Here is a 61,172-nt window from a genome sequence, read left to right as displayed (position 1 = left end):
GTTCAATATGTAAGCCTATATGTACATGGAGTGATTGAGTAACACTATGAGGAAGGGAAGTCATCACATTTCACTGCATCATATTTTATGAGTTCTTATTTGCAAGTCTAATATTATTCTTCAAATATATTTTACAATGTAGCCAACACCTGTTTTGCAGTTAGTGGGCCTTTTACATACACATAACAGAAGGATTACATATTTATTTTTATTTAAACAACATTATTTTTAATTTGTTTAAAGTGGCCAGATGAACAAGTGTATGGACACCATAAAATGTTTCTACCTCACACGGACGGTAACTCTGCTCAAGTTACAAGCCAAAACAAATATATTGTAAATAATACAAAAAGTAGATGAGTTTTGTAAAGATGTTATTATGTGAAATCAACAAAAAATAGTTGAAGATAGCCTTATTAAAGTTAGCCAAATATTATACCAGAAGGGATCTGTTATTGAGTATATTTTCCCCAGATTGATATCAGATATGAGACCTACTGTATATGAATTTCAAATTTTACAAACGTTTTTAATTTAAACATTTTGAAACTAATAATATGTAGATTTCATTAGTATGTCTAATAATGGCTGGACCTATGCCATATATTATTTGAGCTGTGTAATTAAATCATTCCAAATGTCGCCAATCATTTTCAAACACAAAGAAACATGTACTTTTTTCAAGGTTTCATTTGGTCAACGGTCAATGGCCTCATAGCCTCTTTACCCCCTTTAGTTGCTCCTACTTCCAAAAAAACATCATATGTTTTATCAACTAAATTTGGAAAAAATGTTAAAACATTACATATATCACAATTTTTTAAGAAGACAACTTCTACTTAAATTGTACATTTTGTCCAAACATATTAGACTTTCGTCAGGTTAAGTTCCACAGAGCATGTTTGGGTTATATTTTGCTTTAATCCCCTATCATGATCCAAGGATTGTTGACTTTACCAGGTTATTCTCTGACAAACACACCTGGCAACAGAGGGTTGTCAATATGCCAATGTAATATTAGGACAAAGGAGCCCTGGAGGAAGACATGAGAGTATCCAGAACACAGTTTGTCCCAACAAAGAAAAACCTGAACAGATGAGTACTGATTTAATCATGTTCTCAATGATTATGTCAAAACAAATATGAAATGTATAATAAAATAATAAAAAAGTTGAATCTGCTTATGTGTCAGAATGTATTTGACTGACTTCACTGAGTCAAGACATATTTTATAAAATATACATCAGTGGGATTGTGTGCAAGAGAAGCCAAATTTCCCATAATTGTCATGAAAGACTTTTTATGGCTTTGCCTCTTTGCTTTTGTGGTTTGAAGATACTGCTATATGATTATGTTCTCGTAAGATGCTTGCAATACTGCCCACTTTACAGCTGCTGTTTATGTTTATGTTCAGCATATTTTTGAACATGTGGCATAGTTTTTTGGTGTCAGTGTGTCTTCCTTATTACTTGAACTGTGGTGCATGTATAGGTAAATCTTTATTGCAGGCTTCTGGTGGGTGAATCCTGCAGTCAGAGGTGGTGAGGACACTGTCTGGCCACGCTGCTGGCAGACAGCCAGGCAGCAATTGAAGGGAACATCATGATCCCGTTAATTATAAAGGTGACATAACACAGGTGAACCCGATTGTGCACACCCACAGGGATGTTATCAACAGGCTGAGTAATCTCTCGAACAATCAGTTATCTGAAGAAAACAGATTTCACACACTGTCGTATTAGAACATTTTTGTTCACATTAGAAGAGATAGTACAGTAACATATTAACTGCAGTCTTTTGAGCTGATAACACAATAAACCCTCATCATGCAACAAGGTATTCACAATAAAATACAGATATATTTTATAAAAAGCTCATCAAGGCTTGAGTTCAGGCAAGCAGAGATTTGTTTGTTTTCCCAAACCGCAGTCTGTACTGCGGTGTCCTGGTAGCTTTGTTGGCACTTCCTCTTGTCTTGTATGTGCAAGAGGAGGATAAAAATGAACTCAGCTGACCTGAACTGAACTGAAATGCATGAATACATTTCTTTATTGACACAAGGCCTGATGTTGTCATACTTCCTGAAACATCATGCACATCTTGTTTTTATTGTGATGAAAGCAGCAACCTGGTAGGAAACAAGAACATCTGATTGTTAAAGTCAACCTTTCTAGTAATGAACTTATTTATATATACCTACTTTTTTTTTACTGCTCTGAGTAAAGTAAACAGACAATGTATAAGTATGTTTTTGCTAAATTTATAAACAAATAAACAGCAGGTCTTTTGTGATCATTGGTTTACACATTTACTAAATATTGTACGAAGTACTAAAATCTGACAAGCAGTTGCAAGTAAGCGTGTGTCTCTGAATGAGTGTCTTGGTGTAACCAGAAGCACGCGGGTGAGTTCATTTAGGGATACAAGCTGCACAGTCATCAGGAAGTGAAACAGAACAGAATGTGCTGTACTAATCTGATTGAAAAACACAGCCCTGAGTGGAGGCATGAAAAAAAAAGAAAAGACGTTTCATTTAAACAGCTTAAAGGAGAATCATTAGGCACCAGGGGCATGTCTATAAAGACAACTAACTGAGCTTGACTCTTCATTTGATGAAATAAAAGACAAGTGGTGAGCATCAGGTAAGAAAAGCACAAAAAAACTGAAGCTAAAATAAGGCTGGGCAACCTAATGCTCTTTGTTTGTGTTCTAGGCATCCGTGTTGCGTACATGGGAGTAATCTCCTGAGTGATCCCTTTTATCCCTGAACTTTTACCCCCTGAAGCAAGTACTGCTGTGTCTGCCAAGGACCTTAAATAAATGATTTCTCACTGACGCTGATGAAAAGAAACACAGTGTAACAGAGACTAAAAGGACATACAGCTCCAGAAAAAATTAAGATACCACTCCACATTTTTTCTTAAATCTGTATCTCTACATGTATGGCAGCCAGTCCAGTGTCTGTTGAATTCTAACACAGAGAAAAATTGGCAGTAGTTTAGAGAATACAATAAAATAAAAAATAATTTAACTCAAAGACATAATAAAACAAGAGAAAATGATAATGCTGAGGTGGTCTCTTTTTCCGCAGCTGTATTTTTGAAGCACTTAAACCCTAAATGTTCATATTTGGACAAGATGTATTGCTCATTTTATTTCCTTAAATGATAAGTTATGATGAATTGACTAAATACTTCTCAGTTCTCCGTAGTGAAAGAAATGTACAGATATTAAGGTAGTGTTGCAATAAAACATTTGAAAAATATTGCATTACAAGTCAGATATTTGGAATTTCAAAGGAAAGACAAGAGGTTTCAAACTTTGAATTAAATAATCAGACAATTTCACCTAAACATAAGGGCTTAACTCTAAACTTTAACAGCTCTCCATCATGCCACAGATCTTTCAGCTACCCTGCTTGTTTTCTCTTGTTTTATTATGTATTTGATCAGTGTAATCATTCATCGTTAAAGGACCTATCATCAGTCATACAAAAGTCTATCACATTGCAATTACACACTAATCATTATAAAAAGCCTGAGGCAAGTTAGCATGATAACTAATTTGAGAGCACACAATGGCATATTGTGCCTTATCCAAACCTATCAAAGTGTAAAATCACAAAGTAATAACTACAAACAAGAGACACATATCTTTGGTTTGCTAAAAGAGAATCTTTCAAAACAAAGTCATCCGCAACATTATCGACAATGTGTTTGATTAAACATACATTCAAGGCTAGTGCTGTATTATTTAATGGATATTAAAAAGTGAGAGTAACAAAACACTATCAACTACAACTATATACAGATCTTCTTTCAACATAGAATAGAAGATGAGATACACAGTTTCCTCGTCTAAGGAAATTGTTTTTGTGACGTGAGGAGTGAGAAGTTCTGGGTCAGAGAGGTAAAAATACTTCTGCTTTTCACACCTCTTCCCCTACTTGTTGAATGTGCCTCTATACGGGAAGTGTACATAAAGTATCTAACCACCCTCCTGAACACTCACAAAGGGTCATTTGTGGTGTTTTCTGATGTTAAGCAATAACCGTCTTGCTCTCTTGATCTACTTGCTATTACCTGCAGTAATCACTAAATGGCAGACAGTAACTTCAAGAATAAAGTGTTTCCTGCCAATGTAAAACCGTACAGCTTATTGATGTACTGGATGTCTTTTATTTCAACATCATATAAATATGGTTGTGATTTTTTTTCAGGTTCACTATTTAGACTTTCACAATAATAGTGTTTGGACATTTGAAATCTCAACAATTAAAATAAATGTAAGATAATTCACTTTGGTAAAGAACCAGAACAAAAATGTTTTTAAAAATGTTATTCATTTGAAGAAGAGATTATAATATATATTATAAGATGAATACCTAGTAAGCAGTGCTTGTTTTATAACATTTTATCAAATCTGCCTCTATAGTGATATGACATGATAAATTCATTTTTTTATTGAGTTGTTGCCCAAAAAAAGTGCCCCTCAGAAAGGCTCACAAGATACATCTGGGGGTCAGTTCTGCTACACAAATATATCTTAATTTCCACTATGGGGAGCTTTACCTATATGAATCCTGAACAGTGATTTATATAAAACAAAGTGAGAGGTTTGTTTTTATCTTTATGTAACAAGGGCCCCCAACTAGCATGGCTTTTTTTAAAGGGGTCAAAAGTCAAAAAGTTTGGGAACCACTGTTTTAATTTTTAATCATTAAATGTATTTTATGAACTGATGATATGTTTCATTGTATAATGTTTATCTGCAGCTAAAGCTCTCAAATAAATGTAGTGGAATAGAAAATACAATACTTCATTGTGAGTGTGTCTACTCCCCTACAGTAGATGGCGATATGTTCATACCAGTGCTACTGCTTTCAGGAAGTTCATCTACAGTTAAAATCATCAAAAACTTGCTTAATTTATCAGGTTTTCCAGGCGTTTATTTTTTTACAAATTTCAGAATTGGATTTCTGAGACCTTACACTTGGTTAAATGAAATTTACTTTTACTTTACTTGGTCTTATCCAGCTAAGAGTAGTATGGTCTTCTCCATGTAATACGTTTATAAGTGTATTATTTTTGTATTACTGCTTGAAAACTGACTGCCATTTGGATAACTTTGAAATATAAAAGGTTTCATTTCTGTCAGGGTTCACAGTTTTTGTATTTAAATTCCATTTAAAGGGCAATAGCAATATTGGAATTTATTTATAAAGGTTATTGAGTGTATCAGCAGGACTGCATAACGCTGCCGTGTAACAGTTACACATTCTGAAAAAGTAATCTTACAACTGTTCGTAACTGATTAAAAAGTAATCAAGGAAATAACTTAGGGCTGGCTGGATTCTATGGGGACAAGCTCAGGATTCACATGAACCAGATACATTCAGGATTCACATGATCCAGATATATTTATCCAATATCAGACTTTTTATTCATCCTGGCACCTTATTTATTAAAAGCAATAATAATAACAAAAACTATGAACATGGGAATGTTCAACAGAGGAGACCTGATCATTTGTTGTTCAGCTAGTTGGCCCTCTACCAACTCACCAATACAAACCATTACCCAATATTTCTTCTACCAGAGACATCTGTCCCAATTCTCCAAATAAAAATGGGTGTAGCAGCCAGTATGCAACGACAGATGAGGTCTGTGCATTCAAGGGCAATGAAAGGGGGCTAGAGATGTATCCCATTGCAGAAGCACAATATATACAGGAAAAGGTAATCACACAGTTCCATGTTGCTTATACATCCCCTCCTCTCTTTCACAGAGCCCCATCATCTGCAAACAAAGTATTTTCCATGCCTGACAGTATGTGCTGTTTGTTATTTATAAAGAATGAGAATAATATTTGACTTACTACGCTCCCTTGAGGCACATCATTTTTCTTCTAGTTTTGAGACCCTTTTGCCCAACCGGATGTTGTGTCTATGTGTATATTCTGTGTGGGTGGTCATGCTTCCTGGTCATGGTTTCTTCTCATGTTAGTGTAGAGGAATCATAAGGAAGGATTATATGTGGATTAACAAAAATAATCAATATAAAGGTATTATGTTATGAAATGTGTGTGGACAATGGTATTCAATTATTGAAACAACCTGTAATGCTGAAATGCTGGACAGTTGCTAGCAAACTACATTTGTTTCTGAATTCACGTTGCCGGTTTTTGAATAAAAGAATATGAAATGGTTTTCGATGCTCGGTATTATTAAAGAAGAAAAATTGTGTCAACTATTTATTTGCAGAATAATGACATTTAATATGTTTTGAAGGTAAAGCGAACTATAAATATACTGGGCTTTTTTTGTACAGCCAATGTGTATTGTTTTTTTATTTTTAAACGTTATTCTATTGTGTTTAGTGGGAGGGTGGTGGCCTAGAAATGAGGGGAAGGAATATCATCACTGGTCTGAGAGTATGTCAAACAGGTTTCTCAATCACACATAATATGAAATGGGAATGCACCCATCCGGAAAACACCAAGTTGTTATCTTCTGTTATCCAACCAGAAACGGTTGGATAACAGAAGATAAGAAAGCTTTATTGTAATGAAATGGAAATGTATTAAGGGCATTCCAGCAACACAATAAGAAAAAATATTAAAGTATTTATATATTGAAAATACAACATCAAGCCAAAGGACCTTTTTTCTGTTGATATAGACGAAAAACACCATTACTTTTAGTTTTTTCTTAATAAACAAATTCAGGCAACTTTGATGTTGTTTTTCACTAAACAAAAATAATCCAATTTGACCATTTTAATAGTTTAAAAAATGTATTACTGACAAGAATAAGTAACTAGTAAGATAACAGATAAGATATACTTCATTGATCCCAAATTGAGAACATTTCTCGTTACAGCAGCATGTTAAAACAAGGCATTGCAAATCATTTGAAAAATAAAAGACTAGAAAATAAACAAATGTGAAATAAAGCTGAACTAAAAAGTTCAATATATACAAGTTGACTGTGAAAGATACAAATCTGTAGACTATCTGACAAATAAACACTATGATGGGCCAAATTACAGCTCACACAATTTCAAAGTAGGATATTATTTGCATAAAGTGTGCAAGGAATGGTATATTCAATTAAATATAAATGTAAAATGTAGAGTGTGAACAAAAGTCCAGTTATACGTTTAAAGTCCAGTTAACAAAAGACAAACTATGGAGATGTAAATGTTATGTGCATGCCATTAATCTAAGAGTGTTTTATTTTTTGTCTCTATCTTTAACTTGTGCTGTAACAATTTCCCCCTCTGTGGGACGAATAAAAAAGGAATGAACCTGAGCTCTGTAAAGGGCCTCCATAAAGCATTCATCCATTTGTATCTGCAATTTATTTATCTCTATATATTTTTTCCATTTACATGTATATAGACTGTATTTACTTACACATCTTGCAACATTCTCTTGCACTTTTTTATTTGTTCTCTGTTATTTCTTTCACTATTTGTATTGGGTTTATGTCCTATATATATTATGTTGCATTGTTGGAGGAGCCTGGGACTTTTTCATTGCCATATCTACACTGCAGCTACAATGCACATGACAATAAAGCCTTGAAGTGCAGACAATGAATTCTGATTCTGACATTTTTTTGTTCTACACTCCAGTCCAGGTGGTGGCGCTGGCGTTGATGCATCTCTATACGGCTCTGCCACCCGCCAATAAACACCAAAGAAGAAGACGAGGACATGTTAAGCTAGTAGCTGAAACGGACGGCGTGTTTTCTGCTCACCACATTTGTCGAACTGCAGATACCAAAAGGTGAGCCAACGTTTCATACCTTATATGTATATCCATCTGATGTTTTACTCCATTGTTGTTACATGTAATAGTGATTAGTATGTGGATGGGCTAATAAGTTATTTTTTCCCCGTCGTGGTAAATGCTAAATATGTATGCTATCACAACTGCATTGTGCTGACAGAGCTAATGTTTGCACGGCTATTTGTGGGGGTTGGGAATCCCTTGAACGTTACTATTTGGTGGCTAAATTAGACTAAAAAATATCAAGTATGTTATCTGATTGTGTTAATCGTGCAGATACTCTTCTTAATCGAACCAAAAGGATGGAAAATATATGTCGGACAATACCCCGGTAGTTGTTACGCACAAGCTAGCAAATCACACATACTATTGGTTGCTAGCTAGCGTTAGCTTCGTAATGTGCAGTCGACGTTAGCATTTAAGTAGAAAGATATAACACACGATGGAGTCCACTTTATGCAAGTGATTAAAAGGGTTAACAACACAGGATGTTTTAATTTTGTGTATATTTTCTATAATCAGACGATATTTTGAAAATCACCAGCATTTTCTAAAGCTCTCGATTTTAACCCCATTAACGTTATCCAATCACTGATACCAAGATTTCTATGCATGTCGTCGTAACAATTTCTCTCTTTCTTTTAAGGCACATCTGATTGTTTGACTGTAAAAAGAAGATATTTAAACCTGGTGAAATGAGTAAGTTGTGATCTTTTTTTTTTTTTGACTGAGTTCCTGGTACTACTTTTGGCTCCAACCTATTTGACTACCGGGTGTTTCCCCGGCGAAATTCTTTAGAAGAGGTGACAAGCCACCTTCATCTGGAAACACCCAGCTTTATTATTAGTTTACTGAGTAGATCACTGTCCATGCAGGAGTAACTCATTAAAGATAAAGCATTTTTGTGTGTGAAATAAAGTCATAGTTAAAGCTTTACTCTTATTACAATCTTTTATTGCCTTCAGTTTGCATTTACTGGAAGGTAATGCTTTTGTATTTGTTTTATTTATCTGTCTGACAACAAAACATTAATAGCTGTTTATCGTCCAAATGACGCTTCCTGAATTAACAAAGATGTATTAAACATTTGTGCATTACAATATTTTCAGTTAAGTTATTAATTCCATCACCTCTCTGGATTACTTTAAGCACTATTAGCTGGTAACATATTAATGCAGTATGATATGGAAACTGTCCTAGATGCATTTAAATGTACTGGCTATTGATCAAATAACCAGAGAGGAATTTATTTGTTGGCTACTTTAGCTAAACTCGTTTATTTCACTGATGCCAATATCATGTCCTGTCATAGGGCATACAAACATATTGTGACACCCCATATAGAGGCAAACTGAATTGGGCAAAATAAGCCATCATTTATATGAATTAAGCACCTAACTGCAAACGTTTAGTTATTTAATTATGGAATTTTATTTAAGCTGTTGCAGTACAATCACTGTCTATGCATCTTAAATGTCTAAATGCTCATCCTATTCCACCCTGTATGTTTTGCCCTTTTCTTTCAGGCCAAAGTGACCAGTTTCCCCTTGACTGCAAGGTTTATGTTGGGAATCTAGGAAACAATGGAAACAAGACAGAGTTGGAAAGTGCGTTTGGGTATTATGGCCCTTTAAGAAGTGTTTGGGTTGCCAGGAATCCCCCAGGCTTTGCTTTTGTAGAGTTTGAAGATCCCAGAGATGCGTCCGATGCTGTGAAAGAACTGGATGGAAGGTAAATCTTTCGACAAATCTTTCAGTTTTACATTTTGTAGTGCATATTTGCAATTTCTTACTCGTGTAACGTTTTTTTTAGAACCATGTGTGGCTGTCGAGTGCGTGTCGAGTTGTCCAATGGAGAAAAACGTTCAAGGAGCCGCGGCCATCCTCCGTCCTGGAGCGGTAGCAGGCGCCCTCGAGATGATATTAGACGACGTAGTCCTCCAGTCAGACGCAGGTATGCTTTCTCTTTTGGACAACTTTACTCTTATTTACTGTCTCATTTGCAGTGTTTTATTTTTTTTAAGAACTGACTAAGCATATTTACATTCCCAGCACACTGTTACCATTATTTTTGTACCTCCCACACTGACAAATAATCTCATATCTTTAGATTGTAGACCAATTAAATTGTAGTAAACCTTTCTTTTTAAGCCAAATCCAAGTAGGGGTAAGTTTCTGATCATTTTTCACCAAGGCCTAAATGTTAATGCTAGCACTCTTAGTGCTTTAAATCATTTCCGTAAAATACATTTAGCAACAATAGCTTGCATACAAAATGAGTTCCTAAATAGATTATCTGTGAATTGGCCTGCTTCAGTGGCGGTTTTTAAACACACTTTACTTGGTTTTTTTCTTCCAAAGTATTTTGTCTTTGGATATTGCATTTGGCCAGTTTTGCCAAATGCAATATCCAAATGCAGCCTGTCGACATTTGACTATTTATGAACTCTAATAACGGTATGTCTTATAAAAGACCAAGCTCTAACAGAGTGATATTGCTTAACGGGGCATAGTTTGCATTCCATCATCCATCAACCATTTTCATAGGTACTTTCTAGAATTACTTTCTTGCAGGTTTAAATTTTGTTTTCTTTCTGAGTTCAGTTGCCATCTATTAATAAAACTGAACCCCGTTACAGAGTCACCACCACGCTTCTCACCATCTGAGTCAGTCAACTAGTCTTCTTTCAGCATCATGTGACTGCTGACCAGGGAGCCCCAATCAGCTTGGGTGGTGTTGTCACATGACCAAGGCGCACCGCCAGTCGTCAGGTTCCACCAACCTTTTGGTTCCTGAGCATGCAGCTCCCAGCATCCTCCTCTTCTTCCTCCAACCTTAATCCAATCGACAGCGGTCCACTTCACATTATCAACCAATCAGCATCTTTACTCTCTCTATTCGCCACACAACTACTGTATCAACGGGAACAGCCCATGGCTTACATCCCTTCCCATCCTCCCCCCCAAAAAAAGGCAGGGAAAATCTACAACTACCCCTTCCAACCAGCCACCAAGCAACTTCATATCTCCAACATTTGCATCATGTGGCAAATCCTCTCTGCAATTCGACTTCCCACACCATCAGTCTGGCTTCCTTGCGTCATTTCTATCTTGTCCAAATGCCCCAAAATAGTAAGTTGCTTTTAATCCTGCTCTTTTTAGTTTTTATGCTTAGTCTAACTTTCAAAGGTGCTTGACCGTTTGCCCTCAACAGTTATGCAAGTTAGAGCAAGATCAGTGCAGAGCTGCAAAAATCTACAGATCAAAAGTTGTGGTCAACTTTTAACTTAAGTCTTAGCTTATATTTGCAGATATGAACAACCTTTATTAGAGGTTCACCACATAATTGGGCTACCAAGGGCATTTTCATGGCTCGACATTAAACCATCAAACCATTTTTGGTAAATTTTACCCCCTTTTTCCATGAGAATATCAATTCCCAATATCCATTCCCGTAGTGTGCTCCAGTTTTTTAATAACAAAAAAAAGGTTATTTTATTGTCACAGTTGTTTTTGAAACAATCACACATGGAGGTTACATGTGGTGTTGATTCCACAGATGCAACCATTTTCAGTGGTTCACGTTTAGTCCTCATCCAGGTTTTTTGAACTAAAAATGATCAGACTCTGTCTAGGTCCACTGTGTGGACTTTTTTGAAGATCATTGTGCACAAGATTTGTGCCTCAAGTGTGGTGGAAATGAAAACTAATAGCAGCAGACAGATGATCTATGTTTTGCCCACCATTGTTAAATTGTGAGATGTTACATTTTTTGTATTTCATAGGAAAGCTTTAATGTCGAGCCCTGGCTTTGTTCTGAAATCTGGCCCCCCATTGGTGCTCATTTGGCAAAGATTCCTTCTTTATCAAGTTGATCTTGATGCAGTTCATGGATGCAGATGATCCTTCTATTAACAGACAAGGAACTACGTGTAACCACGTTTCCACGTGTAATCCGTGTCTCTAAGGATCAAGAATACCAAAGGTTTCATTAGAAAAAAAATATCTTTCCTAATTTTTTTTTGCTTCATTTTTTGCTTCACATACACTATAGGAGGAGGAGCCGCAGTCGCAGCAGGTAAGCGATTAACAACCGTTTTTATTTAAACTCTGCTTTTGTTAATAATCAATGATAATCATGTTAATTATTTTATGCTTTGATGAACCAGGTCTCTTTCAAGAGATAGAGGCAGACAGCGCTCTCTGTCCAGAGACAAGAAGGGCCCAAGATCAATCTCCCGGTCAAGGAGGCAAGTTGAAAAATCATTTATTATTATTAATATTAATATTAATATTTTTATTATTATTATTAATGTTATTATACTGTGCTTTTGAGACACATTTTTAAACTAGTTTGTTTGTTTTACAGTCGTTCCAGGTCTAACGACAGGAAATGAGGATCCCTAAACGATGGTTCGTGTGCAGGATCTTGATCTGGATGGGGAAAATACACATTTTTATAGTCATGTCTTTCTTTTCTCTAGGGTTGGCCAAGTTACATATTGTGTAATACCAGTCTGTTGAATTAACGACAACAGTCTGATGTCTTTTTCTCCTAAATCAAACTCTCTTACCCTGCATGTTTTGAAATGAAATTCTGGATTTAGTTTTTACATTGCCATCCTGTTTTTTAAACTGTTGAATTAAAGCTCATATGATGTTTTTATTTGTTTTGTTTGCTTTTTTTATTCTTGGTTGACTCTTTAATTACTGCCAATGGGTTAATGTGAGACACACCATTATAGGGGCTTATGTTATACCAGTGACAGAAATCAGACTGGCAACAAAAAGTTAAATACTGGTGCTGTTATTTGCAGGCTATCCTTGAAGCCAGAAACATCATCTGTAATTCTGTATTTCTCTTATGTCATTTTTGCAACAAAATACTCTGTTCAACTTTGCTTGACTCTTGAGCTCTGACAATTTGTGCTGCAGTTAAAAATGTGTTCAATAAATGGTTTTCCAAGGTGAACAAACTTCCGCTTGCCTTTTTTGTTTTTGTTTGGATGTATTAAATTAAAATAACAATGTACCATAATCTAATGACATCGGTGAAATGTGAAAATATAAGCTAAACTCAGAACTGTTTCAGTTGGCTTATGACATGCTGCAAGTGCAACCCACACAGGAAGTTCTCTCGTGGTTGCCAAAAAGGAACAACCCCCCCCAACGAGTGGAACGTATTAACCGTGCAGCATTGGCTGATGACTTGACTTTACAAAGCAGCTCATGTTGAGAGACAACAGGTGCCACATTTGGGTGGTGAGTACGTGTGGCGTTATAACTATTAAGTTGATAGCTTGAGGTTATTGATCAAATCAAACATACAATTCCAAATGAAATGTATTTGTGCAGTTTTTTTTTTTTAAATACACTAATTGGCAAAACAGGAATGTGGGAGTTAAGGTTAAGATCCAGAATGAATATGCATCTTGATTTGTGATTTGAGTAAATTGTTTCAAATATTTTAGGTTACATATATTGATATACTGACAAGTTACATGTCTAAATGTTTCATGATTAAAGAGAGAAGAAATGAAGTTATGTCTGCTCAAAGTGCAAAGAAGAAGAGGCTTGGCTCACGCCGCCGAGGAGCAAACCGAAATGAAACAAATAATAGTGATGAGTTCCAAATAATGGACGGTACCTCTGAAGATCAACGACACTTGGCTGTAGAAAATACCGAATCATTGGAAGTATTAGCTGAACCTGATAATTCACAATTTGAAACACAAACTCCACCTGAATTGTCAGGTAACAGAAGGAAACTGGGGTCTAGTCGAAAAATTAAAGGACATGTAAGGGGATCTGCAGGTGAATCTTACCATGAAACTAGAGAGGAAGTTAAGGAAAAGACGAGGGGAAAGCAAACTATCGCAACAAAACAAATGTCACTTGCAACGCAACATGAGACACAGGAAGTGCTGATTCGAGGGTGTGAGGACATGTCTGCAACATGTGAGAGCTATCTGTATTCAGCTTCTGAACCTGATTATTTTCCTGAACTTCAGAATACTACTATAACAAACTATCCAGAGGCTGACCTGGACAGTGTAATTCCCAAAAGCGAAAATCTGCAAGCACACCTTGATGAAAATGAGACAAACTCTAAAATTTTATCAGACTCCTGTAAATTAGTCCAAACCATGGAGGAAAGAATCAACACATCTGAAAATCTTCACAGCGAGGAAGTCAAGGAAAGTGCACACTGTGTTAGCAACGCTGAGTTAACAAGGTTAAGTCTTGTTTCACATCCAAGAGTAGATCAAGCAAATGTTGGGGAAATGTCAGAACAAAAGCTTCCTGATGAAAAAGAAAGCAAAGACATAGATGATGAGACAGAGTTGTTAAGGCAGGATGGAAACTTACAGGGCAACTATTTGGTTAGTGAGTCAATAGTTTTGCCATTTGCCACCACACCCGAGATAACCACAGAAGAAAACATTCAAAGAGAAAATACTGAAAATGAGTCCTATGATGAGACAGCTACAATGTCATCACCAAAAGAGGAATTGCTTACAGATGAGGAACAAAAAGAGCATTTCAGTTTGTCAGAACACAAATGTGCTTTTATAATAGAGGATGGCTCAAACAAACAGCATGAACAGGACTTTAAGCCAGCCAGTTTGCATACAATTGACCACTCATCTGAAAGTGTGATACATGATGTTGAGAATACTGCAATAATTTCTGAAAATCTGATCGATCAAACTGAAGTCAGAGACGCATACCGATCAGAGTTGAATGTAAAAAGTAGTGAAGATTCTCCAACCAATCAGGAAATGCCAAATCCTGAAGTCAAACAGGATGAACATGAAACAAAAGAAAGCAACGATGAGGATTTAGAGCTGACAAATGAGGATTATCATGTTTATGAAACCAAGGAACCACAGGTAAACTCTGCATTAGATCAGGTGAATGAGATTAAAGGCAGTGCTGAACAAACAGATCATCAGGAAAAAGGAATTTTCGATGAAATGGAGGAGAGTGAATACTCAAATACGCAATCAGGAATAACTGCTTCTTCTGTCTCCCAAACTCAGCAAAACATTGACTTTAACCCCATTGGGAACAGAAGAAAACTGGGATCTAGCCGTAGAAAGAAAGAAAGTGTCAAAGACTCTATTGCTGAATTATGCCGTGAACCTACAGAGGAAGTAGTTGGAAACAATAGGGATAATGAACCTCTTGAAACAGAAATGCCATCAACAATAGCACTGCAGGGAAAAACTATAGAAATCATGTTGGGAAAGCGAATGAACATTTTTGACACTGCTCCAACAGAATATGTAAGTGATCAAGTTAAAGCAAATGCACTTCTTGACATCTCTGAGCTCACTGGTTCAAATGTAAATGCAGGTTCAACAGAAGATCAACAGACAATTGACCAATCAAATTTCAGGGAGATGCCAGGTGAAGAATATACCAATGTGTCCTCTGTAACAGAAAAAGAAAGCAAGGAAAAAGACAAACAAGATTTGTTCTGGCAGGAAGAAAATGTACAGACCAACTATTTGATGAGTGAGTCTGATATGAAATCAGAACATATTGAGACTTCAATCTCACAGGACATCAACACAGAAAAGCAAGACTTCAGAGAGAAGTCAGAACCTAAATGCAGTGTTGAACAAACATTATTTGCATCAGTGCAAGAGAAAACATTGGAAACCATGTTGAAGGAAATGGGAAAAATTGACCCTGCTCCAACTGAATCTGTTGGTGAGCTAGCTGAAATTCAAGATATGCCACAACAAGATTATACGTCTGACAGTGTGATTCATGCTGCCACAGAAAATTCTGAAATAATTTCTGGTAACCGAATGGACTCCAATGAAATCAGAGACACAAGCCAATGTGAGATGGTTGTGAAAACACCTGGTGATCCTCCTACCTATCAAGACATTCTGACAATTCCTGACAACAAACAGGATGAGAATCTTAATGAAAAAAGCATCTTTGAGAATTTAGAGCAGAAAAATGAGGCTCATCATGCTGATGTAACCAAGGAACAACAGATCAGTGACTCTGAAGGAGTCGACTGTGCTCTAGGTCAGGTGAATGAGAATGAAGGCCAAATCGAGTATGATATAAAATCAAGTGCTGAACCAAAGGGTCATGAGGAAACGGAAGGACTCTTCTCTGAAATGGAGGGTGAATCCTCTTTACAAACTGTGCAATCAGGTTTAACTGCTACTTCTGACTCCCCACCACAGCAAAGCCTTGACTTGAACCCCATTGGGAACAGAAGAAAACTGGGGTCTAGCCGTAGAAAAAAAGGAAGACAGCATGACAAGGACACGGTTGCTGAGTTGCCCCATGAAACAACAGGAGAAGTTGCTGGAAACACCCCGGAAAATAAATATCTTCAAACAGAAATGTCATTTCCATTAGAGCCAGTACTGCAGGAACAAACAGAGGAAACCATGTTGAAGGGAATGGAAATATTTGACACAGCTCCAGCTGAATATGTTGCGAATCAAATTAAAGAGGATTCACTTGTTGGCATCTTTGAACTTACTGGTTCAAATTTACATGCAAGTTTAACAAAAGATCAACAGACAATTGACCAATCAAATGTTGGGGAGATGCCAGAGGAAGAATTCCCAAATGTTTGCACTATAACAGAAAAAGACAGCAAGGAAAATGAGAATGACACGGTATTGTTCAGGCACGATGAAAATGTACAGACCGACTATTTGATGAGTGAGTCTCAGGAAACATCAGAAGATAATGAGTCCTCTATCACATCAGAGATAACTACAGAAAAACAAGACCTCAGAGAGATCACAGAACCTGATTGCAATGTTGCACAAGAAGCATTTGTATTATCAAAAGAGGAGTCTAAGGCAATTGAGGAAACAAATGAGTGGTTCAACGTATCTGAAGTCAAAGGTGGTCATCAGTCAGAGGATGATGTAAACACACTGCATGAACAGGAGTTTAAGCCAACAGAAACTCAAGAAATGCCTCAAATTGATTTCTCATCTGACTATGCGATTCATGCTGTCACAGAAAAGTTTGAAATAATTTCTGGTAACTCAATGGACCCAACTGAAATCAGAGAGATGACCCAATGGGAGATGGTTGTGAGAAGACCTGATGACTCTCCTACCAATCAGAAAATGTCACTTATTGACAACAAACAGGATAAGAATCTTAATGAAGAAAGCATCTTTGAGGATTTGGAGCAGAAAAATGAGGCTGATCATGTTTATGATTCCAAGGAACAACACATTAGTGACTCTGAAGGAGTCGACTCTGCTCTAGGTCAGGTGAATGAGATTGAAGGCAAAGTAGAGTTTGATATAAAATCAAGTGCTGAACCAAAGGGTCATGAGGAAACGGAAGGACCTTCTCTGAAATGGAGGGTGAATCCTCTTTACAAACTGTGCAATCAGGTTTAACTGCTACTTCTGACTCCCAACCACAGCAAAGCCTTGACTTGAACCCCGTTGGGAACAGAAGAAAACTGGGGTCTAGCCGTAGAAAAAAAGGAAGACAGCATGACAAGGACACGGTTGCTGAGTTGCCCCATGAGACAACAGGAGAAGTTGCTGGAAACACCCCGGAAAATAAATATCTTGAAACAGAAATGTCATTTCCATTAGAGCCAGTAGTGCAGGAACAAACAGAGGAAACCATGTTGAAGGGAATGGAAATATTTGACACAGCTCCAGCTGAATATGTTGCGAATCAAATTAAAGAGGATTCACTTGTTGGCATCTTTGAACTTACTGGTTCAAATTTACATGCAAGTTTAACAAAGATCAACAGACAATTGACCAATCAAATGTTGGGGAGATGCCAGAGGAAGAATTCCCAAATGTTTGCACTATAACAGAAAAAGACAGCAAGGAAAATGAGAATGACACGGTATTGTTCAGGCACGATGAAAATGTACAGACCGACTATTTGATGAGTGAGTCTCAGGAAACATCAGAAGATAATGAGTCCTCTATCACATCAGAGATAACTACAGAAAAACAAGACCTCAGAGAGATCACAGAACCTGATTGCAATGTTGCACAAGAAGCATTTGTATTATCAAAAGAGGAGTCTAAGGCAATTGAGGAAACAAATGAGTGGTTCAACGTATCTGAAGTCAAAGGTGGTCATCAGTCAGAGGATGATGTAAACACACTGCATGAACAGGAGGTTAAGCCAACAGAAACTCAAGAAATGCCTCAAATTGATTTCTCATCTGACTATGCGATTCATGCTGTCACAGAAAAGTTTGAAATAATTCCTGGTAACTCAATGGACCCAACTGAAATCAGAGAGATGACCCAATGGGAGATGGTTGTGAAATACCTGATGATTCTCCTACCAATCAGAAAATGTCACTTCTTGACAACAAACAGGATAAGAATCTTAATGAAGAAAGCATCTTTGAGGATTTGGAGCAGAAAAATGAGGCTGATCATGTTTATGATTCCAAGGAACAACAGATCAGTGACTCTGAAGGAGTCGACTCTGCTCTAGGTCAGGTGAATGAGATTGAAGGCAAAGTAGAGTTTGAAATAAAATCAAGTGCTGAACCAAAGGGTCATGAGGAAACAGAAGGAACCTTCTCTGAAATGGAGGGTGAATCCTCTTTACAAACTGTGCAATCAGGTTTAACTGCTACTTCTGACTCCCAACCACAGCAAAGCCTTGACTTGAACCCCGTTGGGAACAGAAGAAAACTGGGGTCTAGCCGTAGAAAAAAAGGAAGACAGCATGACAAGGACACGGTTGCTGAGTTGCCCCATGAGACAACAGGAGAAGTTGCTGGAAACACCCCGGAAAATAAATATCTTGAAACAGAAATGTCATTTCCATTAGAGCCAGTAGTGCAGGAACAAACAGAGGAAACCATGTTGAAGGGAATGGAAATATTTGACACAGCTCCAGCTGAATATGTTGCGAATCAAATTAAAGAGGATTCACTTGTTGGCATCTTTGAACTTACTGGTTCAAATTTACATGCAAGTTTAACAAAAGATCAACAGACAATTGACCAATCAAATGTTGGGGAGATGCCAGAGGAAGAATTCCCAAATGTTTGCACTATAACAGAAAAAGACAGCAAGGAAAATGAGAATGACACGGTATTGTTCAGGCACGATGAAAATGTACAGACCGACTATTTGATGAGTGAGTCTCAGGAAACATCAGAAGATAATGAGTCCTCTATCACATCAGAGATAACTACAGAAAAACAAGACCTCAGAGAGATCACAGAACCTGATTGCAATGTTGCACAAGAAGCATTTGTATTATCAAAAGAGGAGTCTACGGCAATTGAGGAAACAAATGAGTGGTTCAACGTATCTGAAGTCAAAGGTGGTCATCAGTCAGAGGATGATGTAAACACACTGCATGAACAGGAGGTTAAGCCAACAGAAACTCAAGAAATGCCTCAAATTGATTTCTCATCTGACTATGCGATTCATGCTGTCACAGAAAAGTTTGAAATAATTCCTGGTAACTCAATGGACCCAACTGAAATCAGAGAGATGACCCAATGGGAGATGGTTGTGAAAATACCTGATGATTCTCCTACCAATCAGAAAATGTCACTTCTTGACAACAAACAGGATAAGAATCTTAATGAAGAAAGCATCTTTGAGGATTTGGAGCAGAAAAATGAGGCTGATCATGTTTATGATTCCAAGGAACAACAGATTAGTGACTCTGAAGGAGTCGACTCTGCTCTAGGTCAGGTGAATGAGATTGAAGGCAAAGTAGAGTTTGAAATAAAATCAAGTGCTGAACCAAAGGGTCATGAGGAAACGGAAGGACTCTTCTCTGAAATGGAGGGTGAATCCTCTTTACAAACTGTGCAATCAGGTTTAACTGCTACTTCTGACTCCCAACCACAGCAAAGCCTTGACTTGAACCCCATTGGGAACAGAAGAAAACTGGGGTCTAGCCGTAGAAAAAAAGGAAGACAGCATGACAAGGACACGGTTGCTGAGTTGCCCCATGAGACAACAGGAGAAGTCGCTGGAAACACCCCGGAAAATAAATATCTTGAAACAGAAATGTCATTTCCATTAGAGCCAGTACTGCAGGAACAAACAGAGGAAACCATGTTGAAGGGAATGGAAATATTTGACACAGCTCCAGCTGAATATGTTGCGAATCAAATTAAAGAGGATTCACTTGTTGGCATCTTTGAACTTACTGGTTCAAATTTACATGCAAGTTTAACAAAAGATCAACAGACAATTGACCAATCAAATGTTGGGGAGATGCCAGAGGAAGAATTCCCAAATGTTTGCACTATAACAGAAAAAGACAGCAAGGAAAATGAGAATGACACGGTATTGTTCAGGCACGATGAAAATGTACAGACCGACAATTTGATGAGTGAGTCTCAGGAAACATCAGAAGATAATGAGTCCTCTATCACATCAGAGATAACTACAGAAAAACAAGACCTCAGAGAGATCACAGAACCTGATTGCAATGTTGCACAAGAAGCATTTGTATTATCAAAAGAGGAGTCTACGGCAATTGAGGAAACAAATGAGTGGTTCAACGTATCTGAAGTCAAAGGTGGTCATCAGTCAGAGGATGATGTAAACACGCTGCATGAACAGGAGTTTAAGCCAACAGAAACTCAAGAAATGCCTCAAATTGATTTCTCATCTGACTATGCGATTCATGCTGTCACAGAAAAGTCTGAAATAATTCCTGGTAACTCAATGGACCCAACTGAAATCAGAGAGATGACCCAATGGGAGATGGTTGTGAGAAGACCTGATGATTCTCCTACCAATCAGAAAATGTCACTTATTGACAACAAACAGGATAAGAATCTTAATGAAGAAAGCATCTTTGAGGATTTGGAGCAGAAAAATGAGGCTGATCATGTTTATGATTCCAAGGAACAACAGATTAGTGACTCTGAAGGAGTCGACTCTGCTCTAGGTCAGGTGAATGAGATTGAAGGCAAAGTAGAGTTTGATATAAAATCAAGTGCTGAACCAAAGGGTCATGAGGAAACGGAAGGACTCTTCTCTGAAATGGAGGGTGAATCCTCTTTACAAACTGTGCTATCAGGTTTAACTGCTACTTCTGACTCCCAACCACAGCAAAGCCTTGACTTGAACCCCATTGGGAACAGAAGAAAACTGGGGTCTAGCCGTAGAAAAAAAGGAAGACAGCATGACAGGGACACGGTTGCTGAGTTGCCCCATGAAACAACAGGAGAAGTATTATTGATGAGTGAATCTCAGGTGACCGAGGAACCACAGATCAGTAACATTGCAAGCGTAGACTCTGCTCTAGGTGAGGTGAATGAGATTGAAGGCCAAGTAGAATATGGTATGATGATAAGTGCTGAACCAAAGGGTCATGAGGAAGTGAAAGAACTCTTCCTTCCTGAAATGGAGGAAAGTAAATCCTCTTTACAAACTGTGCAATCAGAAAAATCTCCTCCCTCTGACTCCCTGACTCCAGAAGAAATAGAATCCTCTATCACATCAGAGATAACCACACAAAAACAAGACCTCAGAGAGCATACAGAACCTGAATGCAGTGTCGTGCCAGCAGTATTTGCATCATCAGAAGAGAAAGAGTCTACAAATGGTGAACAAAAAGAGCAAATTGATAACTCCTCAATTAAAGTGGACACATCTTCTTTTCAAACACAGCAATCAGATATTAAGGCTCTTATAGACTCCCCTTCTCTGGACATTTCTCAGAGTACAAACCCCACAGGGAACCGAAGGAAATTTGGATCAAGCCGAAGAAACAAAGGACCCCTGCACATCAAGGACACTACAAAAATGTCATTATTAACAGAGACAATAAAGCAGGAAGAATTAAAAAAGAAGTCAGACCTAGACTTAAGTTCAAATGTAAATGACGCGGTTAACACGTTAGAGGAAGGCATCATTTTGTCACATAATGAGAAGGACAACAGTGCAATTATGAAAACAGACATTAATTTAAGCCTTAGCAATGATGACTTTGTCAAATCCAATAAGGATGTTGATGAGGAAAAAAATAAACAAAAAGAGACTGAAAATGTAAGCCAGCTTGCAGGATGTGACACAGTTAAAATGGACTGGACAGAACCACCAGAAGTCTCACTTTGGAAAGATGAATCATACATACAAAGTAGTTCATATCATGGTGACAATGTCCCCTCACGGCCACTTGCTTTTGATGTTCTTGAGCAAGAAGAGACTTTTCAGGTACAAAGCTCTGAAGCTTTATCTTGTGACAAAGACATGAATGTGAAACAGACAAATGATACATCACCAACGGTGGCCGATGTCACAGCAAAAGACTTTAATCCAGGAATGGAGAGTTCAATGTATATAAATGTTTCCACACAGGATGCAGATGGAGAACAATCTGAAGATCCTTTGAAGACCGAACACAAAACCCAAGAAATCAGTGTTTCAGAAAAGATGACAAAGAACGAAACAGACACTTTGGCTCCATTTCACATTGGTCTTGAGGAAAACTTCAGAGCAGAGCCAGCTGTGGATGTGTTTGCAGGAATTGAGATGTCCAGCCATCAAAAAGTGAAAAAATCTGATTCAGACCACAGTGAAGATGTGCAGGGAAGATCCAAACAGAAGAGGAGAAAGATGGGCTCTACTCGCCGGATCCAACTAAATAGGAAACCAGAGGAAAAGAGTGATGAAACAGAAGAAAGTGACTTTAAAACAGAAGCTGTCATGAGAAATCTTTGCAAGATAGAAGGACTAGAAGAGTTACCTATGATTATGACTGCAGAGGTATCACAGAGTGAAAACGCAAAATCATCACAAAGTCCTATGAATAAAGAAGAGGAAGTCAATGAAACCAGCACAGTGCACAACACTAGACAAAACATACCAAGCTCTGACTTGGAGAGCATACAGGTAAACGTATTATCAGACATAGATAATTCAAAGGCTCTGCTTTCAGAACAATTTTCCTCCTGCAATGAAGAATTTGGTCATCCTGCTAAGTTTGTTCATGTAGCTGATGAAAGGGACAGGCATTTACCGCAAGTAGATGATTTTACAACCACTGAGAGGCAAATCCACAATCCTTTACTGTCTGAAAATACTGAAGAGAATGGAAACCCAGGTATCACAGGAGAAAGCCTTGTGTCTTTTTGTGAGACCACACAGAGTATGCAAAATGATGAGGAAAGGCAAAAGAGTGAAAGCATAATACAGGACCAAACTTTGAAATCAGAGGAAGCGCCTGTTGTGGCAAATTGGGAAATATTGACATCTGTGGTAAGAGAAGGGGCGGAAGATGAACATATCGGTGCCCGGCATAGTAAACAACAGTTGGACAACCCCACTGAGGTAGAGATGAATAATCCAAGTCCAAACAGGAGGAGAAAGATGGGTTCAACCCGCAGGAATCTTGGATCCCGAAACAAAAGGGAAGACTTGCATCAGAAACAGGATTTGGATAATGAAGCAACAGAGACTGCGACCAATGTTGGAGATGTAAAGAGTGAACATTTCCAATACATCACAGAAGATGAGCTTCTGCTTAACCTAAAACACAAAGACACTGGCTCTGAGCAAAGGAAAGGAGATGTATCTGAAACTGTGGAGTACAGCCAGACTGTTGACTCTCACTTACAACTTCACCAGACATTTGAAGGGAATCCTGTTCCTCAAGGTCAACACATAGAAACAGAGCATGAACACACTCCCAATTCTTCTCCTGCAGTACTATCCACTTCCCCAAAAGAAGATTTAACGTCTGAAACAGCTTCTGGTGGGAGGAGAAGAAAAATGGGATCTAGCCGGAAGGCACATGGACTCAAAAAATATGAAAACCAAACTGCAAGTACAGACAAAATACAAGACACACAACATGAGAGCGATGTCAGGAGTAACACAGATGAAAGTGCCATCAAGACACCTGAAGAGCTGAGGGAAGAATCTTTGAGCCTGGACCAAATGTCAGAGGTAAGCAACAGAGAGGTTTCCTTTTTTTACAAACAAACATTTTCTAGGAATCTTTAATTTTGAGTGTTTACTAGTTATCATCCGTTCCTTTGTGGACTTTTCTAAACATTGTGCAGCTTTATCATGTATTTTTAATGTGCCTTTAACTTGAAGTGAATTAATGGACATTTGTTATTTTACACTGTTATTGAATGTTGTGTTGAACCTCCTGTTTGCATAACTCCTCTTGCATGCTGGTTAAGTCTTTGTTTCGAGAACAAAATGAGTCAGTGAAATAAAATGAGGAACACGCGGTCTACACGGCATGTTTCACATTCTGAAAAGGAGAACATAAACCGGTATCATTTGTCTTGATCTTAATGGTGGAGTGTACTTCATAAAGCATTTTTTGTATTTACTTTTAACAACAAAATATGTAACTTGTAAGAAACATTTATGAATAAAAATAGCATTTTTTATATACTGTATATACAGTATACAAAAGGCCCTGTAACTATTCCTTTCTATAACATGTCATTCTCCTATTTGAACCATAACATTGTTAGATAAACAATATACATTACTTCAATTGTTGGATGAGCAGATCTTATGATAACGAATGAAGATTCTTCTTTTGTCATTTATAAAACAATCAAAATGCCAGAGATGTAATATTAGTTCTGCATTCAAATTTAAATCTCCCCTGCTGTCACCTTGTGATTGGGATGCTTTGTCTGTGCAGGCTGATGAAAGTGAGAAGAAACCATCGTACATCAGCACTTTAAAGGAAGGAAATGCCCCAAGGCCTGTGAGGTAAGTCTGGCGCTGAGGAACAGAAATATAAAAGAGCCTCCAAAGGCTTGTCCCTCTGATGAGCTAAGCACAACACAGTTTTGATCTTCCTGGTTGACTACCAGATATGAAGCTACATTCATATAAACATTGTAAACATGTGTAAAATTATTACATATTTAATTTAATTCACAGGCACATCGGATTGCAATAGATAAATACTGTACATTCATAGCAAAAATCAACCTATAACCTCAGAAATATAATTGTCAGTGTTCTCCAAACTGAACAACATCAGATACAGTATATTCTAGTAAAGCAATGTTTTCCTTTACCAGTAAAAACATTGTGAGACCATAGAGTTGAATTAGCAAACAAATACAGTTAGCATTCAGAACAAAGCCATATCATCAGTCTCCTATTCAAAATGAAACCTTAAATGTACCTGTTGAAGTTATGTTTCCTTTGAATCATCTACATCAATCCTCATGCACAGGGAATCTGCAGCAAGCTACAAACCCCATACAAGCAGATTTGAGTCATCAGTAAAGTGGCAGCATTGTTGATTTGCATGTAGCTTCATAACTGATAACAAGTCTAGAGGAAGTAATAAGAACAAACAGAAAATCAAGCACATAAATTAAAGATTAACTTTTTGACAGCCACCTAATGGAGGACAGACACACGGATAGAGCTCAGGGCTATAAGGTAGGGTGGATGTTATTATTGTGTGTTCAGTTGTAGGCATGTAAATTGAGAAGTCGGTTTATAGGCTTGTAAATTATTTAAGTATGCATTTCCTGGAGGGGTGTATTTTTAACATGTCTGCTACTGCTTCTCACATGTCTTTCTTTTTTGCGGAAATTCCTTTAATTCAAGATAGTTTCCTATGACAATGAAAGAAACCTTGACCACATCCTTGTATTGTATTCATTTCTAATATTTATTTAACGTGATTATTTATTTTGCCAGGGGATGCCGCTGTCTGAGAATAAAAAATGTGACGGACCTTTGGTATGCTAATGTACACTATATAGACAGAAATATTGGGGCACTCTCGTATATGGGGGGTTGTTTTTGTGGGGTTCGCCTAGGCCCCTTAGTTCCAGTGAACGGGATTCTTAATGCTTCAAGTCATTCTGGACAATTATATGCTTCCAACTTTGTGGAAACAGTTTGGGGAAGGCCCTTTTTTGCTCCAGCATGACTGTGCCCCAGTGCACAAAGCAGGGTCCATAAAGGCATGGTTGGATGAGTTTGGTGTTGAAGAACTTGACTGGCCCACACAGAGCCCTGACCTTAACCACATTGAACACCCTTGGGATGAAATAGAACGGTGACTGCGAGCCAGGCCCTCTCGTCCAACATCAGTGTCTGAGCTCACAAACGCTCTTCTGGATGAATGGGCAAAAATTGGACACACTCCAAGATCTTAGAGAAAGCCTTCCCAGAAGTGTGGAAGCTGTTTATAGCTGCAAAGGGGAGACCAACATCATATCAATGCCTAAGGATTTGGCATTTGGGTGTAATTTGTAGGTGTCCCAATACTTTTGTCTATATAGTGTATATTCTGTGTGTTGTTTAACGTTGTTATTGTCCTCTGTTCAACAGTGAGAAGACCGTTCAACCTCTTTATACTGAAGTTGGGCTGGGTCAGGAGAGACAACAGAAGTTTTCCCTGGGTAAACAGAGCATTAATACTTACACACAGCTGTTAAACATAATGAGAGGGAGGAGTTTAATATGGAGATAAATAAATATAATGCCAATCATGTTTTTGTTTTCAGAGGGTATTCCCAGGATAGCAGATCTTAAATCAAACGCTTACAATGTGATGATGGTTGGAGACAGCAGCGTGGGAAAAACCTCCTTCATGAAAAGAGCTCAAAGTGGAAAGTTTTCTTTGGATTTACCCGCCTCTGTTGGTAAGATCTGGTCCTTATCCTACTATAATATCATAAATGTGTGTAAATATACAGAATAATGTTACATATACACATTTTGTAGGACTTGATTCCTGCACTTGGACTGTGGTAGTGGATGGAAAGCTTGTGGTGCTACAGCTGTGGGATACAGCGGGACAAGAAAGGTATGTTTTTCTTTACAGTACATTTTTGAGCCAATTGTATCAAGTAATCATATGTATGCACTAAGTGAATTCACTTTTCAATTGTGAAGAATTCATGTGTCAGAATAAATAGGAAATCTACTATGGTTACCACAAACTACAGCCAGCATTAACACATGGGTTTTGTGGGTCCTGTCGAACTTTCCCTGTGTAGGTAAATGTGGTTGCATTCAGAAGCTGCTGTGAGAAAAGAATAAATGAATTGGCCTATCCAAGCTTTCATAAATAGAAGTTTGAAATTTGAAGAAGAGATTTAAGAGAAGTAAGTGTCTGGGAGACTCACTTGTAATATGCATGAATTGTCATAGTGGTTAGAGCTCCATCAATACTTGAAGTATAAAGTTAACATTTTATATGTCTAATGCCGATAACCCTGCTTTATATGAAAGATATCTGTGAGGAGTTAAAATTTCCCTGACCATATGATGAGGTACACTTTCAGTTACAGCAGCTTTAACAATACATGTTTTATAGTATATTAAGTTGAGAAGGTTAAATATCTTGTAAATAATAAGATTTGACTGGATAATGTTTATTCAAATGTAAAAGTTTAGGAACACCTGTTCCTCAGGCAATTAAAATGAATTGTTTATGGTTTAAAAAAATTAAGTATTCATTTTTAATATTCTTCTGAAAATTCATAATAGTCTCAGGAGAATAGTTAAAATCAATACATTCATTTTCTTCTTAATTCAAGTAATTTTTTTCGGTAGGCTTTTTGTGTCATGACTAGTTACAAAAAGAATTGCAGAGCCTTCACGCTATACGTAGAATTTGTGAAGATGTTACTTCTTGCACCCTAACGAGAAGAGGGGAATATGCAGCTCACGAGCTTCTCCAGATGTTTGCTGTGGGTACGCACTGTGCTTGCTCTTTTGTAGGAAAGCTAGACATCATTATCTGAGAGGGAGGCATCACTGTCAAAGGTTCAGAGTATAATTTTGTGGTTTATGATGGCCCGAATATTGGAAAGTTTTGGTGGATACACCTTGGCAGTAGGCCAAGACTTTTGATGAGCACTTGCTATTATAGAGCAGACTCGGAAACTGCAAATCTGAGTTACCACAGACAGCAGGCGTCTGAACGTGTGCCAGGTGATCGGCTCAAAACATGACATGTCTCCCTCAGGCCAGGTTGTAACTTGTTATTGAACTGGTTTCACACACTCCCGCAGTGTTGAGCAGGTAGAAATTAGTGGAACAGGAATGGTAACAATAATGACGTTGTTGGAGAAACATATCGACTCAACTTGCTTTGTATGTTTTTTCTTTGAGGTGGTAATTGTGCAACCACTCTCTTTCAAAAAAAAAAATGTGCAGAATGCTATGAGGAAGGACTCTGAATACTCAACTGAGAAGTATCATTAAACTGTTAGAGGTCCACTCCTAAACACCTTGGGGCTGTTCAGTCACAGATTAGTGTGTGTGGATCTGAGTGGCCTCTTCTGATTTTAAAAAATGTGTCTGTGTCTGATTACATGCTTTCTGATTCTAAAGGTTTCACAGCATCACAAGGCAGATTTTCCACAAGGCCCACGCATTTCTGTTAATGTATGACATCACTTCGTCTGCAACTTTTTCAGCAGTTAGCTACTGGGCAAACTGTATTCAGGTATGTTATTATACTCGCTTTGTTCATAGCTCAGGTTCATGTTTCTTTCTTGGAAACGTTGGGTATTTATCCAAGGCCATAATTTTGCTCTTATATTATTTATTATATAAATTCAAAATCTAATCTGAATATATTCTAAAACTAGAAAATACAAACATGGTGAATTCTCTATTTAAACAGCAGCACATACTTACAGTAACAACAATCAAAATCTACGTCGATGACATCTATGTTATTAAAATGCCAAATATGCATCAACAATTCTTTGACGTCCAATATTGCTATTAGAAAAGGATATCATATCAGTACACAGTTACTTATGTGGAGCAAACAAAATAAAACTTGGTTTAATAAAGATTATTTATTGGACTTAGAGCACTAAAAGTCAGATTGGACTGTAGAGAGTTTGATTAAATCCAAACAATAATAAATCTAATCTTTGTTTTGCAGGAAGGGGCTGCAGAAGACGTGAACATTTTACTTGTGGGCAATAAGAGTGATCGTACAGAGCGGCAGGTTAAAACTCATGAGGCGGAGATTCTTGCTAAGGTTTGGACATGCTCATACACTTTTAGCTCAGACAAAAACTCAATCATGTGGTTGTTTTAAATGATTAAGCATTCCCATTAAAACAGCAGGTTTGCTTTCACAGGAATATAACTTTGAATTCATGGAGTGCAGCGCCGTCACGGGGGAAAACGTTGTTCAGGGCTTGGAAACTGTGGCCAGGTAACACATATCACTTTCCTGTTTACCATACCTATATTAAGTACATGTCCTTTCAAATGATTTGTGTTGTAATGTTTATTGCCAACATGACACTATTTGTGTTGTTGCTGACAGGATGTTGAGTCAAAAACACGACACAAGAGAGGAAGCCATGGTGTTACACAAAGATCCCCCTCAGAAAAAATCCTCAGGGTGTTGCTGAACAAGATGCGTTTCTGCAGAGCAGAATTCCTCCACACAGTGCAAACACTGTACCCTCTCTTTAGAGTGTTTCTGTGTTTGGTCACAACTAAAACATATTGAATTATTTCTTCAGTTTTATTAGAAATTGTATTGATTTTATACAGATGTTAAGTTTGCTTTCCACAATAGCTATTTAATTATTTCTACCAAGCCTCAAAGTACATTAGTGATTAAGACGATCATTTAAGAGTAAAGAACATTCTGTGGCATAAAATATACGGAAAATTATTTTCAGATAAGCTTATTAATGTTCCAGCAACAGTGTATTTTGATAGTGCTTTTTGATATGCTTCATGTACAGTATATACTAAACTGCAAAGCTGTTGTGGGATTTCTTTAGAGGCAGCGCAATGAATAGTTGTAAGTGATCCAGGAAATACTTATCACATAAAGAGGAATGTATTTAAATATATTTGCTTTTTTACAATTCTAAATCATGTATAAATTCAAAAGAAACAAAAATAATAATATATGAGCATATTTTCATGGTATTGTTTTTTTGTTTTGTGACTTTAAAAAAAAACTATAATATGTGAACCTGTTGTCACACGTCTTTGTTGATATATGTGGTGTGTAGTGACAGGTTCCTGCTGTTACTTCAATATTTGTGTCATAAAGCTTATAGATTGTAATTGGTCGTCCTATGTAGCCTCACCTATTTAACCTATTTAACAAGTGTTTAGGTGAAATCCCAGGAAGCACCAACACCAACAGATAACTGGTTTGGGGGGATTTGTTTCCATGACTTTCTTTCTAATAAAAAAATAATTTAAAATAAAAATTTGATCTGTTAGTGTTTTGTATTTTATTGAACATTAAAAATCAGTTGTATTGGCCTCTCTATTGTGTATCCGATTTATGCAGACATCATTAATAATCCCATGTGTGGAAGCCGAAGTGCAGAAGGAATAGAAATGTAGTAATTACTTATGAATTCTTTGTTTTCTTATCATAAAAGTGATTGGTATTTGATGAACATTATTTACAACAAAAACAATGTTACAAAAAGAAAATAGGACATTAAGTCAATAGAAATGTAATATTAGCAACCTGTTTCAAGCATTGGTTCATTTTCATTACGAGCAGCAGCCTTTTCTCCATCTGCTGGTGTTTTCTGGTATTTCACCTTGAACACGTCCCACCTCTCAGGAAGGATATTCTTGTTGAACAGGAATGAAGCCACATAGGAAATTATCACAATGGAGATCAAAGCAGACAGCATGCAAGTAGTCTTAAAAGGCCAGTGCTGAATGTAAACATCGTCCTTCCAAGTGCAACCTGGGAAATGCAGGATGACAGGAAGATTGAACACGGGTTCTCCACACAAAACTCTCATCACAATAGCAACGACATAGCCTGTAGTGGCCCCGTAGCCGTTGGAAACCCTGATGAAGAGGACGCAGATGAGTTGCGGGAGCATTATGGTGTAAGTCAGATCTGAGCTCAGGATCCAGAAAGCCAAGATGCTGCTGTCCAGGTAGGTGAGGGAAGTTCCCACAATCCCTACCACCGCTATGGAGACGCAAATCACCCACTGCAGCTCTCTGTGCGATGCCTGGAGAAAAGAAACAAATATTTATTTAGTTAAAAATGTAAAAAGACCACACTTTCCTCACCACCTTTTTTGTGTACCTGATGTCTGATGATCTTGTAGATGTTGGTGGTGAAGATGGCGGTTGCTGCCAACAGGCACGAGTCAGTGGAAGACATTGCTGCACCGGCGATGGCTCCCATGCCAACAACAAAAATGGCCGTTGGGGTAAGATGCAGAAGGATTATGGGCAACACCATGGCCGCCTCTCCTCGCTCATACGGAGAAGGACAACCATATGTGGTGGAGTTCCAGTCTGCGACATAAGATAAAGATGTTGTAAAGCTAGGATGCTATTGAGAAGGTTCACTTATATTCAGGGTTCTTTTTCCTGACCCTGTCACAGATATTGGTCAATTGCTGCTGAATAATGGTCCCTGCACTGCTGCTGTCCAGTGTGTAAGATTTACCGGTTGAGGCTGCAACAGCACCGATCAGCACAGGTGGAATTCCAAGAAGGAGGACGACACCTGCCGCTATAAAACAGATCATCCTAGCTGTAGACGTGGAGCTGGATGAAAGAGTCCTTTGGTGGAAGTCTTGAAATGCCAGATTTCCAACACTCTTGAAGACACAATGAGTCTTATTATGTTTTTGCTTGGTGCTTGAAAAATCAGCAATGCAGAGTCAGAGATACTGTCTTATTTTATTACATGCATGCTTCTCATATTTTAACACACAGCACCTACATTAGCCACAGTGCAAGTGCGCATGCATTGGTACGTTTCTCAAACTTTACACACTTCTCTCTTAAGCCACCAAAGTTGACTTATATCACTTATTAACCTCTAATGCACTTATTTCATTCGTATTTCTGGATCAAATAAATGACCTTAATATTTGGGCTTAAACTAAGTAAGCAAAAAAAATAATAATACTACTAATAAAAGTAATAATATCTATCTGATGGCTTTTCCAATTTTTCTTTATTACATGTCGTCATTAAATACTCCAAAATGTATGACTTTTTACATATCATATATATATATACACCTTACCATTGCTAGGAAATTATCAATCCATCTCCACACTTCATCAGACTCAATGTGGCCAATCCAGGAGGCCTGATTGGTGTGGTTGAGAGCTGTTTGAGTGATGTCAGTATAAACTTCACTAGCCAGAACAAAGGGGGCACACAGCCACTGTGAAAAGAGAAAATCATAAAGTAAAACTTTGAAGAGAACTACATTCATTGTATTGGAAAAAACTGCTGTGTTAGTGTTGAACTCACCAAGCTACAAAATACCAATGACAGCTGCACGACATCGGTGAAAACTATCGAATAGAGTCCTCCAAGAACAGTGTAGATGATAGCTACTGCAGAGGAGATCCAGATGCAAAGACTCAAAGGTAGATCTGCGAAAACGCTAACAGTAACCCCTATTGGAGGAAAAAAAAAAACTACTTAAAACATTGAAGGTCCCCTATTATCCTCTTTTTCAACAATATATAATAGGTGTCAGAGATATACTAAGCATGTCTTTGAAGTGTTTGGCTGGAAATATCAAACAGATCATGCATTACCGCATGCCATATACCTCTGTTTCAGCCCTGTTTTAAAAGGGATTCTGTCCTGTAGCTTTAAATACAAATAAGCTGCTACTCCCCACACCCCTCTGAGAAGTGTTTGGTTTGAAAAAACACAATGGTGCTCTGGGAGGAGATTTGGGTGATAAGACGGGCGGGTGTTACCATGGTTGGTTATTGCTTAATGCTTGCACACAAAAACATTATGACGTAACGAAGTGGCCAAAATCCGATCAGCTCATTTTCAGAAATATAGATGGATCAAGACAAAAAGAGAGAATATATCTCTTAAAAGAGGGGGCACATATTTATGTATAAAAGACATGGAAAATTTGACTTTGAATAATAGGTGACCTTTAAATTAAACAACACTTGATTTGAAACCCCGGAGAGAAATGTTACAAAGTGTTCATGTTACCCAAGGATATCAATGTGACTGGAACCCACATCAGTTCGCTGATGAATGGGACAGTGGCAAGGACTGCGGTCAGAGTTTTCCCATACTTCTTCTGAAATGGATCCATCATGGTGATGTAGTTATTGTCCCGCATTGGCTTTGCAAAGAACAGTCCACCTTAACAAAGTGACAGCAAGAATAGTGGTGCAAAAATGTATCATTTATTTAAAGAATCTTGCCTGTATTATTTTGTTTCTCCAAGTGTTTAATTATTATGGAATATTCAATTATTCCTTCTTGTAGTACATGTAAGAATATTTAATTGTAGGAGTTTGTTAATATTAAGACAACTTTAGATTTTGAATATATTGGTAGTAATGTACTCCATTATATCATATTAAAATGTCATCTGTTTTAAATGTAAATAGTAGCTAACAATTAGTGGTAGTAGACGTATAAAGTAGCATTAAATGGAAATGGAAAAAATGGAAAGTAATGTTTGACAAAATACTTCAATAAGTACTTTCCACCTCTGCCCACTGTAATGCATAATACAGTAGCTTGAGTAAGGTTAAGATATTTTAGACAAGCCATTGGACTCATATTGGTTTTTATCAGCTTGAATATGGATTTGAATGATATTTTGTAGAACTTACCAATAATAAAGGAAACTGACATTTGCAGAGGAATAAGAGCCCAGATGAGTCCCTTTGTGGGGTCATAAACCGACTCTGCAACTCCAATGATAAAGGCACCGCCAACCCAAGTAGCTGTAGCAGGGAATAAACATACAGACATGCAGAACATCCATACCTCTGGTAAATCTAGTCAGGAAGATCTAGTTTGAAAGGCAAATGATGTCTGCTCTTGCAAAACTCACCCGTCATTGAGAAGACTCCCATCGCCAAGCTCACCCTCCGGTTAGCCAGAAAAGAAACTTCCAGCTGTCCACTGTTGGTATTTTTCTCCATCTTTTTCGATTTAACAGACGCCCAGATGCCGACTCCCAACACCAGCAGGTAGAAGATGACCATCATTATCAGGCCTGGTATATGGACGGCCATGGTGGAGGGTTTTCTGGTGGCGACAAACTCAAGAAAAGTGCATGGAAGTTATCAAGACATGCCGAGCTGAAGACAAGGAATGGGGGGATGCGTGCAGTCAATTAAACAGACCACTGTAATGGGATATGATACATTTAAAAAGTCAGTCAACTACAGTCAAGGTCATCATTGACGTCTTGTACTAAACCTCCCTTTTACAGTCACGACCAGATATTAAAAGGTAATATAAGATTAAAATGTGTGGATTGAGAACAACTCAAACCCAACTGCAAAAGCTAAAAACTACAGATGGTAATTATCTTGACATTTGGAAAAGGGGTTTCCTCTTATAATGCAGATAGATGTAAGATGTTATGCTACTACATGAACACTTTGTGGTAGACAGAAGTGTCCTTGAAATTTTTCTGTGAAGATTTTAGTTACCTTGTCTTCATTAAAATGAGGGTGGTAGACTTTGTGAAACTGAATTGCTACTTCCGAAAACGTCCTTCGATGTGTCAAACACAGAACAAACGAGATAGGGCCAGTTTTAAGTCTGTATACCAGAGGTTTTATAAGACACAAAGCTTTTTTTACATTATTTCAAATTTCAAAAACAGCTATGTAAAAAGCAATGTGTTTCAAACTCTTATACCAACAAAGATGCTGTATATGAAATAAGAAAAGGAAACTTTTTTTATTTTTAAAACACATTCCTTGTCCCCATCTGATGGTGTTGGTGCTTCCTTGGATTTGACCTTGAACACTTGTTAAATAAGTGAAGCTGCGTAGGACCACCAATTACAATCTATAATCTAATACTACACCGTGAAAATACTGTTGTTTATGAGTACTACATTTAAAAGGTTATACCTATGCAAAGGTATTTAAGTATGACCTGGAAAATGTACCTAAAGTAAAAGGAGTAAAAGAATACTTTGCAGAAAAAATAAATAAATAAAATGAAAAACGTTAAATCTTTCTCCTTTTTTGAAGCTGGAACTATGAAATGTTTTTTCCCCCAAAAAATTACTTAAACAAAAGGTTGCCAATCATTTACTGTCTGTCTGAATCTTTGTTTTAGATCCACTTGTATATTATACTGACTAAAACAGGCCTTTAGTCTAATTATTTTTCTTATGTCCTGCCTCATGCTTAATAAAATCTGCAGAATGAGGACTACATGTTCACGTAGTTCCATTTGTGTCCCTCAGGATACATTTTGTGTTTCCACGCTGACAATGACAACACTGTTCCCACAGGAACAACAAGTCCTTCAATGGTTAGAAGAACATAACAATGGTGCCACCTGCATAACCTCATAACATCCCAAAAGAGATTTTTTCTTCCATCAGGGGACACAGACATTATACCAGATTCAATATTAGTAATTGGTTTTGACTTCACTGGTTACACTAGGAGAATAACTCTTGTTGCTGCTATTTAATCAGATAATTCACTTTTAGACTGGAACATTTAAACCTTGTAACTTTGTTAAACATCAGAAGACACGACAACGCTACTTGAATTATTTTGACCAGGAAGTCATTCAGAATATATTCGGAAACATTTCCAATAAGTTTCAAGTAAAGAGCATAAGTGAAGAATACTAAAATTATTATTTTATTTCAACTGTTTTCAAGAAAACTTCCTATTTTGATCAGAATTATTATTATTATTATTATTATTAATAATAATAAATTAAACAATCTTATAAACCACCAAAATGTTCTGAGAAAATGATGAACATGTAACTTGATTTTCCCAAAAAGCAATAATGTCTTAACAAAGGCCACAGGCAGCTTTTTAATTACATTTTAACTTCCTATTCTCACTACGATTAATTTAAAAAATGTCATACTTCCACTAAATCACCAAAACGTTATGGGGAAGTTATCATTCCCAAAAAAAACAAGGTCACAGGTAGATTTTGTATTTTGAACCGGCCAAGTGAACTGCTAAAGTTGCCATTGTGTCATCATTTCTTTCTCCTTTAACACAGATGATATATTGTTGACATTGGGAAAGCAGGCTGGTAGTTGCCTGTTGATTTTACTTTGTTTTACTGAGACACTCAACCACAGCAGGAGGTTGTTCAAAATGAGATCAAGATATGATCAGGTTGTGTAAACATTTGCAGTAGGCTGATTTAAAATAATATTTTCTCAAGGAATATGCGTTCTGATCATGAGTGCTGTTTTAACTTCACTTGTTATACAATTCCATCTTTTCATGGCACCAACGACCACACAACATATTACACTTTTATTTTATTATATTTACATGACAACAATTAAGCAAATGTGATTTAGGGAAAAACTTATTCAAACCTGCAGAACATTTAAAGTGTAATGATTTAGTATGTTCAATTTTCTACTTTTTTAAGGGACCAGGACCTTTGGTGTTTTACATCTCTTTTCCACTGACGGCTGAAGGCCTGGCTCATAGAGTCACAGTGAAGCTTTGACTTGCATTACCTGCTGCTCATGGCAACAGGTTATTTTTTCTCCTTATTGTTGCTCCCTTTCTGAGTTCATCTGGTTAACTGTCGTACTCTCTTCTAATTCTTGTAATGGTGAGTCTTTGATCGGTGTTTTAGATTTTTTTTTGGAGGGGCGGTATTGCCCGATGGCCTGTATAACATCGGAAGCCTTCCAGTGGTGACGGGTCAGCGCATCCTGCAGGGTGAAGGGGCCGTCTCTGGTCCTCCTAACTCCTTTACACACTGCTGTGCTGCGCAGCTCCAGTCCTATCTCATGCACAACTTTGCGCAAATATTTCTGAGTTTCATTAAGACACTGCACCTCTGAAAGGACAGACACAAATATCAGTAAGTATATAGATAACTTGCATATTTACAATTGTGAAATTACATCTGTTGTGTGTTTAATTAAATGGTTTTACCTAAAGTAAAGTTGGGGGGCTGGAAGTGAATGCACCGCAAGCCTGTCAGAATAGGCAGCGATTTCCCGTCTGGACCAAGTAAACCTCGCACAGCCATCTCATAGGCTTCCTGCGAGCGCATGTCTACGTTTGAATACCTGGATAGAAACAATAAAGTACAATCATCTGCCTGCAATAAAAATAATTATTTAGCACATTGTGGCTCTACTAAAAATCACTTTGGAGGACTGCACAAACGTGACTTTAGAAGCAAAGCAGAGAGAAAACCTGTCACATAAACAGCAAAAAGTATTGTATCATTAATGTGTTCTAAATGTTATTAATATTAAGGCTAGTTACATTAACAAGGCCTTTTGATTGGCTCCCTGCAGCATCGCCAAGACTCTTTCCAGCTTATCTTTTGTGATGTGACCTGTTGAACACAACAATATTTCAGTCAGATATAGTCAAAGACAATAATTGATGTACTTTTTTTATTAGCCAGTGATTCATAGATCCCATGTCCTACATTCAAAAGGTGGAAATGACACAAAGGTTCACATGTTATATAATGCTCGAAATATATCAACTGGTAATCAGAAACATGCTTCACTGTAACATACTACAGGTTGATTGGCTCTTCAAAATTGTATGCAACAACTTCTCACTTGTAATGATCTTAAATTGTATCTTAGTATGTACATTTACTATTGAAACTGAAACCGTACAGAAAAAAATAAGTTACCCTACCGTAGGTTGACCTTTCGACAATTCTGCCTGTGTTAGAGAAATCATCCGTTGCCGTTCCAAATTCCCCCTCCACAGTGTAGTCCTGTATCAAATCAAACAACATTAAACCTGTGTACATTATGTCTCTATTGCGTCTGATGTAAAACCAGCAGAAATGAGTAATTACCCTTGTCACTCGTGTCTTGTAGAGATTATTCAGGGCCTTGTTTCCATTCCCAACAGCAAGAACTGAAGTTAAAAAAGGAAGGGATGCTGTGAAGGAAGTCATATATTAAATATAACAAGATCTTTAACAGATTCTTAAATCATACCCAGAACGCCAGAAGAGGATGCATCCAGGCGGTGTCCTACTCCAACTTTAATATTCTGAAATTCAGGTCCAGTCACTAAAACACACAGAAGAAACACATTTTATTTACTGAAGTCACTTGGGAATTATCATGACAGAGTCTATATTTATGGTTTGTTTGGATGACCAGAGGGCATTTATAAACATGTGATGCCAAAAATGACGTCTCCCTGTTGAGTATCAGACTTTATTCGACCAGCAAAGGTGGGGAAGCAAATTCTAATCAGTAGCCCAGCTCCCTAGCAAAAGATACTTTTAACCAAGTCAATCATTTATACCTAAATCAAATTATGATTACGTGAGTAAGTAAACTGCAACGGGTGAATTGTACATTTAAACATACAGTGTTTTTTGGGAGCACTGTAGTGACAATGTAAATTGTTTGAGAGCAGACATCATCATTAAAACTCTAATACTTGTGTGGTGAGTTGATTTAACTTTAGCAGTTGACCAAGGAGGTAAAGTGGAAACACGTACCCAGAGTATGCTTGGACAGTACTGGCACAGAGGCTGCAGACAGTGTGAGTCCCTTGGGTGCTTCAGCCTCACCGGCTGGGAGTGCCAAAAAGCGAACCTCCTTAGGAAGTGGTTGGGATGGTGTAGCATTTACTCCTAGAGAGAGAGTTAAGAGACAATAAGAAAACAAATATTTAAAAAGTTAAAAAATAAAAATTGCAAAGCAATTAAAATCATCAGGCAATGTTGTCCAAGTTGTTTCCCAGAATATCAGACGTTTTGAAGCTTGCTTGTTAACAAATTATTTAAAGACAATAACAAATAAGAGGAAACTGGGGAAAAATCTGGTCTTGTGGACATGCAGTTGGCCTATACAACACATCAAGTTATCAACCTTATTGTTGTTGGACTCTACATCATTTCGTCTGTAGGGACTATGAAGTTACGGTTCTCCCAGATTAAAATTAATTTGAGTTCAAAAGTAACTTGAACGAGTACAGACACACAATAAATGAGAAGAGGACTGCCCCATGAAAGAGACGCTGCGAGAGAGTCCAATCATCTCGGTTGGTATACAAGGTTAAAGATAAGGCTGAGTGTCTTGTTGTTAATTGTTAATCTGCATATTATCCGTCTATCATTGTTAGTGTGTTTGATGGACTACGTTTTTCTGCATGCGTTATGCTCACCTTTTAAAAGATTTGTCTCGATGCCATCACGTACTAGTTTCCAGTGGACACCTGAGGGTTTGTACACACAAAACAAGCCGTCTATTTTCCGAAACATCCGAATAGCTGGAGTTGCCATTGTGTTAGCAACATCAGGTCAGCCTGGTCTCTAAAAATATATAACTATGGTAACCTTGGGGCTTTTTCACGGATAACAGTAGTTACTTTTCGGTTGATTTTGGTCCATTTGACTTCACTTCATGCATGGCAACCTTCGCGCAAGCGTAGATGCCTTATAAATATATTGTGTTTAGGTAGCTCTCTCTGAACACACTGCCACCTTCGGTACTGGAGGTATAACTGGCAGAACTGAACAAAAAGCTGTGTGTCATGCAAAGACCAGGAAAAAATTATGAGCGGTTTAGGAAATGGAAAAGCAGAATATAGTCGACTATTTTTTTGGGGGGGGGATTATAGAAAGTTATGCAAAGGAATTGACGTCAAAGAAGCAAAAATTCCAGGCGACACCAGCAGCTATCAACAGTAAAATATACAAGGGAGACTTTTTAGCTCAACACTTGCCTTAAAGCCTTTCTCTTCCATTCATGTTAAAAGTAAGCTATCAAAAACAAAAACAAAAAACGTGAGCTCAAATTTGAACAGAAGGTCCTTCTTGGGACACATGCAGGGCACTTTAAATCTCAAGGGTCATATTCAGTCAGTAAGAGCCCTTCATTTATCTGGCCTTTTATCTTTCTTTGTACACACACACACACACACACACACACACACACACACACACACACACACACACACACACACACACACACACACACACACACACACACACACACACACACCAGAACTCAGAACACAGAATGTTCACGGTACATATGGACATGGAACTCTGCTGGATCTCCATACCAACTGTTCTCTGCTGATCATTTCAAACAAACCTGCTGGATCAAGCATCAGAAAACCTACAGAGAGAAAAAGTTCAAATTATGAACACTAACATGTCTTCTAGACGACACCTCATTGCTGAGATGGAGCTTGTCCATAGTTTGTCTAAACTGACCCCGGGGGAGAGAAAGGTGGAGGTCAGAAAACAAATGTATGTCGACCTAAAATCAGTGGAGATGGAGCGCAGACAAACAGCTGCTCTGGAGACCCTGGCAAAAAGGAAGAGGGACAGAGAAGAGACTCTAAAAGTTACAGAAAGTCTCAAGAAAGCCATCATAGAGACAGACAGGAGGAGGCAGGAGGCCCAGGAGAAAAGACAGCAGAACCAGTTGAAGCAAGAGAGGCTTCAGTGGCAACAGGTGATGCTGAACGGAATTAAAAGCCCAACTCACGTTTTCATCGCTCTGAATGAAGAGCAAGAGACGCTGGAGGAGGCTGACAGCCTGACCCCCGACCTGAAGTCACCTGACAGAAAGAAGGAAACTCTCTACAACAACTGGGTTGCAGAGAAAGAAATGGACAGTAGGCCTGTCGTTGATGATTCCTTCTGTCTCCTATTTGCTGCCAAACCAAACCCAAAGTTTGACGGTATGTAGGGTTGGGAGGATTACTTTTTAAAATGTAATCCGTTACACTGAAAAATCTGAAACATTAACTTTGATCAAATGTATTGTTTCAACAGATTTCACATAACTGTATTCAGTTAGTTGAAAGCAATAATATTACGTTTAAATAACAATTATTATGTTCAACTTATTATTATTGTTTTCAACAAACCTCTACAGTTAAATGAAATGTGTATAAAAAATTGAACAGTAATGTGATTACTTATTTATTTATGTAATTGTAATCGAATAGATACATTTTTATCCTGTTTACGTAATGTCGTAATCCGAAACTTCAAAAGCCTGTGTGTCATATTCCTCTGCCTTGTGTTTAATTTTTTATTAACATGCAAGTAAACTTTGATCTTCTTTTATCTTAAGAAAGAAAACCTGAAGTCATTAAGACCCTGCCGTCAATGCAGAAGGACAGACTCTCAGTTGGACACTGGGTTGGAAAGTACCAGCAGAACCATGAGAAGAAGCGGGAGAAACGCCGGCTGAAAGCAGAGGCTCAACACGCAGCATACATCGCCTCCAAGAGCTATGGCCCCCAGCATTCGCTGCTTGATGAACTGTTGGACTGGTCCGTGTACTAAAAACATACTCCTCAAATCCACTTTCTAACAGATATCATTTGATTGATATTGTTATTTACCTTGTTTCTTTGTTTTCTTTATTGATTTTTCTTTAGTAAAAAAGTGTTGAAAAAGAAAAGTGTCTTCAACAACTGGCTTGCAGAGGAAGAAATGGAGACTGAGACTGTCACTGATTACTCCAACTACAGTATATCCTCCTTCCTGGGAAACCAATCCCAAAGTCTGATGGTATGCATCATCAGGGTTGGGAGGGTTACGTTAAAAATGTAATCTGTTACAATATCTAGTTAAATGTCGAAATATGTAATCAGTAACTTAATCTGAGTATCAAAATATAAAAGTAATGTAACCTGATTACTTTCTGTTACTTTTGGATAACCTAAATATGAAGTGCAATGCAAATAAAAACAAAAGAAAATAAACAACAATAAGCAGTTTTTAATTGAATGCATGGAACAATTTCACCTCAGAAAAATAGAAACCAAGATATTTCATACAAAAGATGTAATAACAGTAATAGTTTACAAATGCTGTTCAAGCTTAATACATGAATCAAAAGCAAAGACTACATTTTTGTTTAATAAATCAGGTGTCCACCTACTGCATTATAAATGAAATGTATACAGAATAATTAAATTAGCCTGAATATAAACCATGACGAAAAAATTATTTCAGTACATCTACCTATAATATATCAGTCTTTATTTCAAAATGTATTGTACTGTGATCCTGCTTGTAATCTCTATGTTGCATGTAACAATAATCTGATTACATTTTTCCCCCTTTTTTAAATGAAACTGTAATTGAATACAGTTTTTAAAAAATGTATCCTGATTACCTAATGTTACATGTACTCCGATACTCCCCAAGCCTGTGTGTCATATTACTCTACTGTGGCCTTGTGTTTAATTTTTTATTAAAATGCAAGTAAACTTTATCTTCTTGTACCTCAAGGAAAACTAGCTGAAGTCAAAGCAACCTTGCAGTCCATGCAGAAGGACAGACTCTCAGTTGGACACTGGGTTGGAAAGTACCAGCAGAACCATAGGAAGAAGCGAGAGAAACGCCGGCTGAAAGCAGAGGCTCAACACGCAGCATACATCGCCTCCAAGAGCTATGGCCCCCAGCATTCCCTGCTGAACGATCTGTTGGACTTGTCTGTCTGCTAAAAACAGATGGACATAAATCTTACAGATTGAATTTTATTGTTATACCTTGTTTTCTTCATTGTTTTTTCTTAAGTATAAAAGTGTTGATTTTAACACATCAACTTGTTCTGTCTCTCCCTTTCATAAATGTTGGTTAAGATGTGTGGAAATATACTGAAGTGCTGTGGTGATACAAACTAAGTACAATTTTGAGGTACATTTACTTTACTTGAGTATTTTCATGTTATGCCACTCTGTGATTCTACTCCACTACAATTCAGAGGTACATTTTGTACTTATACTTTATTACATGTATGTATTACGGATATACTTTGCACATATAGCTTACTGATAAAAAATAAGATCAACACAAGGAAATAACTTAGATACACCATTTAAATTTTTTTTTTTTTTTTTTTGTCTTGGGGAAAGATCCTAAAGTTTGGACATCATTGTTCCACCATCTGGTGAACATTCCACATGTATACAACAAGCATATGATAATGTAACGGTACACATTGATTCAATTTCTTACTTTTTAGACATGCACACTTTCTTTAGATATAAGATTACTAGCATCAGGCTTACATAATATTTCTAAGACATACAGGTATCCATTCATCCATCTTCTACTGCTTATCCAGACTCTGGTCACTGAGGTAGCAGTTCCAGCAGAGGGCCCCAATCTTCTCTTTCCCTGGTCACATCAACGAGCTCAGATTCTGGGATTCCAGGGCACTCCCAGGCCAGCGTGGAGATACATCTGGTCCTGGGTCTGCCCCTCGGTCTCCTCCCAGCTGGACTTGATAACCTCCATATGGAGGCGGCCAGGTGGCATCCTACAGGGGGCGAAACTACCTCGATTGGTTCCTTTAAAGCAAATGAGCAACAGTTCTACTCTTTTAATATGTTTCTTCATGTAACAAACCATTAAAAAAAGTATAGGTAAGTCTGGTGGCATGAATTGACCTCTCGACATCAGTGGTATGACTGGTACAAAACAAACTGAGCTGACGTTAGATCACACATATCAAACAGGATGTTTCCTTAAGTTTATGGTCAGAAAGAATAAAATAAGTGTTGTTAAATATGGTTATTGTCATAGAGTTAACGTGGCCCCACAACAACGGGAGACCTGACAGGTGTGTGTGAGAATACTTCTTTATTGTGGAAATTGTAGTTTTATTATTGATCCAGTAGATGGCGGTAATGCAACGGTTGAATGCCAACACAGAACCAGAAGAAGAAGAAGAAGCTCCTGTAGAAGGGTTAGGGTAACCGTAGCTCAGTGTTGACAACTGTTGTGAAGACTTTACTACGGTACGTATACACTTGTCACAACGTGTGGCTTTTGCTGGAGTATCTTCTTTCCATACCTACGTTTACTTAAGCCTGAAAATAAGTTACTATGATACTAAATCAACGAGGACAGTATTGGCTAGCAGCCTGCAAGAACATATTGCGCAGCAAGTAGCGTTACGGTAGTTTCAACGTTACATAGCATAGGACAGCTTAACTTTTAATTAGCGCCATCCCCATCTAATTTAAAAAAAAAAGTTTAATATATATCTTTTAAGGTTTTTATTTATTCTATAGTTTATTATCGACATCCCCTTTTAAATTGGTCTTTTAATCTTTATTAGTTATATTTAAATTATTATATAGGCTATGTTTAAAAGCTATAACGTTACTTTATAATATAAACAGGGAATGGCTTGTATTTCGTGCAATACAATGCTAAAACGTGTACATTTATATTAATTATACATTTTCCACATTAAACCATTAACATTATTTATTCATTTTGAAATGTTGCACACGTACACGTTTGGGCAGAGCTAAGTCGTTTTTGGATCTTAATATACCGTTTGTCACAATGTTTAATCTTTAATGTGGCACTATTATGATCCAGATGATGCCGCTCTTGAATGTCTAATTAGTTTAATTGGTCTATATGTCAAAAATATTTGATTCACAAGCAGTAATGGTTATCAGTATCTTAGTTTTACGTTTTTTGTAAGACGGAACTTTCTAATCAAGACAAAAACTACTGAACTCTTCTTCCCTCAAACCTCAGACTTGTTTTTATCTGTGAACATAGTACTCTACAATGAATATTCTAATTGTATAATTTGTGTTTGTATGAGTTATATCTATACTACTACTACTACTACTACTACTACTACTACTACTACTACTACTACTTAGCCAACATATGTTTAACATTAACACTAAGTATAGTTCAGTCAATTAATGTATCCCGATGTACTCATAATGACAAAATACTACAAAATACCAGTAACACAACAGGAAAATATATGTGAACCAAAGCACATTTTTGTCTGGTAGTGGTTCAAAGACATTGGAACAAGTCACAGTAAGAAAAGCACAGTGTAAATACTTCAATACTGGTGGCTGATTTCTGTTAAGCTGCAGTTTCAGGTTGCTTGTTAATGCTGGTTTACCTTTCCTTTCGAGGTGTGGCAATGTACACCTTTGTCATTTTCATTGGTACTTTTCCAAGTCAGATGACCTTATAATTACTAGCATAGCTACACACCTATTAACCTAGGCAATGTTCCAATCAGTAATTGAAAACACAGAAAACACCTGTGTGGGGGCTTTAATGCTTATCCCACTATGACACATCAAAATATCTGCTATAAAAACACCTACTTTAGACTACTTTTGCCTTACATAGCTATTTTTGAATTATACAAATAGAAGGATTTGATTATTACTGTCTAAAATTAAAACATTACAAAATGGCAATTGCAGTATAGTTAGGCGGATCATAATAACTACATTTGTTGAATTATATTTGCAAGAAATGATTGCAATATAGGGGAATATTATCATTTTGAGAACAATATTCCACTAATATGATAATATAATAGCTTAATAATGCAAGTACAACCTTTCATAGTTCAATTCACTATTCAATCTTAAGAAAAGCCGAGCATTGCAAATGGAATGTGAAAAATGTATACAATTATACTAAAAACATACAATAATACCACACACCCCAGAAAACTAACAAAATGGATACTCCACTCAGTTAAAATGTGCATTTCCTGCACAATGCCCAAGTTTAATTATGGTAAGGAAAATCCTTATTCTGGCAGCATGTCGGGTCAAATTATGTCTACATGCTTATGTAAACAAACACTTATGTAACCACAATGGTCAATATTGAGGTCAGCAAGAAAGTGTGAGGTCATGTCCATATATTCTACAATAACTCAATAATGTGCTGGACCTCACAGGCCTTAGTCTAGTGCATAAGTATATGAAGATTACTCAATGATTTCTCAGGTTTTGCTTAGACATGAATCTTTCCTGTGACTGTGGTGTTTCCTCTGTAGGTGTGATGCGAGCTCCCCTGCGCTGGGTGCTATGGGATGTGAAAGACACCGTGCTGAAGGTGCGTGCGTCTGTTGGAGAGCAGTACTGCAAGGAGGCTAAACGAGTGGGCCTGAACCTCAATCCTGTGGAGGTCGAAGCTGCTTTCCTTCAGGCCTATCGACATCATTCTAACAGAAGCCCAAATTATGGCATCAGTCAGGGCCTGGATGGACGCTCTTGGTGGATCAGAGTGGTGCGGGACACTTTCTCCCAGTGCAGGGTGCAGGACCCGGCCCTGCTGAATACAATGGCTCACAACCTTTATTATAACTTCTGTGATGCAGAGAATTGGGAGGTAAAGGACTGATTAAACACCTTGCTTACACACAGAATGAATACTATTTTTTCTATTTTAAATGTACACAAACTACTTCTCCAATGCATCAGAAATAGGGCTGTAGCTAAAGAATATACAATCGTTATTTATCTTCCATTTTATTTGTCAATTGTTTGATCTGTAAAATGTGAGTAAATACTGGAAATGCCCATCCAAGTTTTGCGGGGTGCAAAGTGTCTTTTATTCCTTGTTTTTTTCACCCATTATCCCAAAGATATTTACTTCAATATGATTTTAAACTAAGAAAAAAGGTATATGTCCATATTTGAGATGCTGAAAAACATCATGTTCTTCCATTTTTAATGACAATTAAGATTCATCTGTTATTGCATCAAAATAGTTGATTTTTTTTTCTTCTTTCAAACGATTAGTCGTCTGACCGAAGCAGCTGTCACTGGAAATACAGCTTGTTATTAGTAGAAGACATATTAAGCAAACTAAACGTGTAAATGTTTTGATATGCAATCACAGTAATCATCAAAAGAAGGTTTTTGCACACTACTACTGTTTGCTTTTAAAATGTATGTTAACCTTGGTGAATTGAGAAGCACATACAATTTTAACTTACAATTGTATTTTGTCGCTCTGCTTTAGGTATTTCCAGAAACGAAGAAGACCCTGGAGAGTTGCTCTTCTCTAGGACTGGAGCTGGGTGTGGTATCAAACTTTGACAACCGCCTAGAAGAGATATTACGTGTTTGTGGCCTGCTGCCTCACTTCAGCTTTTTGATAACTTCAGAGAAAGCAGGAATAGCAAAGCCAAGTCCAGCCATCTTTGAACAGGCACTGCAGAAATGTGGAGTACCAGCTGCTAGTGTAGCTCATATTGGGGACCACTATGTGAACGACTATCTGGCCTCTCGCTCTGTGGGCATCCACGGGTTCTTTTTAGACAGAGACAACAAGCATAAACAACCTGACCTTCCTGCAGAGCATCGGCTCAGCTCCCTGGAGGAGCTGCTGCCACAGCTCCAGCAGCACATTAACTAATGCCAAAAGGTCACAGGCTCAAGTGCAAAGCTACTCAGCCTAAATGGGGTTCAGTTAGGGAAGTAATTTTTGAGATGTAGCCATGGTGACCTGAGTCGACTCAACCACTTTAGAGTTCAAATGGGTATGTGTTGTAAGTAAATAAAAACTATTTATTATCTGTAATTATCATGTACTTTTGCTGTAAATAAATTGGAATGAATTAATATATAAACAAATTGTCAAGAGTACGTCTTTGAAATCCTTTTTATCTGACCACAACATTAAAGGGTTTTTGAGAATACTTTTTGAAACCCGGTTATTATCAGGGCTTAAAGTAATACATTTTCCAGCTCTAAAAAAAAGTTTATTACCAAAAAAGCCCATTGATGATATTGATGATATTGATGATATTGATAACAGGTACAGCAGAACATTCCTGCCTACTGCTATAACTCTTTACAATAATTCCCCTCTGGCTGGCAGACCACTCACTGCTCCGTAGCCTCTCTTGTGAACTGGACATAACATGCACACTTTACACTTTACACTCAACATTGTACATTTATATTATATTTTATTTGCTAACTATTTGTTTTGCTTCATATTGTATTTTGCTATTGTAACAAAAACATTTCCCAGTTTGGGATGAATAAAGTAATTCTGATTCTGAATAGCGCAATGCAAAGATTAATCAACAAAAAAGTTGGGGGCTTACAGATGGGACAACTTAAACTAAAAACAAGCATGTAGGTCTCTGGAGGAAGACATTTTTCATAATTGGAAAGCACTAAACCATCTAAAATCTACCCTAGCTCAACTGAACAACTTTGGATATCCTGAAAAGAGACCACAAACATACATGTTTCTACATTATATAATAGTGATCAAGCTAAATACGTTAGTGTTTTTGGAAGTGATACATCTGAGTTACACTAATCAAGTTGGTAAATTCCAGAGTTGCAGCAGTTCTGAGTATGAACTTCCGTCTTTGTGATTCCCTTGAACAGTGTTTAATTGCTGAGCTAGAGTTTTTCTAAAAAGTGTGTAATTTTGGAAACTAAACTCTTGGGTTTAGAATGACAGGGTGATAAAGTCAAATTAAGGAGGGATGGATTTTACAAAGTATTTTAGTAATAAAATAAGAGGACAGTATCTTGCATTTTGCCTATCATTGCTTAGATTGGAATCACATAAGGAAGGGACCTCCTCAGGGCCAGTATGGACAATTTATTATATATTAAAAAAATGTTTAACCCATAGGGAGATTCATGAATGAAAACATCAGTCACTCAACATCTATTGCCAGTGAATACATTTGTTCAGACTATCAATAACAAATTGATGACTATGGATGATACTTAACAGACATATGTCAAAGGCGTTTGGTTGAACAATCCAAAGGCGTTTGGTTGAACAATCTCTTCATCTAGCCAAGCGATGTGCATTTTGTGGCACAATTTTTTTTATTACTAATGTGTCATTATTTAGATTTTGCAAAAATATTTTAAAAGGAGGTATTTTAATTTTTGTTCGATATTTTCAATGTCCTGTGACCCATTTAGACCAAATTAATGCAGATGTTTGTCAATAAACTGGAAAATATTACTTTCTTGGATATCATTTTTGTCTACCTTTGAATTTATATGAATATTTAGAATCATGAGGTTTTCAATAGGGAAATTCTGAATTTTCATACACAGATTTAAATAAGTAACACCAAAATCTGATGAAAAGAAACTGTCCTCGTTTTCTGTGCTGCATTGAATCACTGGGTCACATGACATGGAACCTATTGAAAACAATTTAGACTTTTCAAGTAAAAAACAGCTGCCTTTCCTTGAATAAAATGGACCTAGATGGTGCCTCACTTTTGGTGTTTAAAGTACCAAAGTGGCTTTTTTCCAGAAAGCATGACCTGGTTCCTGAAGATAATACAAAGACCATGTGGTAAACCTGTCCATTTAAATCGGGAGATGTATGGAGACGGAATGTAATGTCAAACTCTCTAAAAATATGTAAACTTCAATCATCAACTAACAAACATGAATGTAAATATCAATACATCATGTTAATGCCGTTTAAAATGAAGACATTTTAACTACCAGTGTAAAATATTATTTTCATATGGTTTGGGGAAACTGACCCTTTATCTGAAGCTCTGAGCTTTCATAATTTCTAATGATTTGTTTTAGTGCTTAGCAGCAGAAGGCTGGTTGCTTAACCCTAATACCACTGTAAATACTCTTATTTCAAACCATCTGGTCAGAGGCAGATATGTTGGGCTGAGGCTCAAAAGACCTGTAAGAGAAAAAAGACCCGCATGGCATTGCAATCAAAGCAGAGCTTCAGCCTCTTATGGGAAATTGGGATTGAAATGTATCCAAATCAGAGAGTTAAAGAGACGTCCCTAGTTGAGAGCACATCCTTCCACTTTGTGTTACGAAATGTCAATCTAAAAAATGTTTTTCTTTGCCCTTTTTTTTGTACATTTAATGTGTTTCCAGTTGAACTTCTTCCTATGTTAAAGTGTATTGTTTATCTGCAGGAAAGCACCCACAAGAGCTGCTTAATTCAAAGCTGGTTTAGTGGCTCAGCCAGACGGCTCTAAAGGGCTCCACTGAAATCCAATTGCAGACATAATGGGATTGTAAAACAAAACAAAGCTCTTCATACGGCGAGCGAAAGGAAAGAGCTGAGGAGATGCAGCGCGTTAAGAGGGAAGATGTCAACCCAATGACATACAATGAAAATATAAACCAGGATGTATGTGACACATTCTTGCACATCGAATAAAGGCTTTAACATGAATGGGTGTAGATTCTGCAAACTCAAAAAGACAAATAAATAAACTGAATGGCAATATAGAAGAGGGCTGAAACATTTCCCTCAGCTATAAAGGCACTCAAGGGATCAGTTCTTTGTTAAATTTTGCCTGGGGTTCAGGCTTACATGTTGCCATTTCTATGTCTTGAAATATTCATAGGAAGAGAAAAATAGGGAAGCAGAGGGACAGAAAATCAGGGTATTTACAGAGAAAGAGAGAAAAAAACTGAAAGAGCTTCAGAAATGAAAAGAAGGTCACGCGATGAATCAGACTAGAGAGATGGAGAAGCAGTTAATAAGCACGTAAATAAGAAATATGCACACATACACACTTGCATTTTTAATTCTTAATTGGAAAACAAAAGCAGATAATAAAGGTTTTCCAACTGTGAAAACATAAATCTCACAAAATTAATTGATATTTGATTAGAAGATCAATCTTTTTCCATGATTTTATACCGACACCATACATTTACACATTTCTATATCTACACATAACAGACTTTAACATTCTGAATGGAAATGTCATCACATACTGTAAACAAAGTGGCATATAAATACCACATAACATTCATTTTGATGTTCCTCTTGCAACACAAAACACATCTTTTTTTTTAGATCTTTACATCTGAGTCAGTTAGCAACAATATTATGTATTATTCCAGTTTTTCAAAGAAAATCGTAAATATTTTGTTTTAAATCAACCTCAGAGGTGCGTTATCTTTAAAAGTGTTTAAATGCAAAGCAGATGCAATGCTATAAACACACCACTTATAAAATAAAAGGTGTCTTGTGTTTTTTGAAATACAAACAGTGATTTAAGAGCATGCATGGAGGTGTTTTTGTACAAACTGAGGGCCTCGTCCCTTTGGTGCTCATTCAGGCAAAGTGTATTTGGCATCTCTATATATTGTTACTTTTTCAAGTGACTACATTGTACAGTAACTGCAGTGTTTTTATGAACATTGAACAAGCATGCGGAAAAGTGCAACATTAGAATAGGAATGTGGTGCAGTTATAGCTTGCAAATTAAAACACCTCTAATGCATGGACACCTTCAAGTACAGCTCAGGATTAAAAAATAAAACAAATATTTCAGCTTCAGTAAACAAACCGGAATCAATGAAACATATTTAGATCCGTGTGTGTTATTACTGATTGAAGTGCCGGGCTTTAAATCCATCAGCAGTCAGTCCTTATGACCATTCCTGTCCTGTGAAGTGAGTTCCTTCTTTTAAAAATTGACACTAAAACTTTAAAGCATCAGTTTTCCACCACCATCCTTTCTTTTAAATGTCCTATGTGCTTGTAGAGTTCTGATGAAAAGTGCTCAAAGTTATTAAAAGACAGAAATGGGAATTGGAGTATTCTGATTTAAATTAATTATTGTTCTCCGATAGCCCAGACATAAAACTTTTCCAAACGGACATCCACACAGGATGCTTATTGGCCTCAATTCATTCCCGGGTCCTCTAGGCCACAAACTGTCATCAGGACCCAAGGGGCTCTCTCCATATAGGCTGCCGCTTCATCCTCAGATCTTCAAATAGACTGTTTCAGTTCTGTGTGTAAGTCTACAGATTCAAAGAGATCCCGATTCCTACCGTGCTGAAGGTCAAAAGGCCCAGTCAGTGGGAAAAATGACCCTTAACATGTATCCTCCCACATCCAGCAGGCATTTACGATAACGCTCCTTTGCCTCTGGCCGGGTCTTTGGAGGCAATCCTGAGGATTGATGGGCCGGACGGATGCAGAGAGCTCACCATCCTGCAAGATGTCCTCTCAAACCACTGAAAGAGAAATAGTAAACGGTTTAGATTTGTATTCCTTTTAAGGATCACTTTCTCTTTTTTACGATAAGGCTGGCTGTATTTGAACTACTTTCAAAAAATCTCATTGGTGTATCCAAAACCAATGGGGAAGTTGAATTTCATAACAGTTTATTTTAGAATAAAATAAAAACAATGAAAGAAACAAAAAGTAAAAAGGAATTCCGTAAGCATTGAGAAAAATACATTGTTCATTTGACTTTTCTCATGGATTTTGCTGACAATCAGAAAAAAATTGAACTACATGCCAGTCACTTATACCTTATTGTTTATCAGACAAGATACGACATGATAAGATAAACACAACATAAGAAGTGTACCGCTCTCAGAAGGATGGCAAGATGCTCCATGCTTCTCTGTCATGTAGTGATTTGCTCGGCTCCGCCTGTGACAGTCCCGCCTCCACCAGCAACTGCACAAGAGAAGACTCAACTTACTAAATTCCCCAAAATCCTCATAGTTCATAATTTTTTCCCTGAGAAAAAAGCATCCTTTGGCTTACATGATTGTTATCCTACACACTGTACATCTAATCATTTATAATGCAGTGAACCTATATTGTATTTTGTAAGATATGCCAAATTTAACTTACTGTAACAGTGTACACAACACCATGATGAGCACACACCCAATCACACACAACACCAGCACTGTGGCAACGGTCTGCTGTCTGTGATTAGTCGCTACCACAGCCAGCAGGTCTGCATGCTCACACCTCATCCCAACAAACCCTTGGTGACACCTGCAACAAGGACGGAAAACCAAATTGGTTATGCAAAGAGTTTGATTTAAAAACAGCAGTTGAGAGATTTCATTAGCGGTTCAGCATTATTGTCTGATTGGGGAAGTCCCAAATCATGGTAGAAGAAAATCACATGTTTTTATACCATGTTGATGTCATGTACCTGTGAATTGCAACTAAATGTCATTACTATAACTTTACAGTATCATTTAGTAGATTTTAGCCATTTGTAATACTGCAAATGTATTCTGGAATAGTTAGTGACATAACAGACAGTTACTTGAAGGTAAAAGCATTCAGGATTATCACTTTAAGACAGCAACAACTTACACACATGCTGGCGTCTCCTCTAATATCAGGAAACGACATGTTCCGTGGAAGCAGAAATGGCGATGTGAGTCTGGACAGTCATCGAAATGAGACCGGACAGCCGCTGCCACAAACTCTGTGAGACAAGTGTTGGCATTTTCAGAGAGATATATAAAGGGTTTTAGAAACACCAGGAATTATTGGATTTCCCCATGAAACCACCTACTAACATTCAGCTAGGTTACACTATGTCGTTAGCTACAAAGAACCATGAATCAAATTAATCCAAGTACATAACACGACACAGGTGAATATCATAAATCTAAATATAACCTAAGCCTGCAGCATGTACAGCATGTACTAAATCCTAAAGCTGACACCCACGCCACCAGCGGCAGACTGAAGCCTTTTGTTTCGAGTTGCGTGTGGATTTGCTGTGGCTTACATCGCACACTGTACCTGGGAGGGACATTTAGAGTTAAGAAAAGTCCTGGTGAGTGAGACGCTGCAGACAAAAAGATTTGTCCATCAACCAACAATAAGACTCCGCAGAGAGCACATTGCTGCAGGCACTTTGCTTTATGCAGAACTTAAAGATTTTAAAATAGATTTATTCTGAGTAATGTGTTAAGCAACTATTTCAGTTTTCACCAACAGTGCAAAAATATCCAATTAAATGAACACCCAATCAAAATCAGGACATTACTTCCATGTTAACTGTACAGTCAGACAAATTCCTACGCAACTTAGTCGAACAAAAGTCAGTGTTTCCCCAAGCAGCAGAAACAGATGCACAGTGTTGCATTCAGGGGTGGGAAGGAGGATGAACATGCAGACAGATAGCTGCATTACAGCCTTTGTCACACACTCCATTCCAACGGTAAATGGGCTTTTGGACTGCAGCCTACATGTATTGTCTCCTTCATTCAGACTCTGTGAAAGCCCTCCGTTGTCCCTGAGGCATCTGCCCTACCCATGTGATTTTGGCAGTCAGACGAGAGGAACATTGTGACTTAAACTAGCCTTTAGGGTGTGTACAGTGTATTTAAGATCATAATTCAATACTGTACATACAGCTTTTGTGAAAATGCTAAATGTACAGCTCATATATTCTGCCTATTATCTTGAGTTTACCACAATTGCTGCCCTATCTGATGCTAAGAGGATCAATTATCAGCAAGCGCCACACAGTCTGCATGTGTTGATACACTGCAGCTCAATGGGAAGCTTTACAATGTTGACAACCCCTGCTGTGATGCAAAGCTGATGTGAGAGTGGCTGCAATGAGGATGTGATGTGTCTGAAGAACAGTGATTTCTTTCACTAGAGACAGCTTGACGATAAGCCAAAACTTCCCCAGCATCTTGATATCACATGACTTACTTTTAACTGGATGGATGCTAGTTGTAGTAGCAGCTGTGATAGTTGTGGTATTTGTATCCCTGCTGTTGGTAGTTGCATAGTCGCTTGTTATGTTGTTTGGAGCAGCAGTGGAGTTTGTATGGATGGTAATGCTGGCTTCTATATTTATCGAATCAATCAGTCCTGTTCCAAATGTAAAGAGGGAATCTGAAGAGAGGAAAATAGGCTGTTAATTGAGAAAATATACAGTGAAAACCAATAACTGCAGGAATATAACACCCAATTAAGAAAACTGCAGTGATAGCTGAACACATTGGAAATACATTATTTTGGAGGAGCTGGCTTTAACCTTCACTTATCACATTTTGAATTATTTTATTTGTAAGGTACAAGTATAGAGGAGCATTGACAGTTGCAGAAGCAGAGTCTAACACTGTTCCTGCTAAAGTTAACTTCCAACAGCAGGAATTGATAGTTCCAAGGTATTAAAAGGACATTTTGCAGTTTAAAATCTTAAATATATACAAGAGCAACAATCCACGATGACAGAAATAAATAACATTCAAACGTATATAAAATATAAAACAGAATACCAAACATTTTTCAGATGAATAACTTCCATAATGGATTGCATTTTGACAAAACGTGACTGTGCTGGGACTTACTTTCAACTTGAGGGCTGTTAGCTGTTGTAGCAGCTGCAAGTGGCATGATAGTTGTTGTTGCAGAGCTGCTTGTTGAGGTGTTCGGAGCAGCAGTGGAGTTTGTATCTATAGAAATGCTGGCTTCAATTATTGTGGAATTGCTCGGTCCTCCTCCAAATGTAAAGAGGGAACCTGCAGAGAGGAAAATAACCATCTGTTATGTATATAAATCACAGAAAACATTCTTTTTTTAAATGCCAAAAAGAAGCTCACTGTAAACTCACCATTGAGTATCACAGAAGTAAAAGTAAAAGTACCTACAGGAATATAAAAAATATGTATTACTTTCTTGTAGTTTTCTTCAAACATAAGGAGGACCAGGTGTCACATTTCCTGGTATATAGGTTAGTCCCTGTGATTCGCCCTGTTTGTGACTCTGTCTTCATTGTAATATTGATGCTTCATTGAGTAACTTGTACCCAACAATAGTAACAGGGTCAAGCATCCACTAAAAGGATGAGACAAAAGCTCTATAGATATATACGGGATTCCTCTGAAGACACGCCAACATTACTACAGACTGAAACCAGCTGGTGTTCACAAAAATGGTGGTTTGTTGATAAAAGAAGATATTATAAGAAATGTAATATGTTTGAAGAAATGTCAAACTATTCAAATATATAAGAAAGAAATCCATGAAAATATCAGCTTGGTTTAAATATAGAGTATTGTACTCACTATTAAGAATACAGTGCTCTCTGCCTTTTTTTAACCAACAAACAAAAAAGAATCAGTGTAACCATAAAGGATAAAACAAAACACAATCAAGCAAAGTAAGGTCAAAACAAACAGCAAAATATATTTGGGGTACAATAATATACAAAACTTTTGATAGTCAAATTGTACTGATTGTCACTGAAAGTAATTCAAGTTAATTAATATCAAATGGATACAGAATCCAATAATAAAAAATGCAACAGTGGGCAATAAAGTCGAACTGTTATCAATTATCAAAATATTTATACAAATGTTTCAGAATGAGACATGGACACAAAAGAGGCTTATTTGTCCTCAAAAATCAAGTAACTCACCGCTTATGAGAAAAATTGTATCCCAGAAAATCCGAGTCATCTTGTCTGTTTGTGGTCTAAACTAAAGTAAACTGACCTGCAGGATCGCTTAAATGCGAACGTGTGTTAAGCAACCACATTACTCATGAGTGTTGCAGCAGCCATCAGCGCGGAACATATGTAATCTCGTTATCACAGCGCGGACGTGTCGACATATGTCAATTGCACACATCTGAATGACGGTAGTAGAAAGGTAACTGAGTTTTTTCTCGTTCATTCAGCCAAAAGCAAGACAGTCTCCAGCAGGATGTCCGAGCGTTTAACTTCTCTGTGTTCAATTGAGGAAAATCGTGTAATCCTGCCAGACACTGACCAATTAGAGACAGCGAGGGAGGGGTGTCCTCTCATTATGACCTCAATATTACGCTTGTATTTATTAGGTGCATTTAAACATATATCTGATCATTTAAATCAACACATCTAAGGGATTTTTTTATCTAAAAGTGAGAGTTTCTGCTCCAAAATCTCAGTATTTATCTTAAAATTATTGTTGGTATTTTTAAATCAATTTGCAGTATTTGCAGAACATAGTGCACTGTGCAATACACTGTTTTTTTGTTATAAATATATATTTAAAATACAAAAGCTTGCAGTAAGTCTTCTTAATCAACTGGCTATATATACATCTGTTATTTGAAATGGATATTTTCTTCATTTAAAGCTGTGAAGCATGAGGAAAGCTTAGCTGGTCCGTCATTCATCATTCATTCACCATATTTCCCTGAAACTTGGTGTCATATTCATAATTTTCTATTTCTAATGTTGGTTGGTGATTCTCTGACCTTTTGTCAATAGTACCACCAAGTCTCATGGTTCATGAAAGCGGACAGACTTTCCAGAAAAAGTGCATCAGGGAATACTCAATAATAGAGGTAGATCATTATAAGGGTCATCACCCTCATAGTCCAACAAATGTTTCTTTATCTGTGCCCTTGAAGCCGAACATCTTTACCCTTTACTCCTTCTACTTATTACCACTGCTGACAATTATGTGATGCAGCAACATCTCGCTTGGTGAATCAGGGTGGATTATAACAATGAGGACGCCAATACATTTTTTTTTTAAAGGATAATATTACTTTTTTAATTTAGCTTATTATGCAGTTTAGTGTTTTGTTTTGTATATTGAATTTCTTATGTTGAGATGCACAACATGAAAAGAATGAACATTTTAAACTAGCTCCATCTGCTGGACATAACCAAGCACAGGTATGCTTGAACGTCATAGGAGGACCCGCCCCCGACGACTTCAGCCAATAGAAGAGTCCGGAGAACCCCATGTGACAAGCGGCCAAAAGGATCCGCTACCAACCAATGAGAGCACGAAACCGGAGCACTTCTTATTTTGAAGTTGTTTATTTTATGGCCCTGTACTGTCTTTGCCTCTCTGCATTTGATTTAGCCATCTGATATGAAAATAATGAACATGAAATAACATTTAGAGAAAAGGGGCTGGCTGGCTTAAGAACAGTCCAACCTTCAACCCTGTAACAATGAGTCAACCCCGTAACAGTGTTTTTTGTTACGGGGTTGAATGTTACAGGGTTGAATGTTACAGGGTTGAACATTTTAGCTTAAAGTAGCCATAAGTCCACATTAGCTACAGTATGGAGCACCATATGGCATGAGGAAAACAAGAAATTTATATATTTTTCCAAGAAAATTGTTTGCTTTTTCTCAAACAGTAGTAAATATAATTTATGCATGTAACAGTGTTGAAAGGTTGAGCTTTACGATGTCAATCTGACAATAAAAACAATGAAATATAGGTAAGAAGGTATGCTCACACTTAACTCTCTTTACAGTTTGAGCGGGGAAATGTTGAGTGATGTCACTTCCTGGGTGCTGAGAAAGTTGGACTGAACCATTATTTTTAAAAAGGGGGGGATTGGTATGCTGTTATGGGGTTGAACAAAACTAGGGGACGTGATTAAATAGTGCTATTTTATAAATAATTCATATATTTTTTCACATTTCTTTTATTTAGGTTAAAGTAGACAGGAAAATGATTATATTAGCAGAAAAAACGTGTGGTTACTGACTTTTATTTGTTTTATATTCAATGAAAAAGTAACGTTGCTCAGTAGGGACATGCTCATTTGGCTGACCTCTACGCCTCAGCAACCCATAACATTTTTCAAAACATAATTTTAAAAATATGTTCGTGTGTTATAATGCAAAGACACATGGATCTTTCCATTTCTTGTTTTAAAATGCATTTTGTGGTTTGCTTTATATGAAAATCTTTGAGGTAAATCTGTGGGACACAAAGTGCACTGATTTCAGAGAATCACCCATTTATCTATCTTCCTATCTATTTAGCATACGCGCAGTCATGCAGAGCTAGGTAAAGTTAGGTGACCGTGTGAATTTACAATGTTAACATGAGGGAAGAGGGACACTTAGACTGTAATTCAATGTTCTTATGCAATTGGGTTAAGACATTATCTTTCGAGAGGGCCTAAAAATAACTAATGTCACTCTGGACTAGAGGACGCGTTTTCCGAAAGGTAAACAAAAACCGGCTAACTTAGCCCTCCGGAACTTCGGGCGCTAGACTTCCTGGGTGTTTGCGTTTAAGATGCTCATGCATCGCCGTTGTACTGCCGTGGTAGGCCAGCTCTGCGTTGCAGACAGTACACTTGACTTGTTTATTAGCTTTATTTTTCCTTAAAAAATGCCCAGACTTTAGATAATCGCGGTCTCAATTTTACTGCAGCCTGCTCACGCTGATCCGGAGCCTCTGCCATGATTCATCTTTGTTAAACTTCGTCAGTGTTTAGGACACAGATGGTGCAAAGACGAAGCTGCTACTTCTTTTTTTATTTTATTGGCGGTTGGCATCCAACTCGGTGCATTACCGCCACCACCTGTTACGGGTGTGGAGCATCAATGGGGATTAGACATTTTATAAACAAAACAATGGGAAAATTAATGGTCCTTTTGCTTCCCCTTCAGAACCGAAAGCAGTAAAATGCGAATCCGCAGCATACAAAATGACGGTGGTGGCTTGCCATCTCTATTGCTATTTAATTTGCGTGTGTTCTAATGAGCCATGAGTTAAATGCCTAGGTTGCTTAAATAATACGACGCTTCGACAACTAAATTTCGCGTTGACAATTGACAACATTGTTGCAGCTTTATATATATGTATGTATGTATATGTGTATATATACAGTGGGGCAAAAAAGTATTTAGTCAGCCACCAATTGTGCAAGTTCTCCCATTTAAAAAGGTGAGAGGCCTGTAATTTTTATCATAGGTATACCTCAACTATGAGAGACAGAATGAGAAAAAAAAATCCAGAAAATCACATTGTAGGATTTTTAATGAATTAATTGGTAAATTCCTCGGTAAAATAAGTATTTGGTCACCTACAAACAAGCAGATTTCTGGCTCTCACAGAACTGTAACTTCTTCTTTAAGAGGCTCCTCTGTCCTCCACTCGTTACCTGTATTAATGGCACCTTTTTGAACTCGTTATCAGTATAAAAGACACCTGTCCACAACCTCAAACAGTCATACTCCATCCCCACTATGGCCAAGACCAAAGAGCTGTCAAAGGAGACCAGAGACAAAATTGTAGACCTGCACCAGGCTGGGAAAACTGAATCTGCAATAGGTAAGCAGCTTTGTTCTGCCCTCACTGTTGTATGCAGACAGATAACTCATCGACAAGTGGCAAGCGTTTATCCTCTTTAATAAGATGTTTTACCTCCACAAGTCAACAGAGTAAAACTGAAAGAAAACACAATATACATAGAAATTAGACCCTTAGCTGTGATACAAAAATATACATACCACGGTTCATTACGTCACAAAAACCACAAAATATCCACATGAATCACGATCCACTTAACATAGAAACATCTAAATAAACATAGATATCCACTTGTGAATATGTAAGGAACCACAATACTCACAGACAATGCTATCCACAACATAGCGAAGAAGGATGGATGCAGGTTCAAACTTCATGAAAATTATCTCTGTCCTTGTCGACCACTACTAACATGTGGTAACATTTCCTATATTTACACTGTGAGGCCTCCCCATTGGCTGCTACCAAACACAGAAGAAATAAAACAAAAAGCAACAGCACCACCTGCTGGCTGGAGTAAGAGGGCGTTTTACACAGCACACTCCCCGCTTGACATCTATGAGATGTCACAATTACATTTTATTTTGATTGTCCCCATCATCAGTGTTAGGAAGGAGGAGGACAGTGTCAGTTACGGGCGTCAAGAAAACGTTGCATTTTCCTCCAGATGAAACCTTGACTTCTACTTTCCTGACCTTCTCGTCGTGGCTGGGGAAGGTTTTGACCACCATGCCCATTGGCCATTGATTCCGATGGGCTTGACTGTCCTTCAGCAACACAAGGTCCCCTTCTTGCAGATTAGGCCTCTCCGATTGCCATTTCCTGCGGCCTTGTAGGGTAGAGAGGTATTGGTTCTTCCAACGATGCCAAAAGGCGTTTGCGAGATGTTGTACCTTCTTCCACTGGCGTTTGTAGAGGTCACCGTCTTTGAAGTCACCAAGAGGTATTGATGAAACTCCGACCTTCTGGGTTAGGAGGGTAGCTGGTGTTAAGATGACAGGGAAGCTTAGGTCGGTGGACACTGGGATGAGAGGTCTTGTGTTCACGATAGCTGTCACCTCTGCCAAGAAAGTGGATAACACTTCATGGGTCAGTTGCCGGGATGAAATGCCCAAAAGCATTGAGTCGAGTATACGTCTTGTCACCCCAATCATGCGCTCCCAGCTACCTCCCATGTGTGAAGCGTGAGGTGGGTTAAACACCCATGTGCATCCGTTGTCGCTCAAGAAGTCCTGTACCACCTGGTTGTTGCAGTGTCTTGAGTTGATGCCAAGCTCTTTACATGCGCCTAGAAAGTTGGTCCCACAGTCAGACCTCAACTGTTTTACTGGGCCGCGGACAGAGATGAATCGCAGCAATGCATTTATGAAACTGGATGACTCCATTGACTCGATCACTTCAATGTGTATGGCTCTGACACTCATACAGCTAAAAATGACTGCCCACCGTTTACTGTTGGCACAGCCTCCACGAGTTCGACGAGCAGTTACTGTCCAAGGCCCGAAAACATCCACTCCAACATAGGAGAATGGTGGACTGGGGCTTACGCGGTCTGTGGGGAGGTCAGCCATCTTCTGTGTTTCGGTTTTCCATCGAAGCTTGCGACAGGTCACACAGCTGTGAATTATGGAGCTGATACTCCGCTTTCCACCAATAACCCATAGGCCAGCTGATCTCACTGCACCCTCTGTGAAATGGCGCCCTTGATGCTGGACTTGTTGGTGATAGTGTCTGATAAGTAGGGTAGTCAGATGGTGACTGTGAGGAATGATGAGTGGGTTTCTCTCGTCGCTTCCAATATCAGCTTTAGACAAACGACCGCCAACTCTGAGGCAACCTGCGTT

The 61,172-nt window shown here is 37.7% G+C and overlaps 6 protein-coding genes across 8 annotated transcripts; 3 read left to right on the top strand and 3 right to left on the bottom strand.

Moving 5' to 3' along the window:
* The first annotated feature begins 7,633 nt into the window (after nt 1-7,633).
* srsf3a (serine and arginine rich splicing factor 3a) lies at nt 7,634-12,455 on the top strand. Its single transcript, XM_063910894.1, has 7 exons — nt 7,634-7,791; nt 8,441-8,493; nt 9,321-9,525; nt 9,607-9,747; nt 11,848-11,871; nt 11,963-12,043; nt 12,163-12,455. The coding sequence occupies exons 2-7, from the start codon at nt 8,490-8,492 to the stop codon at nt 12,188-12,190; spliced, it is 483 nt and encodes a 160-aa protein (XP_063766964.1). The 5' UTR covers nt 7,634-7,791; nt 8,441-8,489; the 3' UTR covers nt 12,191-12,455.
* Nucleotides 12,456-18,082: 5,627 nt separating this feature from the next.
* Nucleotides 18,083-30,039, top strand: rab44 (RAB44, member RAS oncogene family). 2 transcript variants are annotated; one of them, XM_063910881.1, is made up of 9 exons: nt 18,083-23,716; nt 24,438-24,508; nt 26,099-26,169; nt 26,275-26,412; nt 26,495-26,576; nt 28,112-28,226; nt 28,677-28,775; nt 28,879-28,955; nt 29,070-30,039. In XM_063910881.1, the coding sequence occupies exons 1-9, from the start codon at nt 18,083-18,085 to the stop codon at nt 29,155-29,157; spliced, it is 6,375 nt and encodes a 2,124-aa protein (XP_063766951.1). In that variant the 3' UTR covers nt 29,158-30,039. The 2 variants fall into 2 exon arrangements, with proteins under 2 accessions (XP_063766951.1, XP_063766952.1); XM_063910882.1 differs by lacking the exons at nt 26,099-26,169; nt 26,275-26,412; nt 26,495-26,576; ... (2 more) ...; nt 28,879-28,955; nt 29,070-30,039 and adding an exon at nt 25,150-26,090.
* LOC134882880 (high affinity choline transporter 1-like) lies at nt 28,632-35,122 on the bottom strand. Its single transcript, XM_063910888.1, has 8 exons — nt 33,594-35,122; nt 33,370-33,483; nt 32,735-32,890; nt 32,021-32,169; nt 31,788-31,931; nt 31,200-31,353; nt 30,831-31,045; nt 28,632-30,753 (listed from the first exon to the last, which is right to left on the bottom strand). Exons 1-8 carry the CDS (start codon nt 33,775-33,777, stop codon nt 30,241-30,243), a joined length of 1,629 nt encoding a protein of 542 aa, XP_063766958.1. The 5' UTR covers nt 33,778-35,122; the 3' UTR covers nt 28,632-30,240.
* An 884-nt stretch (nt 35,123-36,006) lies between these two features.
* Nucleotides 36,007-39,164, bottom strand: trub2 (TruB pseudouridine (psi) synthase family member 2). The gene is made up of 8 exons (XM_063910893.1): nt 38,884-39,164; nt 38,216-38,350; nt 37,701-37,775; nt 37,556-37,617; nt 37,390-37,471; nt 37,000-37,072; nt 36,661-36,797; nt 36,007-36,562 (listed from the first exon to the last, which is right to left on the bottom strand). Exons 1-8 carry the CDS (start codon nt 38,999-39,001, stop codon nt 36,267-36,269), a joined length of 978 nt encoding a protein of 325 aa, XP_063766963.1. The 5' UTR covers nt 39,002-39,164; the 3' UTR covers nt 36,007-36,266.
* Nucleotides 39,165-43,375: 4,211 nt separating this feature from the next.
* On the top strand, nt 43,376-47,490 carry hdhd3 (haloacid dehalogenase-like hydrolase domain containing 3). Its single transcript, XM_063909962.1, has 3 exons — nt 43,376-43,494; nt 45,540-45,874; nt 46,511-47,490. The coding sequence occupies exons 2-3, from the start codon at nt 45,545-45,547 to the stop codon at nt 46,904-46,906; spliced, it is 726 nt and encodes a 241-aa protein (XP_063766032.1). The 5' UTR covers nt 43,376-43,494; nt 45,540-45,544; the 3' UTR covers nt 46,907-47,490.
* Nucleotides 47,491-50,036: 2,546 nt separating this feature from the next.
* tgfa (transforming growth factor, alpha) lies at nt 50,037-56,058 on the bottom strand. 2 transcript variants are annotated; one of them, XM_063910019.1, is made up of 8 exons: nt 55,689-56,058; nt 54,882-54,914; nt 54,619-54,789; nt 53,975-54,160; nt 52,613-52,727; nt 52,133-52,282; nt 51,861-51,952; nt 50,037-51,501 (listed from the first exon to the last, which is right to left on the bottom strand). In XM_063910019.1, the coding sequence occupies exons 1-8, from the start codon at nt 55,726-55,728 to the stop codon at nt 51,494-51,496; spliced, it is 795 nt and encodes a 264-aa protein (XP_063766089.1). In that variant the 5' UTR covers nt 55,729-56,058; the 3' UTR covers nt 50,037-51,493. The 2 variants fall into 2 exon arrangements, with proteins under 2 accessions (XP_063766089.1, XP_063766090.1); XM_063910020.1 differs by lacking the exon at nt 54,882-54,914.
* Between the last annotated feature and the right edge of the window lie 5,114 nt (nt 56,059-61,172).

The sequence above is a fragment of the Eleginops maclovinus genome, chromosome 20 (assembly GCF_036324505.1).
Source record: "Eleginops maclovinus isolate JMC-PN-2008 ecotype Puerto Natales chromosome 20, JC_Emac_rtc_rv5, whole genome shotgun sequence".
Lineage (NCBI taxonomy): Eukaryota > Metazoa > Chordata > Actinopteri > Perciformes > Eleginopidae > Eleginops > Eleginops maclovinus.
The sequence above is the reverse complement of the archived record's forward strand: the minus strand, read 5'-3'. Positions and strand labels throughout refer to the sequence as shown.

What these genes read in the sequence shown, in the direction of transcription:
- srsf3a (XM_063910894.1), top strand. An exon ending in GTGAAAGAACTGGATGGAAG is followed by an intron (nt 9,526 to 9,606) that starts GTAAATCTTTCG and finishes CGTTTTTTTTAG; the next exon opens with AACCATGTGTGGCTGTCGAG. An exon ending in AGTCCTCCAGTCAGACGCAG is followed by an intron (nt 9,748 to 11,847) that starts GTATGCTTTCTC and finishes CATACACTATAG; the next exon opens with GAGGAGGAGCCGCAGTCGCA.
- rab44 (XM_063910881.1), top strand. Translation starts at nt 18,083, where the DNA reads ATGGGAGATGGTTGTGAAATACCTGATGATTCTCCTACCAATCAGAAA. An exon ending in GCCTGGACCAAATGTCAGAG is followed by an intron (nt 23,717 to 24,437) that starts GTAAGCAACAGA and finishes TTGTCTGTGCAG; the next exon opens with GCTGATGAAAGTGAGAAGAA. An exon ending in GGATTTACCCGCCTCTGTTG is followed by an intron (nt 26,413 to 26,494) that starts GTAAGATCTGGT and finishes CACATTTTGTAG; the next exon opens with GACTTGATTCCTGCACTTGG.
- LOC134882880 (XM_063910888.1), bottom strand. Translation starts at nt 33,777, where the DNA reads ATGGCCGTCCATATACCAGGCCTGATAATGATGGTCATCTTCTACCTG. An exon ending in GGGAGTCTTCTCAATGACGG is followed by an intron (nt 33,484 to 33,593) that starts GTGAGTTTTGCA and finishes TCCCTGCTACAG; the next exon opens with CTACTTGGGTTGGCGGTGCC. An exon ending in CATTGGTATTTTGTAGCTTG is followed by an intron (nt 31,932 to 32,020) that starts GTGAGTTCAACA and finishes CTCTTTTCACAG; the next exon opens with TGGCTGTGTGCCCCCTTTGT.
- trub2 (XM_063910893.1), bottom strand. Translation starts at nt 39,001, where the DNA reads ATGGCAACTCCAGCTATTCGGATGTTTCGGAAAATAGACGGCTTGTTT. An exon ending in ACTGTCCAAGCATACTCTGG is followed by an intron (nt 37,776 to 38,215) that starts GTACGTGTTTCC and finishes TGTGTGTTTTAG; the next exon opens with TGACTGGACCTGAATTTCAG. An exon ending in GCCCCCCAACTTTACTTTAG is followed by an intron (nt 36,563 to 36,660) that starts GTAAAACCATTT and finishes CTGTCCTTTCAG; the next exon opens with AGGTGCAGTGTCTTAATGAA.
- hdhd3 (XM_063909962.1), top strand. Translation starts at nt 45,545, where the DNA reads ATGCGAGCTCCCCTGCGCTGGGTGCTATGGGATGTGAAAGACACCGTG. An exon ending in GTGATGCAGAGAATTGGGAG is followed by an intron (nt 45,875 to 46,510) that starts GTAAAGGACTGA and finishes GCTCTGCTTTAG; the next exon opens with GTATTTCCAGAAACGAAGAA.
- tgfa (XM_063910019.1), bottom strand. Translation starts at nt 55,728, where the DNA reads ATGACTCGGATTTTCTGGGATACAATTTTTCTCATAAGCG. An exon ending in TACAATTTTTCTCATAAGCG is followed by an intron (nt 54,915 to 55,688) that starts GTGAGTTACTTG and finishes ATATTCCTGTAG; the next exon opens with GTACTTTTACTTTTACTTCT. An exon ending in TAACAGCCCTCAAGTTGAAA is followed by an intron (nt 54,161 to 54,618) that starts GTAAGTCCCAGC and finishes TCCTCTCTTCAG; the next exon opens with ATTCCCTCTTTACATTTGGA.